At 39.9% G+C, this 72089-nt stretch overlaps 2 protein-coding genes across 2 annotated transcripts in view; one reads left to right on the plus strand and one right to left on the minus strand.

Annotated features, from left to right (window-relative positions):
* Positions 1-1163, minus strand: part of LOC139721809 (cilia- and flagella-associated protein 46-like) — a gene marked incomplete at its 3' end in the record, with an annotated part of 18108 nt that extends 16945 nt beyond the window's left edge. Inside the window, exon 1 of the mRNA XM_071633133.1 lies at positions 937-1163. Within this exon, the coding sequence (XP_071489234.1) occupies positions 937-1163 (227 nt within the window). The remainder of the gene's footprint in view (positions 1-936) is intronic.
* A 6163-nt stretch (positions 1164-7326) lies between these two features.
* Positions 7327-49247, plus strand: LOC139721853 (uncharacterized). The gene is made up of 4 exons (XM_071633172.1): positions 7327-7498; positions 21148-21573; positions 33174-33917; positions 48761-49247. Exons 1-4 carry the CDS (start codon positions 7327-7329, stop codon positions 49072-49074), a joined length of 1656 nt encoding a protein of 551 aa, XP_071489273.1. The 3' UTR covers positions 49075-49247.
* Positions 49248-72089: the final 22842 nt, after the last annotated feature.

Consider the following 72089-nt stretch of genomic DNA (forward strand, 5'->3'; position numbering starts at 1 on the left):
TCATCATCATCACCATCATCATCATCATCATCATCATCATCATCATCATCATGTCTTGTCTACCAAAGGTAACTTGTTTGCAGTGTACCAAGAAAACTTGGTGTTACCACTAACCTCAGCATCCCCTTGTACCCATTTCTGCATCTGGGGCCAACGAACAGGATGGTAAATAATTATAATACTTATATACTTGTATTACATTGTCCAAGAACGCTCGAACGTTGCACAATTCAAACTTACTACCTCATATTTGAAAACGAAGAGACTTATCCTCTCAGGTAAGATGTTCTCACTCTTCCCTTACCCCGGCTTCTGTAGATGCGATGAGATGCTTTGAAATATATATATCAAATTAATGAATCATTGGTTAATTTGATATATTGCGAGATATATCAAATTAATGAATCATGTCACGAAATAAAACGCAACCTTGCAAATATTCTTGTTAGATTCTTACGTGATTTGTCACCTCTCCGGATATGGAACATATTTCATTTGTAATGATATTGCCAATGATATTGGGAATTACTATCCGTCAATCATGTTAATTATTGTCAAGTAGGCCAATAACTCTGTGTATATGTGTAGGACAGGTCGAATAATAAACTTTCGACACGTTATACGCTGTTGATCTGTAATCTATTTATACCACGCTCCGTATCTACGAGTAGGATTGTGTTGTGCGCGTGTGTGCAGTGTGTGTGAGCGCGCACCTGCTTGCGTGTATGTGTGTAAGTGCGTGTGCCTTGCGTATGTGTGTTTACGTGCCAGTATACAAGCCTCATCCATTTTCCCCTTCCCCAAAAATATTCCAAGCCGGTGTATCTGTACTGACCTTTCCATAACCCATCGCGAGCGGGGCGGAAGATGATGAAATCCTGTCAGATTGTCACCCGCCTGTCTGCGTAAGAAGTCATCGTCGTACATTTCTCCCACGTGGGTGATCTGGCAAACGCATCCCCCGTTCCCCTCTCCGCAGGTGGAGGAATGATGCCGGGGGTAGCAACGGGTGTCATCCTAGCAACTTCAAGATGCGGCGTTGACGCAGCGCAAGGAGATGATGGGATTTCTCGTGACCGCACTTTTATATTTTCCAGAGCCGGGCAGTGCGTTCGCGCTCCTTGTTTACTGATACTTCTCTTCTGTTGCTGCTTTGTCGCCATCGTTGTTGTTGCTCCTGTTTTTAGTTTACCTGATGGTGAGGAAGCTCCGATCAATTTAGAATAAGCATGCGATGTCGTCGTTATTTGCAAATCAAATCAATGTCCTTGGTATTTCGCGACGTGCTTCTCCCCGCGTGCCAGACGCTCAAGTAGATTTTCCTTTGTTAAGTCATCTCCCGTCGCTGTTCTTATCCGTAACTCCAAATTATCGAACATGGGAATAGCACGTTGCCCCACATACCAGATACCGAGGGTGACAAAAGAGATTCGTAAGCATACAGGTAAAAAGACTGACAGATTGACCGACAAAAATTGAAGAGTTTGTTTGCAAAAACCGATAAGTCCATATTTGCCAAATGGAGATATTTGCGATTAAAGGTCAAGAAAAATAAAGAGAATGATAAGAAAATTTTTGCTTCTTTTGACCATAACTTCAAAAATATACCTTTATAATTATGTAGTGACCAATATATCATTTAAAAGGTATTATTTTGTACTTTATGACAGACACCGTACTTCAAAATCTTCAAAAATGGACTTATCGGTTTTTGCAAACAAACTCTTCAATTCCTCTAGGTTAACAAAATTGTAATAAGACGTATCAACAGATTCTGGGAAGGGTAGTTCCCCCCCCCCCCTCCACCTCTCCACTTTCTCTCCCCCTCTCCTCTCTCCGTCTATCTCTCTCTCTCCTCCCTCTCTCTCCTTTCTCCCTCTTTATGGCGTCTTATTTGATCAACACACACACACACACACACACACACACGCACACATACACACGCACACACACACACACACATACAGCATACACGCATACGATGTGTTTGTGTGTGCGTATGTATAATGCGAACATAAAGCATCATCCTTGAAATTTTAATGTGATTTTAAGTGCGTGTCAGTTCATACTTAACAAGGGCAATTTATACCCACACCAAACGAGCATTACATACATAAAGTACGTCCCTTGGTCATAAAGCCTGCATTATATCCAGAGCAAAGGCGCGTGTGAGTTTGTCTGTGTGTGCATGGGTACGGTAGTAAGTGTGTGTGATGAAATGATGGGTTGTGGTAGGACCACTAATCAAATATAAACGGTTTTAAAATGTCTCGAAACCAATCGCAAGTTGTTATTTCTTCTCAGTTTGAAAACAAATCTTGAATTAACCCTCTCCTCTGATTACTGAACTGGTTGATTACTCCTACTGGTAAAGAAGATACGTCTACATCTTGTAATGCCGTATGCCAGGCAGAAAGTTATACCATATTGATCTTCATGAACCCCCCCCCCCACCCCCAGGAAAAAAAGAAATAAAACACCACAGAGCGTGGACTAACACTCGCCGAGAGTCTTACAGCTCCCGCAATGTAATTTACATCACATGCAAAGAAGAGATATTAATGCTCGATAAATCTGCTTAACAATGATAGGAAGTGATTATGAAAAGGATAATGATGATGATAGTAACGATGATGATACAAAGAAAAATTAACACACCATGACAATGACAGCATATGTCTTTCGTCACCATCACAAAGTTTGCATCGCTTTCTCATAATATGTAGAGTATTCGTACATATATTCTGCTTTTTGACTTGCACTTTAAAATTGTTTAACAATATGAATTGACAAATGTATATATTTGGTATCATGTATTACTTTTTTTATGGAAATAGAGTACATGTGAATTGAATTGAATTGAATAAATTGAATTGAATTGAATGGTGATAAAGATTATGTAATAATATAATTACCTTTTTAACACCGTCGTCTATATCAACAACTCATTGAATAGCATAAATGTAACAAGAAAAGGAAGAAAACTAAGAGAATAATTGGCCGCCACAGATGACGGTCATAATAAAGAGGAGTAACAATAACACTAAAAGTAAACGGTGACATTGAAAATACCTGAAAGTTTTACGTTATTCATTCCATGCATATGTATTATGTTCCTTCAGTATAAAAAAATAAAAAAAAAATGTTACAAGCCGTAATGTCTAGAGGCCGTTGTCCAAGTCAAGCGATTTGCTTATCGATAACAGTCTCCTCCACCTGTATATTTACTGCCATGAAATATATGTACGTATTTATTTACATAATTATGTATTTGTAATGATTACTCTTGTTTATAATTATTTTCAGGTCCTATGAATATTTTTTATTTTGTCATACTGATTTTTTTCTGGGTTGAATATTCAAGTGGAGAAATAAAACTTACTGAAACTGGAAACTGAAACTGAAAAAGCATAGTGATAATGTCGGGGTATTATGATTTATAATGATTTAACGACAATGATATTAACTATTACTGATAAGTTAGCACTAGCCTCATCCTCTTCACAGTATGATTAGTGGCTAATAATAATTGATGACAGGGATTACAAGAAGGATGGTAATTATGACAATAATAACGATGATGATGGTAACGATAATAATGTATGCCAATAATGATAATGATAATGATAATGACAACAATAACAACAACGACAACAACAACAACAATAATAATGATAATAATAATACGAAGAAAATATCTGTCGTCATGACAGTGGCATGTATCATGATCAATAATATACTTTAACGGATATTAATTAGGATGACAGATATCAATAGAAATACTACGAGATAAAATGAATGTATTTATATCGTACCACCAAAATACGCCTTACATCTTTAGAGATCCACACTGCATCATCGCATTGTTAATGTTACTAGAAAGAACATCCAAGATTGGTTTGTTCAGAGGGCGACTCTTCCATTAGCATAAATGTCATCACCATCTCAAAACTGAATCCTTACTAAAATCGTCACTTTCACTGTGCCCTTTACCACGTACATCACTTCTGGAACCATCATCAGTTGCAACGTAATCGCTTTCATGCAAGCACGATCATAATCATCATCACCAAAACCACCACTACTACCACCACCACCACCATCATCATCATCATCATCATCACCCTCATCGTCATTATCACCGTTCTCCATTAGTAACCCATTGCAGTCCACAAATGCCCTCATGTCATCGTTGACGCGATTCTCATCAACATCACTATTGTCTATGTGATCATTATTTCGTTGAACGACATGAACCTCAGAACAGGAAGGAATTAGGGAAGGCGAGAGAGGGCGCAACAGAAGAAGGTCATGACAAAAAGGTATAGTAACTATAATAGTGATAACGCTGATGATGATAGGATAACCATTATTGATAGGGTACAGTAGCATCATCCTCTTCATAATATTGTCAGCAGTGTCGTCACTGATGATTTTTATCGTCGTCATCGTTATCATTATAAATATTATCTTTGTCATTTTTGCAATGTTTTTGTTATTATCATAACTTTTATCAACATAAATTCTCATCAATATCTATGTAATAATGATGATGATAATAATAATGATAATAATAATACTTATTATTATCATCATAATTATCAATACTACCACAACTAAAATAGCCATCATCACAGAAATATAAGAAGTTAAAGTCACAGAACCATTCCTATTGTCTTCATTGCCATAAGAAGAGTATTAACAACAACAATAGTAGTAATGAAGTATAACAATGATATCAAATACCAATCAAATCAGATCAAACCACAAATAAATATAAACAATGACATCATTTTGAGTTTTCCCCACTCAAATGGTGTGAATGAAACCCCCCCTCTCTTACCACGCCAAGTAGCAAGCGATTTACTTCTTTTAAAGAACAATTTTGTACAGTTTAAAAGTTTATAAGATCAAGTGAAAGTAATAACGAGAGACGCCCATATACGGCTGCTTAATATGTGTTCATTGTCTGTTGTCCTTTGTAGCAGGTGCAACTTTGAAGAGAGGAAATGACGGCAAATTAGACCAAGGAGAGGTGAGAAATCGACATAACCTATGCGTCAGTAGATGCAGAATTAGAATAATTGTATTCGTTCATAATTATTTAACATTTACGAACTGCAGAGGAAGAGAAAGAGAGAGCGACAGAGAGAGGAATATTCATATACATATGTGTATGTATATATAATAAATCATATATAATACATACCATATATTATATATACAACTTGACATAAGATTATTACATGTATAACAGATATACTATATATGTTATATATAATATATATTATATCATATAATATTATTCCATATTATTCTTTATATATATATATGATATCTATCTATCTATTATATATATAAAAAATATATACATAAAGAAAGAGATGTTTATATTGTGTCATCATCGATTATATCACATATTGACAAATTCAAATAAAGATGAATTCCGAGTCTCTTACAGAAAAAAGAGAATGGGCGATTTAGGCCCACAGGTTTAGAATATATTAGGGTGTGTGTGTGTGTGTGTGTGTGTGTGTGTGTGTGTATGTGTGTGTGTGCGTGTGTTTGTGTGTGTTTAAGGTAATACCAAATACAGTATATTGTCATAGTATATCCACAAAACAATGACCATCACTATCAATATATCAAGAAAAATAAACAGTCGATGATTTATGATAATGATTATGTTTAGGCGTAGTATGAGGTAAGAATTATCAAGAAGAACAAACATCTTGTCATTTCTGAGTGCTTTTAAGTTTCCCTTTAAGCACGGTGAGCATTGTAATACTCAAGTGTATCATAATCATTCTATTGTGTTACTATATCATTATTTCATCATGTTATGTTTAACCGTACATTGTATCCAAAATGCCATGAAACTCATAATTCTCTAAATTATGTTAGATCATTTTGTATCAAATATTATATATACATATATATTTCAATAATGTATACATACAAATACCAAGACCAACCATGTTGAACAAAAATTCAATATACACAAAACATGTGTGTGTGTGTGTGTGTGTGTGTGTGTGTGTGTGTATCGTGGAATCGAATTATATTATTCTTAAAGTGATAGACGATGACAACTACGGCTCTCGTTGAACTGTGCGATTATTGGAGAGGCAATGATAGGTGATTAACTCTACAACTTGAAAGATAACATGCAAACTACTTCAAAGATCTTTATTGAAATGAAAACGGGTTGAGAGAAGAGAATGAGAAGGCCCTGAAAAGGACAAACAGAAATATACAGATAACCACCGAGCTGCTTTACAGGCGCCATCAAGCAAGAAGCGAAGCAGAGATTGCAAGCGCGCTTGACACTGAAGAGTGGCGAAACCAGTGGTTACAAACGCCACGGGAAGTGGACACCAGTAGAAGGCCACTCCTCCCGAGAACGCCAACCATCCGCCAATTAAAAACCAACAAAGCCTCATGCATATGCATGAGGCGGGGAGTTTCGCCAATAGAAACGCATCGTTAACTTTCCTCCTGCCACAAAATGTGCACTCAACGTGCGTGTCAATGGTGGCATGCAAAGTCACTACCAAAGACGCTCGGCTTCGGGGAGGAAAAAAAAAACAGACAAGAAAAAGAAGGGGAAAAAAAGCGGCGTGCGCCCCGATTGTAGCGTGCTACGAATCCTCGAAGCCGCAGAGATACATGGAACGGATCCGTGCATGGACACCTGTACTAGAGGGGATTACAATAGACGCACTCTGCCAGCGAATCGGGGCACAAAGCAACGCTCTTCTCGTACGGACATCCATAAAAATAAAACTTTACGCCTGGCCCCCCGCTTAAAGCCCCCACCTCCTTTTCTCTTATGGACGCTGTACTCTTTTTTTTTATTCATTATCCCTGTCGATGTTAAGAGATCAGCTAGAATCAAATTGACGTATGAGAATCGCCACCGCTGCCAGACTGTGCTAGCAGTATACATACCGTTTGCTTTGATAAGGGGCTAATCACTTTGGATGTGATTAAAACGCTGCTTACTCCAAGCTTGGGAATCAGTCCCAAAGTTGAGGTCCAGCGAGAAGGTCATTGGCTCGCAAAAATTCTCTTCACTCTTACATCTTGATTCTTGTTTGCTTGTTGCAGAGTGTTGTCCTCGTAACTTTTTCTGACACGGACTAACCACATTAGCGCTCTGAATTATGCTCTTTTTCGCCGATGTTCCCCTGCTGATATAGCTTCCCACGCTCATTATTGGATTTTTCTTGTATTTATGAGACATCGGATCCGTCCGGCGATTGAATTATAATCTGCGGCCACTTGGCATCGTGACGGGAGAGGCGGTGAAAATCGGTTACCATCATGCCACGCTCCTTCTTGAAAACGGTCAAAACGGCGACGAAAAAGGCGCAGCGGTACGCCCCGTCGCCGACGGACGACCACGAGGAGACCTCCCCGGAGTCCCCCGGTCTAGCTCTCGCAGCCGAGCCGCGGATGGGGAGCGCGTTCACGCCAGTTACGCCGAAGAAGAAAGGTGAGGAGTTTTTGTTCATCCTTTCTTTGTTACATTATATTATAATCTATATACCTTTTCTCGTGTCACGAGTTAATATATAAGTGCAAACTTATGACAGAAAAAAAACATACTTACTTGTGAAGTATATAACACTCTCAATTTTGGAAAGCACAACCCAGTTTACTCTGTAACTCCAACTTTTATTCTGATATTCTTATTTGATTTCCTACCAATTTGTCATCTTTTGGCAATGTTCAGATCATTGTATTCAAGTATATATATACATATATATATATATATATATATATATATGAATACATGTAAAACGGTATATACCTTGGTAAAGTTTATAAGAGCACTTAAAGTTTAGAGAACATTTTCTAAAGCTTACCTCTCATCAGACACCTATAAGGACGAAATGAATTACCTCACCTTGCCTTATTTTAAATCAAAGTCAACGAACAACTTTAAGAAACCATGGAACATGAAGAAACTAACTCTTTATTATACAGGTATTAAACTTTTCTCAGTTAGTACCTTTTTGACATCCATCACACAAATTCGATAATCGTTACATCTATCACAAAGCTTTGTTTCTATTTTGTGTCATATCCATTCGTGTTCTTTCTACCATTATTTTTTTTTCATTTGAATACCAAAGTATTGATCAAGTAGTATGACATTGTTTGCGAAACATGTCAGGATTTAGAGTTCGCTACATAATTCAGATGAATTTAGTTTTAATTTCAAGGCCGAGTGTAACTAATTTAATCGAGTTCTCCTTATACTTGAATATACTTCGCATTTCGAATGTTAGGCTATTACGGATGAAGTTATGATTTAGGAGCAATTCACATTTATTTAACAACAGTAATATTACTGTTTTTGTAACGCAAGAATGTAACATGTTTTGAACTTATATTATGTTTGTAAGACTCGATGGATTCCGATCAAAGCCACAAGTTCGTACGCATCCCCCTTACTCTCTCTCTCTCTATATATATATAATGTATATATATATATGTATATATATATATATATATACATATATATATATATATATATATGTATATATATATATATATATATATATGTATATATATATATATATATATATGTATATATATATATATATATATATATATATGTATCGGACACGCTCGTTCCCAAAGGAAAAAAAAAAAGAAACAGACATACGACATACGCTGCATGAATTGTTCTGGTGGCGGTTGAATTGTGAAATAAAAATTAATGTGATTGAATTTTGGTTTGCGAAAAAGTTAATTGAGTTGACATAAGTGATCAATGATTGAGATGTAATATGTATAAGTCGCGTTTTTTTTTTTCAACATGTGTGATTACTTCACGGATTTCAGTATGCATATTTTAGATGTAATTTCCTGATTCCACCCGTGATCTCCGGATGGGTTTTTTTTTAATTGTAATTGAGGGGAAATTCTGTCCGAAATCATTACAATCACGCTTGGCAAAATGCGGTTTTACGCACTGAGATAGAACAGGGTGAAGAGGAGAGGAGGGGAAAAAGGCGTCTGTGACAGCGGAGCGCGAGCCACCAGCCGGCATTACAATCCATCGCTCCCCTGACTTCCCGCAGGCACACGACACTCGAACCCGGCGAGAGACCCGCGCCACGCTGATGTGGTCGCATGCTCCCTCCGACCCGCTTGGATTGTAATAAATAAAATGGGTGTCATAATCATTCCGTCCATCCACTATCTGGTATAGAATATGCTGAACTCTCGCGATGGAATCTGCTCCCTTCACAATGCTAACAAGCCAGAAATAAATGATGTCTTGCGGGTCTACTTCCAAGAGTCGCCGATTCAAGTTAGTACGCTTCGCTGATTTTGCTGGTAGCGCGAACTGGGCTGTCAGTACCGCGCTATACATGCGAAGCTACACTACTTAGGTTACAGAGATATGCGGACGTAAGACTTCTCTCTTTTTTTTTTCTTACTGTCCAGACGTGATTACGAGCTCGACAATGATCGTGACTTTTGTCGATGAAAAAGGCGCAATTCCCTTCCTGCTGAGGTCAATTTAATTGCGGTTTTCTCCTTGGTCCTCGAGTTGGTTCTTGAGTGAAGCGTTAATTGTTTCATTTTCTTGAGTTAATTTGCCGACAACCTCTAAAGAATGGCAATGGTATAACACATCATAATTTGGACAATGGAGAAGAAGGGAACGTTCAACCATCGTCTCTCTTTTAACGTCTGCTTTCTCTTTTCTTCACATGTCGATTGCTTATGATTTTTGGTTTTTTTAAGTAAAAGGAAAATACAAATACATATATATATATATATATATATATATATATATATATATATATATTTAATAGAGAGAGGAAGATGATAGAGTAATAAAAAGAGAAAGGGGAAGGGGTAAGAGGGAAAGAGAGAGAGAAAAAGAGAAAGGGAGGGGGATGAGTCCCAGACGCACACATGCGCAAACTGTCAAGTGGAGCGTTTTGGGTTTAATTTGCTTTTAATTGTAGCGCGGCGGTCAAGTCGCGAGTGAGTGAGCGCACCCTCGTAGCGCCACGCCGCCGCACGTGTAATGTATACGGACCCAAGCGTGTATGCAGTTTGATGAGCTAACACAATACATTTCTCGTCGCTCGTCATAACGCAGAACGTGATTTAGGGAGAAAAAAGAGAGAAGAAAAAGACAGTGTTTTTTAGATAACATGCATCGAAGCAAACACGTCGGAAATATATTTTTTTCCTTGTTTGCTTGTTTGTTATTGTTGAAACAGTGATTTTACTTTTTTGGTCGTTGTTGGATGAGGAAGGCTTGATTTCTCTTGTTGCTATTGTTGTTTGCACTTTTTAAGATATAAACCATAGTAAACGTCATTTCGTATGGGAACATACCCCCCCCCCCCCCCCCGCATACGCACATCGTGGACATTTATTTTCTATTGTTTCGCAAAATGATTGGAACCGATTTTGAAATAGTACCACAATACATTGACGTTTACGGATAGATGGCTACGTCTTTTTTTCTTTCCGTCTCTCCCTCTCACAAAAAAGCCCATGTTACCACACTCCCCCTCTCTCTTCCTCTATCTCTATCTCGTCAATAGTCAAAATTAATTCCCATAAACATCTGCTTGTGAGCGTTTCACTTGCAAAATTACGCACAAAGAGAAATCTCTCTGATAATTTACTGACAACTTCGCAGGATGTGAGGATTTGAGGGACCACGGAGAACGTGTATTCACTGCAGCGAGTCAGTAGCTACATGCGTGAGACACTTTGTGCGATAATCATACAAGCATTTTGATTTGATGATCAAACCAAGAGATAACATTCTGGTCAAAACCTTTTATTGATAAAATGACAATTTCCTATGAATCCTCGACACGGAAAACAGACTGATAATGCAACAAAACTACGCATATTCGTGTAAACGTCCTCTTTAAATCACCATTGTCAATTTCAAGACATTATAGTGTCATTGTGTAAAACTGAAACACTGTTTACTGGAAATCTTTTAATATTTCCAGTGGGAACAGCATGACGTTGGTAGATTTTGTGCACTGAATATCAGGCCTACATTTAGTTACTGTGGTTATGAATACAATATGCATTGTGTCCTTAGATTGATACACTGATGTTTAGTTTTTTAGTTTGATGTTCAATTTCTCATTTCTAACGTAAACCATGATTCTTTTCCACATATTTTTTATTTTGCATTTGTATGTGTCCGTTTGTATGTTATAACAATTGATATAATATTTTGCCCAAGCTTCATAATTAACTGTCCAATGGATATCAAATCATTGCAGCCGCCAGATTTGTTGCCACAACATGATAAACCATTTTGTTATACATTTCATATATATATATATATATATATATATATATATATCATATATATACATATATATATATATATTATATATATATTATATATACATTATATATACACATATATATATATATATACATTATATATGTACTATATATTCTATATATATATAAATATATATTATATTATATGTATATATATATGTTATCATATAATATATATTAGTCAGCAGTGTCCAATTACAACTGTCCTAAATACTCAGAAGAACAAGAAGTCAAAGCAGAACAATGTAAAGTTGACTTTATCATTTTGGGATGATTCGCATTTTTTTTTTTCACGGAGAAACACTCGACAAGATGAAGACTCATTCCGAAGTGGTCTTTCCTTGAGAATAGACACGTCATTATAACGAAGATACTATTACTTAACACTTAAAAGCGCACCTATGCTTACAATATGAACAAATTGACAGTGTTCTGAGATGGCCCTTGTACGATAAGTGTCTGTGAACGACAGTGCAGTGACGTGCTGTGTGTATAATGTCACCAGCTGTCTTGGTGATTGGCACCGTGTAATAGCTGGTCTCTGTGCGCAGGAAACGCGTGTACGCCAAGGGACAAAGTGTGCCCTGAACACTTCTACACGTGATTTACACTTAGAGCATTAACGTGTGTGCACAAGCTAATCATACCGTAATGATGACGGCGGGCTCTTAAGAATCGACAAGGTGTTTAAAGTGCAGGAAACCGACAACATTCCGTAACTTAACCTTTTCTGTGTTTTGAGTGCCGATTGGCGTAGAATATTCCATAGCATTCTGCACACTGTCCAAAGTCCCTGGCACAAGAAGGGTTAATTTTGTGCTGAGGCACGTTACTCATGGCTTGTGCTGTGCAAAGCACCCCCTCCCCCAAGCCCAATACACGCGCACATAACAAGCATACCGGCATTCATACATAGAAACATACCATACAGTTGTAAGCTGTATACCTATGTAAGTATACTAATTGTTATGCCAATCGTGCTAATACATGAATGCATTAAATCTAAGACGGATTTTGTCTTCATGTGAGATGGTCCCCTGATGTACAAGAAAAGATTACATTGTTAAAAGATCATTGAATAAAGGTCAAGTTTCTTTTTAAATGACAAAATGAGTAATTAAATATGATTTTAGAATTTGCCCTGACAAGCATTCCTCTTTTAATCTTATAACAAAGATCGTGATTTAAGCTCACATCAAACTTGATTACTATATAACAAAGAGATAAGAAAAAGACGGTTAGAGACTGAGGGGCAGTTACAACCAAGAGGGCGTTTTCGGAGATAGGACTGACCAAGGAGGTGGGAGAGGGGGAGAGAGTTCTTGAAACATACATACGGAATGACATACATACATACATACATACATACATACATACATAAAACCACATAATTGTGTATACACATACATACTTAAATGTTCATATTATCCATTCATCCATACCTACCATTCATACATAACACAAACATGTATGTATGTGTGTATGTATGTATGTAATGTATTAGAACACACTCTGTAGGCAGCTTTAGTACCAAGAACATATCAATGATATTAAATGACAAACATTCCCAGAAACCGCCTTTTATTTTTTTTCCTTCGTGGTTGAAAGTCTGCCAACACAAACCAGGTCAGGTCGTGCTATTTGTTGCTTTACAGTGAGTTGAATGATCTGGGGATTTTTTACAACTCATAATGGGAAAAGTTATTCTTTTTTTATCGATTTCTATCTGACGCCACGCTCTAATAACCTTGAAGAAAATAAATGCTAAAAGTGATCACAAACTCGTCAACCACACAAATCTAACTGCTACCAAGAAGAGTAACATTATCAATTAGAACAAGGTGGACATCATACATCATCGTGGTCACTTCACAACACCGGACATCCCAAGATTGTGTGGGAAACATAATGTTGCTGGTAACTTACAGACACGTGATCTACGATGGCGGTCTCTGCTTTCTAAGCCATTACCCAGTTCCCCCCCCCCCCCCCCCCCCAACGTAATGGCTATCAATACTATTCATTATCATCACTAATTGTTATCAATATCAATAACAATAATAATTATTGTTATTATTCGAGTTTTTTTCGTCCCATATAACTTTCTTCTTCGACTTGCAGATTCTTGTAACCTAATACATGCACAGTGGACAATTGATTTTCAGAACACAATGCTAATGGTTTCCAAAAGCTTCTTATCATTAGCATCATTATTTGGTGACTATCGCAACCAGTGGGCAGCGAATGTTTGTGCAGGCTCCCTAAAAATCACGATAACTGTGCGTTTTACGATTCCACCAAAGCTGTACAAATTCGAAACTAACCGTATAAGAAGGTAGACCCAGGAAAGGGGGAAATCCCACATTATTTCTCCACAAGAACCAGACATTTGGGGAAGTCGTCATCTCAGAGCCTCAACGCTTGAAGTAAATGAAACAAATGTTGTAAAAACGACTCAAAAAGTCCCTGTAAACCGACCGCTAATATACAGATGAGGAATAAAAGAAGGAAAAGATAAATCGTATTGTTCGATGCATGTACCGTGTAGCAGTTCGCTCAGCACCGCAATACACGGTGTTAGTGGCGCCCGTTACTGCTTGTCTTGTTTCCAGACTGCTCAAGCTGATTATCGGCCTTCATAAACCCTTCAAAACATTGTAGCTTCAAATTTCTAAATAAAAAAAGCAAAGATTTCACATTATGGCATGCGGCAAAATGCAACAACGGCCGCTGTGCATCATACTTTGGCTATGAGCTTGTATTGATTGTGATATCCACGGTGTATGTTGAATTGGGTCTGCAGATTAAGACTAATGTGACATCCATCTTCGAGAGTTATCTAAACCGTTCGCGTGTAGGTCGTGTGTGCTTACACATGATGGCCAATCAAATGCTTCTATTTGCTAATCTCGGCAGAGTTGCATTTGCACAGCCATACTAAGCCTTGTCTTTCTTCCTTTGCAAGATTTTTTTTTCTCTCTCTCTCTTTCTCTTTTCGTCGTTCTTTCGACGACACACCTTATCTCGAATTGATAGCTTGATATGTGTGCATAACAGGCAGGTGTTCCCTCAACTCAAATTCCAACCCGCCATAACCAATATCGCACGAGGGGGAAAAACAATGCTATTGATACGCGGCAAAGAGCTTGGTTGGTGTTTGATACACGCGAGAGATATCGCACGTCGCCCCCCCCCCCCCCCCCCCCCCCTCCTCCCTCCCTTAGTTTAGCCAGCCCGGTCCTGTGATGGGTGGATCTGCATGGCGGGCGTACGTGCTGGGCATTCAATCGCACGCCAAAATGTGTCCACACATCGACAGCGGGTACACATATATCTATTGATTCATGCAAATGATTCCAAATCGGTGCCGTTAACTTTGATTTCTCAACTGGTTTTGTTGACAAAGGGTACGGTCTAGGGGCCGATCTCTGTGGGTTTTGTGAACAACAGGTGATAACCCTGGTTTCTTTCCCCCTCGTTTGTGCAGCTATGACTTCGACGCGATAATGTTTCGACGAGTCCACCCTTACACATCCTCGTTGATAAATTTTGATTTATGAGCTGAGTCAATAACAAAAGAGTCCAAAGCGTCTCAAGATTATAAGAAGACTCGTGCTGCTCATTTCAGAGCTCGTTTATTTGTTCAATTTACGGCAGAACAAAACGAAAAAAAGACACATGCATTCGGCCCTTCTAACAATTAATAATAATGACACATCTCATTGTGATGGGTGCGTGTATACACGAGTGCAGGTGACGATAGGGCGGAGATTCTGGCGCAGATTAGCGAGTTAGTGCAGGCGGTGTCAGAGAGGCCGAGTTTGCTCAGTGTCCCGGTGCGTGCGTGCTTTTTTACTTGGGTCAATCTTTCGAAAATTAAATGAACTATTTTGCTCAAAGCACCTACGAAACACTAATAACGTGACATTGCGATCGAGGCTACACAGTCCAACCCCTCTCATCCTGTTTCATTATGGGCCCATATCTTTCATGTTGCTTATTTCTGTCTTTAAATCTCCACATTTGCACCCTCATTCACCCCCTCGATTCAATTCTGTCCATTTTTCTTGTTTTAGTGCTTCGCGAAGAGCTAATAATCTGATCTGCTTCTTCGATTTCAATTTCGAACTCTCAATTTCCTTCCATAACTGATAATATCTGTGGCTTAGGCAAGTCAGAATGTGTAAGGTTCAGATTTCCCTGTGATATTTCTGTGTTTAATCATTTATTTTACACAGTACATGGCTGAAGATTGAATGTATCTGATTCAGTGCGCTTGTCTATTGAAAGCTTCGTCACCCCCGCATCTTTTCCGTTGTGTCCCTATTCCATCACATTTTAATGCGCACGTGAAGTACATTGTACCAGGGAGGCACTGATTGTACACTGCGCAGTTTTTCCCTGCACATATTACACGGTACTTCATGTACTTCGATCGTATTATTATGATATATCACAATACAGCAGTGATTTTGGCTGCTTTGTTTGCTTGTTCCAGCCAGGAAGGTGTTTAAACCTTCAGTCTGCAGAAATATAAAACGGGGCGTACCTATTATCTATCAAACTTTGCTACCCCACCAATCCCCCCCCCCCCTCTCCTCCGCCAAATTCATTCCAGGTCAAAGAATGTATACATGGATAACTTCGAACCCTGTCTGTATTAATAGTCATTCAGAAATGCATTTTTTTCCTCGAGTCGTGAATGAAAGGAACAGTCACATCAGCATAGTTTTGAATTGTGATTCCCTAATTTCATGTCTGCAGCAGCTTTCAAAACGGGCACGCGTGCTTGAGGTCTGACAACAAAATATGAATGGCGGGAAATACAGCTATTGACAAAGCCTCGTATCGCATGCCTATAGTCTGGGGAGGTCGGCGTGTGCCGCCTCCAACAATCACATCCACTGATCCCGCCCCCCCCCCCTCTCTCTCTCTCTCTCTCGCCCCGTCTTTCTTTATCTATACGAAGGTACACTGTAGTTCATAATGTGTTGGATTGCCATCTTCTGGTATTTAGGTGCGTGGATAAAATTTTCACTTTCTTCTTTACTCTTACCACATACATTCCCAATACATACACTTATAATGTATATCATAATTTACGTGTTCAGTTTGTCTCCATTGTGTATTCGATAAAATGCTAAAATGCTAATGTAATATGGCCTTCCTATTACACGAGTGATGGTGTGAGCAGGTTGGTTACGTACCTTTGTCGGGGGGGGGGGGGGCTGAAAGAAAAAACAAATTTTAGAGAACATTTCCGCATCTCAGTGCCTTAAAAATCCTCTACAAATCAGTCGCAGGAAAGGGAAACTATACGAGAAGAGATTTTAAACACGCAACATTGTGTAGAAAAAGAAATGCTGTACTTGTAGCAAGATAGAACGCAACAGGGAATCGGTGGGTGCAGACTTCAGTATACACGTAGAGAACGTCGCGGAAAAAAGAAAAGGATGCCGTCAACATGACTGTGTATTGTAACAGACGATGCAGCATACGATGCTATACAGACGGATAATTTGTTCGCTGATTTTGTCAGCGTTTCCAATCCGATTAGTTGTATACTATCGTCGTTTACGAGAGGTAAAACTTAAATCGCGGAGTACTTTACTGAATGTGTGGTAAAGGAAACCACATCATCCGGAAGAAAAGATGAATAGAAAATGGTCGAATGAAAGTTAAAAGACCCGGGAATTAAGATGCCATAGCGATGAAAACAGAAGATAAATTTGTCTCGAGCCAGGTAAATATTGTCGTTTCCTTGTTTACTGACCTCTAAAGAGGTAGAGGTATTTTTTTACGGGTTGGTTAACCAGAAAGAGAATGACAAGATCAGTTTACTGTTGTCAAGTCAAATCTCATCTCAGCTGACTCCGAGACAAACACATGACTTTTGCATTGTACAGATGCCCATCTCGGAAAAAACAAACAGTACAAACAACTTCTTCGAGGTGTCGAAAATGTGTGGAGATCTTGCCTAAACAAAACAGATATAATGTCACAAAGTATAGACATCATTAAAACAAAATACCAACCGAATCTTTATTGGTGGAATCAGTAGAGGTGTTCAGTTTGAAACAAAAAGAAAGAGAGAGAGAGAGAAGGAATAGAAAGATAAAGGGAGACGAATTCTCGATTAGGTTGGTGGCATGTATGCGACGTGCGATAGAGGGCGGTTTTTTTTCTTCTCTCCTTTCAACGTGCAAGTTCATCGCGTCCGCAGAGCCATAAATATCGAGTGCGTGTGCGAGTCATTATACTTAGCGTTGTTTGCTATGATATCAAAGGCCGTGACATGATACATGGCCCGCGGTAAACACACGCGACCTGATGAGACGATGCGATTCGCCAAGTGGCGTCGTCCACGACAGTCACGAGTTCTGATGGCGGTGGGTCGGGTGGACGTGGGGTTCAAGGGGCAGATAGAATAAGGGAGGAGGCGCTTATAGACGCAGAAGGTCCTAACTACATTCATGCGGCTTTAAGAGACTACAAAAGGCGACAAAGGCAAAGTGGCACGCGCGAGTATAAACTGGGACATCTCAAGTTTTCGCTCGCGTACTGCGATATCATCTTGTGTTAATGCGAGAGCAAAGTCTAATAATTATTTGGTTGCTTTCTGCATGCGATTATTCTTGTAGCAGTGCCGAGGCAATTGCATCATACTTTTGTTTTGTTTTGTTTTTCACGTAGTAACATATCTTGATGAGAACATGAATCACGACCGTAAACCTGGTCGCGTTCACAGTCGACGTGGCTACATACATAATGCGAAACTAACTCAAACGCAAGGAATGAAGCAGGTAATGTGGTATTCAAGGAAGGGCACGGAGCTAAAACTTTGCCGATCACATCTTTGAGATATACGAGCTAATTGAAATCTAATCACAAGAACAATATTTCTTCGACACCGCCAAGTTCCCGCCAACATTCTCACCCTACTCACCCCCCCCCCCTCCTCCTCCTCCTAAGTGGCAACAAACTCCTCCTTGATTCATACCGAGCCCTCGACTGCATCCGCCCCGCCGAGAATTCTCCCACGCATGACCGGGGAGCGGGTCCGGGGCACAAGCCCGTTGCAATCTGCTAGGAGTGGTTAACGCAATCAGCCCTCTAATACCGGATGACAGTATTTGGACCCAACATCCATCAAATCGGGTATTAATTATTCCCGCCTCTTCCTCCCATCTCCCCCGTCTTTACCGCAATGTGAGCGCGCCATGTGATTTGTTTGACTCCGAGTCCATCCGAGTGTGTTATTCAGGAGCCTTTTCCCTCCTGAATCTACTCAACCCCCTCCACCTTTCTTTCTTCTCCTCTCTTCCTTGCTTTCAGATTCGAATTTTCCACCTGCCAGAGGGTGAAAAATCACCCCCTTCAAATAAATGATCTCACTGTCATGTTTTCTAAACCCCTTGCTCCGTGTTTGATCAAGATGCGTGCGGGGAGTGGTAAAAAGCAGCGGGCTCGCGCCTCGTTAAATCGAGCAGGCTATACGCCTTGATTTTCTGCGAGATTCCCTCGGACGAATAGCAGACTGTGGCGGGCTAATTTCACGGTTAACGTAACGGTTGAGACCAAAGCTATTTGTGTGACAAAATGACGCAAAGAGACCGTTGAGGAGTCAGTAAACTCTGCACTGGTAAAGAGTCTGATAAATGGATGAAGTTGTAGACCAAAAGATAGTACTAGATTTTTCTCTGTGATGGTTTGATAGACAAAATAAACTATAAGTTCCGAACAGTTGCGTAGAAACGTTGCTGCATCAAAATAAATCATACGTGTATCCCACCTTTCCGAATTCCCTGCGGAACAATCTCTCCCCGTATTGTTTTATTCTGTTTTGTGTTTGTAATATTTTCAATGTCCTGCCCATTCCTGTTACCGTCTTCAATGTACATTGTGATGAATCCATACAACTTGGATGAGCTGCCCCTCCCCCTCTCTCCTTCTCTTTCACACACAAACATACACACACACCCACACACATCCACACACACACACACACACTCAAACACATCCACATCTTCACTGCTAAACCAGACTTGGCTAAATGTGTCACAAGATGCCAATTTCTTTCATCTTCTCATCCTGTACTCGCCACCCCTCCCCCTCCTCCACCCCACCCCCTTTCATCACAAAGTTAACTTTTCGCAAAAGTTAGCCACGCAAAATCAACACTGAAAAGTGGAGTCTTTTCTACTCCACAAAGGCGAAAGAAACGTGCATACCTATAAAGAGTTGTTCTTTCTTTTTGTTCTTGTTGTTTTTCTCTCTTCTTTGCGAGCACGCCGAATGGTGGTTTAGGAAAGACGTATCACCGCTGAGCCACAAACTGCTCTATTGCCCTCTAGTAATTCTCGCCCCACAATTTATGTCGCACGGCCGGGGGTGAAATTGTAAATGACCTCATTATCTTGGCGATCCATTCTTATCTGTTCATATTATGATGGAATATCGCCATTAAGGGGTTTTGATCTAGATTAATTAGTTTAATCAATAATCTAAATTCTCCAGCGCACCGCGCTGATCACTCGTCCAGTCCCACACGTGTCAAAATAACGTTGGCTGTCCTTTTATACGTTGGCTCGCTCTCCCCCGAAGCATACAAGAATACTTGCATGTAACGTTTGGAAAGGCAGGCGTATTCTGACGGGGATTTGAGATTGAAAATCTTCCTCAAATGCTCAATCATTTCCCAAACACTTGAGACCACTTGAACGGATTCCAGATCTGGGACATGATTTCCCACCAATGCAAAGGAATTCTGAGAAATAAAGGAATGAGAATTTATATGCACCGGTACTGGCCGGAAGAAATGAATTCATAATCGGCCACACTTGTCAATCTCGCGACTACTGTAAATGCGCAACGTATACAAAAGCATACAGAAAAGAAAACAAAGCACAATAGCAAATAAGGGAAAATACACACACACACACACACACACACACACACACACAAACACACACACACACACACAAACACACACACACACACAAACACACACACACACACAAACACACACACACACACACAAACACACACACACACAGTGGAAACCACGGACGAAAAGTTCAATTTCTTTTGCCGTCAAATTTCTGTTGCCGATAAGTGAACCAATCTAAACTAGGAAGCTAATTCCGGTGAAACTTTCAGAGTTTGTTGGGTGTCCCCCCCCCCCACAATAAGCAGCACTTATGGACATTTTTCTACCGACTAAGAAATCAAATCAATTTGGCCGTCACAACTCGGATTAATGTCAGTGGATGCATAATCAAGGAGGTACTAGCCCAGTACCTCCTTGGCATAATGATCTGGCTTCTCTTTTGTGCAATGATGACATTCTTATCCATATTTACGTAACTGCCGTCCTTGAGTTTTATTTTGATTTTTTTTTAAAACACATTAATGCCTCTTTCGATGTGTTGTGATCAACATGAATGTTGAAGTTATAAACAAGATTACAGATTAGCTGACAAAGAAGTTGGTCAAACTCAACATATACCCTTCAAATAACAGATATTCAAGATCCCAAAGAAAACAAGTGAATGAATAGACTCTGTAAATATACACAGGAGGAAGAGCATGCAAACAAGTTTGCCACTTTCTACTTCTTTATTTAGATTATAGCCACTGTCACTTGCAAGTCCATCAGTAAGATGTACTTCGTAAGTTTAAAAAATGTGAGATGTGCAATACGAATCACCTAACACCGTGGTCACTCCTGATCGCTTACAGCTAGACGATATTTTTAAACCTGTGATTTTATCATTATTATTTTTGCAGATGCTCTTGACTTGAGGCCGACGAGCGAAACCGAGATCGCCCATTGTCGTTATCTGATCGGACTGCCACGTCCTTTCCCGATCACCGACTCGTCCATGGCCGCCGTGCCGACCAAGCAGCACAGCCCGACGCTGAGCATCGAGCAACGGCTGGCCGATCTCACTCATCCAATCAAACGCCCCTCCGGCCTGCCCGTGGCGGCCACCACGGCTGGCAGTCCCTTGCCCGGACGTCCGGCGTCGGCGGACGTCCCGATCTCGTCCATGCCGCTCACACTGACCGTCCCGAAGGTCCACGCTCACGGCAGTCCACGACTACGTCCCGAAATCGCACCTTTCCCCGTGACCGATGTCGGCGCGACTCGTCACGGTTACCGGTTCCAGGGCGAGATATCAAGCTACGACATACCCTCACCTCCCTCGAACGGTAAGAACGGAGTAATCGTCACAGTTTGTCTAGAGGTCCCAAAAACATGATTTCGATACAAATTTACTTAATGATGATCCTTGGACGGACTGACAGCAGACTTTAATACTTGCTCTGTCTTCTGTGTCATGAAATATGACGTCATCTTTTCAGTACTTATATGCAACTGTTTGTGTGCATATTCTTTTTTTTTTAACCATAACTATCATATTCACTGGAAGAGAGTTGTATATTATGTTTTTTGACCAGTGATTTTCTTTACCAGCTGTTCACATCTCCTCCCTCTCCCCCTCTCTCTGTGGGTGTTTTAGTTTGTTTTTTTTTTCATTAAAGTCAGATTTCTCTGTCTGTTGACAAGTGCAGTGCGGATACATGTCAATTTTCCTTTTCACCCTCACCCTGTTTACTTTTTGTAAATGACTTTCGAGACATTATATTTTAGCAGCACAATAGAATCAGACTAACGTCATTACAACTAAATTCTCCCGGGTCTGATCCCGCGATGGGGGCTGATTATTCCCCCCTCTTGTCAATCATCAATATTATATTAGACGCATTAGGGAGAGAAAGGGGAAGGGGAGATATCTGCTGCAGTGAGCATGCGCCTTACGCAACTGTGACGTCATTTCCAGGTCAAGAGAAGGGGAAAAAGTGCAGGAGGCAATCCAGAACATAGGATAAACAAAACATGTACACAGCAAAAGATGGGGTCACTTTGGGGTTATTTCATAGGAACGTAATGAGTTTGTTCAAAATGAATTTAATGTGATGACAGCTACGATGATAAGGGTGTATAGTACGTCCTTAAGAAATTATAATCTAAGAAATTTGGGATGAGCAGAGGTGGGGCGATATGGCTGTGTGATATTCAACATTTTGTGGAAAATGAATTGAAATCTTGAGGCACTGGAACGAGTTTTCGGCACAAAAGCAGAATGCACAACAAAGCACACCTTTCATATCATCCATTCATATTCAAAGCTAATCAATTAAATGCTTGAAATACAATCAAATGTATAGGCCTGGCAGTGAAATATCGCTTATTTTGGCACATAAACTAACAGATAATTATCAACAGCAGGATACAGCATTATTAAGTCTATATCCGCTATGCGTCACCGGTAATTGTTTCCAACCTAAATACAATGGAAACATGCCCCTCCGACTTCCCTACCCACTCCCTACTTACCCCCATTTTCACCACCTCCTAGCCATTTCTCTCCCCTTTTCCCTCCTCAACCTCTTATCATAAACAGTTACATCCATACACTACACATAGACAATCACGCATTCTTCACGGCGCGCGTTTCACGCGTCGGTTCAAGCATCCAACCTCCTCCCGCATAACCGGATGGGACGTTTGTCACAGCACAACGATTACCAAAGCGAGGCAGCGAAAGAGACTTTTCTTGATTTGCAAGCCCGCGATGGTCACCCATTCCGCCAGGGCTTGGGTGCCTGCAGTATTGTGGTGGGGACGCGGGTGAGCGATGACATGTTGATATTCAAGAACAACATCGGATGAATTATCATTCATTCATTCATCCACTCTACGTCATTACCACACAGATTAGGTTTTTGTTGAAGTGAGTATTATCTGTGGTTGCTGCTACAAGGGCAAAGGGGAAACAGAGATGAAGGGGGAAAATGCAAAGGAAAAGGAAGATTTTCATCCTCGGGTGTCAATGTTGTTTAGTTCAAATCGACTATAATCGTGAGGTGACTCGTGTAATACTATAGTCTTATCGTCAATCTGTTTTCTTTTTCATGACTTCGTCAGTAGTAGGGTCCTATTGAAATCGGTTTTTGACGACAATGTCCCTCCATGATAAATATATCATGTATAAAACAAATAATGAACATAATTTACCTTTTCTTCACCTTTTCCAGATTAAATTTCACTGTTCTTACTTCACAATAGAATTTGTTTCTGATCGTGTGTTAGCTTGGAAGCTATATACAATTCCGCATCACTTGTCGTTGGTACACAAGCGGCGATATTTCTTCTTCATCGTGCCAGCATTTGAAGCCCGTGTAAGAATGCATGCACTCTCCCGCGCCTCTAGCTGTATGGCTGTTGTTGTTAATTAGACACTTAAGGTGATGTAGAAGTTATCTACCGTAAGCTTTTGACAAAAGAGCAATGTGATAATGGATTTTGTCTGACAGGTATTAGACCATGTTATTGTGATTTAGCAGTGATCTTCCTCTCGATGCCTTACTTAACACTCTCTCTGAAGCATGACTTGAAAAGTACGATCCTTTCACATCTTATGACGTAGCGAGATACCAGTGTAAATTCCAAGGTTAATGTTCCAACGCAGCAGTGACGATCGGAGGGACCGAGATTGTGATCGATACGTGGTCCTTTAAATGAAAGTGTTGCCTACCATTCTCGGTGGGGAGAAGGAAGACAATGGGGGGAAAGACGGGGGCAAAAACAAAAACAAAATCAAAAACATCGTGAACCGGCCACCGCGCAATTACCTTGACAGCCCGGCCGTTCCGGCCCGCTGCTCGCGCATGGTGTGGCGGGGTCCTAGATTGACTTATCCCCACTACCTGTCAAAGAATATCTTTCTCCTTTTTTTCCCCACCCTCTCTCATCTCCCTTTTCTCTCTTTTTCTCTCTCACCCTACATTCCTACCTCTCCCTCCATCTCTTCATCTCTCTCATTCACACATACACACACAATATCACAGTATATATATATCTCCCCTTTCTCTCCACTCTCCCTATCTCTCACTATCTCTCCTCATTTCACCAACTTTCCATGTCATCTCTCCAACTCCACCATTCTAAATTCGCTTGCTTTTATTTTTCAAGCGAATAATTATGTTCTTATTTCTGATCGTGGCGCCTCGTCGACTTGTGTGAGATGTTGCACTCCCTCCTCCCTATCTTTTTTCCCTTTTCTGTACCCTATCATATCAGAATCACACACACACACACACACACACACACAGCACAAACATATATGTATATATGTTCAAACACACACACACACACACTCACATACATATATATATATATATATTTACTTATATGAATGTATAATCATACATATACAATGTGTATGCTATCCAATGAGATTAGATGAGATCATGAGCGTCTTGCGTCCTTCTTCTTCTCAGTCGGTTGGCAAAAGTTGATGTTCCTCTGTAGACTCCTCGTGGCGCCTACTCAAGTCTGTCTGACAGCAGCTGTCCGCCGTTCGTTTTCTGTTTCGTCTCTTAATAATTCTCCTTCTCTCCCATGCACTTCATTTTCAAGTTGTAGCAGCTTTCATTTTCCCTTCCATATTTCAGTCTTTCTCAAATTTCCCACATCCTGACATTCAGTCGCCACACCTATCAGAAGTTATCACAATTCGTTGTTTTTTTCGAAATCTCTGGACGCCATGCAGGGGATATATCTCCATCTGAGTGCTTGAGAACGTTATTCCTTATTATTCCTAACAATTATGCCCTTCTAGCTCTTAGAAGGCTCAAGTATGAATCTTTCCATTCATTGTACATTATATTTCTTTATGTCACTTGTTTGTTTCTCTCTCTCCTTATAGGTCTGATTATATAACTTTCTCTCTTTCTATCATATACTTTCCATTCTGTTTATTTATTATATTTGTTTCTTGCCCATCAATCTCTCTTTATTGTTTACCTCTCTGCCTTTCTCTTTTTCTATCTCTCGCTATGTTTCTATGTTTTTGTCTGTCTATACTATCTTTATTGCACCCTCCTCTCTCTCTGTCTCCCTCTATTTTCCCTCTATCTCTCTATTTTGCTCTCTTCCTATCTCTATTTTCTTCAGCCCACCGTCTCTTTCTCTCCCTCGCTATCTCACTCTCTCTCTCTCTCTCCGGTGTGAGAGATCAATGAGACATGATATTAATTGATTCGTTAGTTCGGGTCTTCATCTTCCTGATTTCCATCTCCCCACGGCCCGTGTACAATCTCGAGATGCAGGGAGCGGGAAACGCATCTATTATTCATGAGTGTGTGATATATATCACTGCAGACATTTTCTCCTCTCTCCTTAGCGATATATTCTCCCTCGACAAGGGCACAGAAAGAGGGGGAGAAAATGAGGGAGGGAAAGGGGTGAAGGGAGGGGGGCTATACTCTCAAGGAAACTATACAAGAAGGGGAAACAATAGAGAAATAACGGAATCATTTCGTTGAAAGCGATTCTTTAAATGTTAGACTTCAGCAATCATCATCCATTCCCCCTTGTTATTGTCTTTAGATGGCTATGATATTAAATAGTGCCACTCAGAACAACGTGCCCAGAGTCTTTTTCGCACTGCTTGGAGTTTGGGCGATTGGAAGACGCGGTAGCAACGACTGCGACAGACGGCTGTAGTCAGGCACGCATTAATATTAATCGCAAACACTCTGCTATTTCTTCATTTCGATCATGCCCCATGATTCATATTCGCTGCCCCTCGGCAATTTTATAAAACAGAGAAAGTTACATCCTAATTAAGTGAATCAGTGTATAAATTGCAAGCGCGCGCTCGGGGAATTTTCGGCAATCACCGTGGCGGATCGTTGGCATTCGGGACACGTCGTACGTACGAGAAGATGAAGGTGTAATGCAATCACTCTCATAAATCCAAGCCCCTGCGAGGGGGTACGGCTTACTATTCGACAGTCACATGTTTACCATAGCAGTGTGTTTCAGTCTTGTACATGCACTCAAAAAAAGGACAAATACGTTGTCTAGCAGGGGAGCTCTCTAGACCATGTTAATTATGCACCCCGTAATTAGGGCTTATTTATTTCTTGTAATTAAATTGTATCGCTGTAAGGACAAGACTATTAATGGTAATAATGCATCGAGTTTTAATAGATAGTGAATAAAAAAAAACGCATCGTAAAAAAAGTGAACGTGTACAGACATACCATGCAAAATATAATTCTATCCCTGATGAAGTCTATTCCAATAACATAAATTTTTAAGCGCGCTGCGAAATTGCAGTGATGATTGTGATATGCAACAAAGTTACGAGTACTATTTTTCTTGCTGTGCACCTAACCCGCACAGACGACAATACAGCACAAGGTAAAGGCCAAGCTGCCTCTCTACTCAAATCGGCATTAACTCTCTGTGTGTCACGTTCATTTCCTATCCATTGGTTTGTGTGTAAAATGTGCAATTTTCAGTCATTGGTACATGAGGGGTTAAGATAACCACCCGTGATAATGCGTCGTCGACCTTTCAACCTCTAGCCGCTCTACGCAGTAAATGGAGGTTTAATCTTATAGCCACAGATGTTGAATAGAACAATGTAGAAAGCGCATCTTCTTGTCTTTAACACGCAACAGCTACATTTGACGATTACATTAACTGATCGGCTCCCTATGGTGATGATTTCGTAGCCCATCGGGTGGCTTGGAATCTTCATATCTACACGTGGGGAAGCGTGCACGCGCGTGTGCTCTGCATGCCTGTGCAGTTTTACAATGAATGCGGTATACCTTCAGACGGTAGATAATGCCTGCAAAACACGCAAACGTACATACACACAAACATCATTCACACAGACAATAAACCAGACGCACGAATGGCGTACTTTATTCTTTCACCTTTATGTTTTAAGTTTGCCGTAAAGTTTGTGATGAAGCTTAAACTTAAGAGATACGTGACATTGCTATGCATTGAAAATAAGCCCTTCATATTTTATACACACATACACACAAGCAGACACAAAGAGTTCAGTAGGAACTTTAATACACCACTAACACTAGGAGTTCACCCGCATTGCACTCGTATACGAAAGTGGAAATGAAACTAGGACAAGCAAAGAAATATAGTGGAATGATAGAATCTTAGTTGGGCGGGAGATTGGAGCTATCAGAACCAAAGTGCCCCCAACAGTTGTATAATTCATGGCAAAAACAAGATTTATAGGCTCGTAAAAGCACGCAGAATTCGCCGAAACCCCCTCAAAATCATACCCCGCGATTACGGCCGAGCCAATCTGGTCTACCCGTGTCACGTTCCCGCCTCCAATCATGGCGTTGTCCCTCCGTTCCTCATCATTTATACATCCCACTCTGAAATAAGAGAGAGAGAGAGAGAGAGGGTTAAAAAGAGAAGGAGATAGAGAAACGCAGAGTGGAGAAATCAGACAGCCATCTCCCGTCTTTTATAATATATGTGTCATTTTTTTTTTTTTGGCATTCTCTTTTCCCTGGATTTACTGACTAACAGAATAAAATAGACATTTTCCAAAGAAAGCAAGAAAACAAAAACGACCTCACCGACTGGCAATAGAACGGAATTCGTTTTGCAACTGACGAATCCACCTATGATACGCGTATACGCATGCACTATTGTAGAAGCTTGAGTACAATATGGCGACACTGATAGTGTCTTAACACAGTTTTCCTGCATGCGTGTAGCGGTTCCGAATAAACGCTGAGATTGCATGGCGACGTTCCACTATCGTAATGCTTATCAAAATGAAAGAGTTTAAGAATAAAATCGCATTTAAGAAAAAAAGCCGACCAAAAATGATGAACTATCACAGCGTTGCCTCCGAAGCTGCAGTTTACAATAGGATGCACACTAATCAATGCTAATAGATTGTGTGCTTTAAAGGTCGTATATCCCTTTTGCAAAAGTCGCAAAAAAACTTGCATAGTTGGAGAATAGTGTCTCCCAACATCATCTATGGAATCTTACGGTAATACACGTCAGAGTTGTTGTTGTTTTTTTAATAAGGAGATGAAAAACAAACGCCATGTAACTCGAGAATACACTCCCTTTTCGTATCGAGAAGAACAGTTGTATTTTTTTTTCGGTCTCCGAATAAACTCGCTGGAAATCTATAATGCTGTCTCCCCCTCCTTCATAAAGACGTTTCCAGTTTAGTCATTATGAGGAAAGGTCCGAATAACCTACATGAATATACAACATGCCAGCTTATGAAATAAATCTAATGTTAGAGTTGCAAAGGGGACACGTGAACTGTAAGTTTTTCAATAGTTTAAGAACTCTTTCCACATCACCAAAGCAGACAAGCAAATGCCGCAGACAACCAAGTTATTCCGCGGGGTCGGAATCGGTCACCGTCGAAAGTTGAAAAAAAAAAAAAAGAAATGGCAATCGTATTCCGACTCGTCGGGCCTTTAATGTTGACTGTCACCTCGATGCAAGTAATAATTGTACACACGTCTCCATCAGGGGCTATTGTGCGACTAATGCTGCCATGATTCAACTCGACCCCCAAACAAAGCGTCGGAGGCCGCAAGACTGTATAAAAGACAACACACATCACTGCATGGAAGAACGAGGGAAGCACAATCTTGCTTAAATCGCGGTCAGTCATCATCATCATCATCCATTTCAATGACACGGCATTTTTGGAGGACTTTCCTATTCCCACTGACTGCGGATGCGACTCAAAACGACTTTAGAATATTTTATAGACATCACTTCAAAAGTTAAATGAAAACAACCGATATTCACCGCTTCACAATCACAACCTCATATTCAATTGTTTGCAAAATACGCTGGATTAAAAGAAAGCGAGACACAGATTCATTAACTAAAAGCAACTGAAGAACAAAAATATCACCTAGGTTACTACTTTCATGTTTATTGCTTGGTAGATCTTGTTAGTTACACGTGATAATACCCAACAGTCACATACATAGCAAGAATGTGATCGCGGGCGTGTTTTTCATACATTTTCGGGCTACGTTTGCATTCCTCGCCTTTGTGTGGTAAAGTGAAATGTTATATTCCATTGTGATTGAACAGGTGACGGCAATTTGTCGTATCATTTTTTTTCCCCGCCAGCACAAGAGGTTACAATGTTTGCAGCAATCAGTGCCCGATTGTGGCAAATATTGAAGCTGCAAATCGAGAGCAAAGCACGATTTTACACCAAGTTAAATGCCGGGAAAAATTGATTTTCCAGCGGAATGTATTTAAGCGCTCCTCGATCTCAACTACCCTCCAACCAGCCCCCTCCACCCCCCCCCCCCCCATCCCTTCTCTTTGTTTCTGTCCTTTTCCCCCCATCTGACATTTATTGGTACACCGATTCATTTGTCGACTAAAGAGCTGGGTAAATATAGACATTATAATCCCTGCCAATGTAACTAAAAACCAATCTGTATGAGAAAAGCTACAGGTGCACGATTTTTCGTTCTCTCTCCACCTATCTATCTATCTTTCTTTCTCTCTCCGTTCTGTTTACAGATTTAGCGAAAAACAGAGAGACCGGGGAGAAAGATTTGTTTTATTAAGAGGAAAAATATGGAAAAGCTGCTGAAGTACGTCTATCTGAGAGCTTATCTTCACCATCCGAGTGTATCGCAATGCCAGCCGCGTGCCGCGGGTTAATAATTCGCCAATCTCGACGATGGCAAGTCGCGATCAGCGTCTGATTTCAAAAAGCAATAACCTTTATTTCCTCTTCTTGTCTTTGTCGGAAGGGAGATCCTGACAAAAGGTATAGACAGCGCTGAAACAAAGCTTCCCTCGTGGTACGGAATAAGTGGCCAAAACTGTGCATCAAACGCTGAGATTAGCACATTGATTATGTCTAGGATGCAACACTATAACTGTTACAAATTCCAGCTCACGACTTGCCATTTACCATGATTACGTATCATTCGTTGTCCGAAGTTGCATGTCACTCATACATAATTATTATCAGCACTTGCTCGCCTGCAATATCCATGCGCGAGTGGACATGCGAACATGTGTATATGCGCTGGTCTGTAACATCATAAAAACATGAAAACCTTCAAAACGTTCAGATGGCCTGATAATGGCTGAAGCATCGGTAAACACACACAGTGTACATCACACAGAGGCATATCTTAAGGTGTAAATGTTGATACGATTCTTCAATGGCGCCAGCACGTCCAGCGGAAGATATTTGCCGCCATTTTTTTTTTCATGTAAGCCTACTTTGGAAAACGTGTATTCCGCCAAAGTGCACCCTTATTCTTTTGTTTGATTAGAACAACGTGAATTTGTCTTCGAGGAAACACTTTGTGTGGTTGACAAATAAACCAGATATTCTGTGGTGATTTTGTATAAAATGCAGTTTAATGTAACTATACACACGATCCCGAACATGGAAGATTGTCTTAAAGTGACTGGGATATCATGTATGTTATAGTAGTAGCCATTTTGCCGCGAATTTTCATGCACTTGTGTTGTCAGCGTGAATGCTCTCATGAGAAACAAAAAGGTAAATCCAAACATGGTATCACTGCCTTCTTACTCATAAAATAAATCCTTCCATCCTTTCCTTTGCTTGGCTCATCTTTGCTCATGTGTGAACGCTTTGCTTTGTAAGAGCACTATAGAAGTACAGAGCCATATCAGTCCCATAGCTTTGTGATCTTCCGTGAGTAAACGTATGTTAGTTAATGAGCCTCGCGTGCAAGAAAACAATATGATGCCATGCATAGGCATATCATGTGCGGTTCTAACATTTTATCACTACTTGTACTTCGGGGCATTAACTCCCGTTCTCTGTCAAATAGTGAGTACATATTGGTAAATGTCTCCCCAACAAACGTTTATTACATCCTGTCTTTTAGAGACAATTGCATTTGGTAAAGGACCTCGAAAAAATCGATCAGAAGTCTTTGTCTTTTACTTCGCAGTCTTTGACCTACCTCCCTGCATTGACATAGAACATCAATGAACACCTCCGCAAGTCTGGCCTACAGTTAGTTTATGAACGAAGATAGGCCCCACACTGTCATATCCGTGTAGGGTCTTAAAAAACGTACCTACTCTATGGTCTTTGACATAAGGTGTGGTGATTCCTATCAACTTTGCTTGGTCTAATTCACTATTCAGTGAATTTTGGATATTTTCATGTTCATAGATGCAGATCTAAGCTTAATCGATATCTATGGATATGTTTTAATATTAGACAGCAAACAGACCCTTGTAGGCCCTACCTTACAATGTTTGTTTGAGCTTCTTCTTAAAAGAGTGCGCAATGTTAAAACAAAGAAGAAAATAATCTCGCTCCTCGTTACCACGATCACCTGAGAAGGTCTATTCATCATTGTGCATCACATCATTATTCCGTAATCTTAGCTCTCTGTAAGTTTATAGATACAAAATATTACGCATTCATAATGATAGAAAAATAAATATTGTAGTCTTAGAGAACATCCGTCACGCTTAAATCCAATGTTAAATCTCTGCGTGTCACATTAAAAATCTTGTCCGTAAGTGTGCAAAATTTGTGTATACACGTATTTGGATCATTCGCACAGAAATGGTTAAACAACATCAGAGCTTGGTGCATGTCAGAGTTGCTCCCTGTAAATAGGGGATAAAAAGAAATGATTTGACTTTATTTTCAAGTAAATAGAAAAATGAAATGACAAGTTTAACATTAAACAATATCTATACACACCGGGTTGTCTCCCACCCAACCGTCTCTCTCTCTCTCCCTCTCTCTCTCTCTCTCTCTCTCTCTCATCAGTGTTACAGTTTGGGCGTTTCCCTACATATCTTTTTTTTTTTCATGACTACAGGTCACTGGCGCATATGGTAAAAATAATTATTCGCTGCAATTTTCCGCTAGATGTAACTCGAAAACATTTTTTTATCTCTGTCTAAATCATCTTAATATTCTCTCCCTCTCCCTCATTCTCTCTTCCCCTGTGTTTATTTCCCTTTAATCTAAGTTACAACCCTTCCAAGCACCGTAAGAGGTTGCAACAAAGTCATCTTTTTCTCTTTATATAAAAATTCTTAACATTACTGAACGATGAACAGACGAACATTCAATGTAAGATATGAAAACGAACTTAAGTAATCAGATCTGCGAGTAAAGCTCAGCACAGCTTTGCAGTCCGCATATTAACAGGCTATTAGTTTCGTTAAGCCGATTACATCCTTCGGTTACAATCGAAATTTTCCGTTAAGTTTTCTTTTATTATTTCACCGACTATCTCTAGGGATCGGATAATAACCATTTTTGCTTTACAATTCAGTGGTAGAGAAAATGTGAAGAAAAATCAAATATGACGTTGCTGCATCACTTGTAAATTTCTTCAGCATCATTACCATCATCATTAGAATTAAACAGAGAAAGGGGCGAAGAGCCGAAAACATTCAACTTCATAATGACCGTGTTTGCCACGATCGTGTCAACAACCTTGCATGTATCAAAGTACCGTGATGAATTTAAGTTGAAACTATTGAAGTTTCACAACTATGAATCTTAGTGAAATACAACATTATCACGTAGGGGTTTTTCTGTCAATATTGTCTTGTGTATGTTTAATCAAGATAATGCCAGGTAATAGTTAAACGTTATTCTTGTAATCTGTGTAATTCATACAAATTACAGCACTGATTTTAGCAACTGATTTTAGCAGTATTTGATAGCCTGTGACATTATATCCCTGAAATAGAACTTACCTAACACCAGTTTCCATGGTTACGGGGATTTCGACCAAAAATGTTATATGGATTTGCAATCCATAGATTAGTAATGCACGTATCTGTGCTTCAACTCTTTTATATCTGACCTCCCATTTCAGTATAAACGTTATTCACTTAATTCTTTTTGCTCAATTTTTTATCTTTTTCATTCTAGGTCTCTTGAACCGCGAAATGACGGAATTACTGAAGGATGGTCGCCTGAGTTACACCGACGTCTACCGAGCTCGGTTCGCCCAGCTTGAGAAGGACATGGTGGCCCTCGCCCCCGAGGACCTCCGGTGGTACAACGCCAAGGTTGGGCTCGCCATCCCGAACTTTGCTCCTTTCCGCTCGCCCTATTCGCTCATGCACGAAAAGGCGATAGCGAGAAGCAAGCTCCGCGATCACCGCCTCCACCACGGCAGCGCCGGCGCCGGGACAGGCGTCGGCGTCGGAGGCAGCGGAGGCATTCCGCTTTCACCGACGGGAGTCCGCATGCCCGATCGCCTGCAGCGATTCTCGCCGGAAGTCGACGAAGTGAGCGACGCAAAGCTGCTCGATTCGCCGCCGAATCACCAGCCGCACGGCACCTATAACTGCCTCGACTGCGGCAAGGTGTTCAGCACGCCGCACGGTCTCGAGGTCCATGTCAGGCGATCGCACAGCGGCAAGCGTCCCTTCGCCTGCGATATCTGCCACAAGACGTTCGGCCACGCCGTCAGCCTCAGTCAACATCGAGCCGTGCACTCGCAAGAGAGGTCGTTCGAGTGCAAACAGTGTGGGAAGACCTTCAAGCGGTCATCCACGTTGTCGACACACATGCTGATCCACTCGGACACGAGACCGTACCCGTGCCAGTACTGCGGCAAACGATTCCACCAGAAGTCGGACATGAAGAAGCACACATACATACACACAGGTAAGGAGAATGGAATGGATAAAACATCAATGAATGAATGAAAGAATGAATGAATGAATGAATGAATGAATGTAATAACGGACGGATGGCGATGGATGGATGAATCAATAGCTGCAAAATCTGTTTTCCATTTGTCAATTTGAACTTTCCACATTGTCTAAAATTGCAATTACCCTTGCTAGTCCACGCTCTGTAATGATACTGTCATACTTAAGTCGTAGTCGTAGCAAAACTGTGCGCCCTTATTCCTGGTGGTGATGTATATTACGATGGATTACAGTATGGACATTAATCCTTAAACTTAATCAGTAACATCTTGGACATCAGTCGTAGCTTATTACAATGTTTTCATTCACCATGTTCATAACACAATTGTCAGATTCGCAGAGACGTTGACTCAAATAGTGTGAAGCGATAAACACAATCGCACCGACTTGTTTACGCGCACTTGGAACCGTCTCATAAGTAATGGCCTTGTGAGATATATGCATGTAGGTTTATGATACGACGTGGCGTTTTCAGGAAGCCTTTTGAAAATCCTGTCAAAATACGGCATGTGTTTCAGTTTTCAACGCTACCGACAGTGTTATGAAAATGCGGGGGAAATGGGGCATAAGTCATCACTAACATCAGATTGGCAATAATGTGAGAGAAGTGAAAAATGAAATGGTGAGAGACAACTTCTGTTGTCCTACTGGATTCTATACCACATGTTGAGAGGGAAAGAAAAAGCGTCGTCGCCAAAACAATTTCTTGGGGCTTATTTCGACGAGCTTTTTATCCCGCGCCAGGCAATGACTGCGCTAAATCTGTTTCGATCGCTAAAAATCAATCTTTCATGAAGCAAACACAATTTATAACCCGGTAGTCTGATCGATCGTGGCTTCAAAACGTTATCGATCGATTCAAGAGGTCATAAAAGTTAAGAAAAAATAAGAGGGGGGAAAAAGGAGCTAAGCAGATTTGTAAATAAGCGAAATCTTAATCTGTTACTTGGACCGCGAGTAGAAAAAAAAATCTCCTTGTTGACAAGAGAGTTGTATCGATTCCTTCTGCGATTTCACCAAACGGAGATCGATAAATTCCTTGGCGCCAAAAAAGGTGATAAACTTTCCCTCACCCCGGCGCTATCTTTCTGTTTTCGTCCCCCTTAGCTGTTTTCGGCGTACACATGATTTCATTTTCTCATTTCCAACATTTACATTATTGTATGGCCTATATCTGTTCTTCTTTTTTTCTCAGTCTCAAAGCAGTTTGTCGGGCGTCAGTTAAGCATTTGCATCTAAACCTTTAAGATTATCATTATGCAACTCGCAACAGCAACCTTCAACACAACAACTTCCTTAATTTCTCCTCCCGTTTTGTTTGTTTGTTTGTTTGTTTTCATTTTTCAGTAAAGCTAGAATTGCGTACAAAGTCTTTTTGTACAACGTTCATTCCGGCGCTCGGCAACACTCTGACCTCACATCATATTTGTCTGCTTTCGTAATCGTGAACTAAACAAGTTTTGCACGATATCGATCTGTCAGGCTGTTTTCTTTCTCACGTGGAAAGAAACTTGTACGGAGAAGGGAAAAGAAATGCTAGTTTCTGTTTCATGTCCGTGTGTGTATATAAGTCTGTATGTGTGCGTGTTTCTTTGCGTGTTTGGAGTATATGCTGTGCAGTTCTCTCTCATCAATGCAAACCCTCTAAAATCCTTTTTCCGATATTATAAATCTCTCGTCTTCACAATGGTTCTTTTTGTCTCGGATCGATGTAAGCCCCTCGCCTCTCTCTAAACCCCTTTCACTCAGTACTACTTGTGGCGTAACAGGCCGATCAGTGAATACGGTTTATCGCAGCCAAATCTCATAGTAACTGTCAGAAATCGATCAGGCTTTCCCCTATTGACAGTAAAAGGGAGAAAAGAAAAAAATGCAGCTTTTCGCAGGTCCCTCAATTTCAATACACTGTCAGTCACCTGTGGGGGGCGCAGCGGCAAAACTCCCTATTAAAACAATCTTAAAAGAGCTTACGAATTATTGATCGTATGTTATTGTCGCAATTCGTCGCACCCCTTTCTGCAGATCCCTGCCTTTGCTGATGTGAGAAAGTGTAAGAATGATAATCCAACAAAACATTAACCTCTAACCTTTTGTCCCCCCCCCCCCCCCCCGTCCTTCTTGGATGGGTCGGTAAAAGGGTAAATCTTATAGTAATCAGGGATGAGACGTGGGTAACGTGCAGCCGGTTCAAAACACGACAGATGCGTTATTCCCAGATTACAAAGGAACTTGTTGTCCCAACTTTAGACTTCAGACCTCATAACACGGGTCTAATCAGTACTTTGTCACTCTGGCCGTGCTGGTGCATTTGATCGGATTTTGTAGTCCGATTTAAGGATAATGACTACAACTTAGGAGATTGCAATAATCGCACCAGCAAAGCCGAAAGCATAAAAGAGGAGGAAAGGTTTTCTCTACCCGAGCTTTCAGAAGACTTAAAGTTAAAAACGTTGCGAAAATGCAGGCATAGAAATGTGTGGATCACTCAGATTAAACCTCTAGAAAGCTTCCACATAAAGTACAGAGATCCGTTTCCCCTTTTTGAAAAATGGTGGCGGCAAAACATCAAGAGAGCTCTGTAATTGAAAGTGAGAAATGATCATGGAAAAACCAGAGTAACTCAAGCTCCGTGTGTTGACGAACATGCCCAATGTCGCTTGGTCATTGTGGAGTTTACCCGCCAAAGAATTCTGACGTCCTCTATAACTACAAAACATTAGTTGTTGTATTTTTATTGCTAGTAATTCAGATTGTCATCCTTTAAATCAAATACAAATAGAGCCTGCACAGCATAAGTGTAATAGCCATTTGGGTTTACTTTTCTTTTTTTTATTTTTTCTCAACAAAGAAAGAGAATAACATAGACATTAAAGCAGTGCAAGCCATAGTTTAACAACTGTTGAAGCTGAGGAAAAACAAAAAAGAGTACGTATTGCGTGAATACATTATTGAGATGACAATATTGTGTCACCATATCATGAACACTGTGTGCTATTAGAGGCATGCGTCAAATTGCGTCTGAAAATAGTTTAGGTAAGCATTCAAACGCACAAACTTAAACAAACTGAAATCATCAGGTCAGAAGATGACAGAACATTTTAAGTCTTTTTTTTTATCTTTGTTGCCTTTTTACAGTTTGAGTTTTCTAGGAACATCTGTCATAGTGCACTTACATGGCTAAAGACAATGTGTACCCTCCGACAAAACCACGAGCAAACTGGCCATGTTATAGGAATTCAGCTTATCCATGTAAGCAACGGCATGGTCAGAGCGTGCGATCGCTGTACATGAAAACTCTGTCACCCTCAATCTTGAAATAGGATCATACCAGTAAAATTTACCAAATCACTTTTTTTGAGAGCCACCAAATCGTGATGGAAAAGAAAAAAGAACGTGGCAAGGTACCTTCAAGGAAATATTTTCAAGCCTGTGTGATAAAAGAGGGGGTAGGTGAAGAAAAAGGAAAAGAAAAAGGGCGCGCAATAAAATGTCGAAAATTATCTTGGCAGACGACCGAGGCCATACAGATCTTCGCGTGACTGGAAAGACAATCATATCAACAGTTATGTACTAGAAATAATGTATCTTTCTGCTGCTTAGCGATCTTCACCCATTCATTTACATCTGGCCTCCCTCCACTTTCGAAGCTAAGTGCTCAGCACACAATATCACGTAAGCGAATAAGGCAGGAAACAAAATCAAGCAGGCTGTCTTTGCGATTTTTTTTTACAACATCGAGTAACCCCCACCCCGTACAAAACACACACTTTCAACGTGATAGAATAAAAACAACTGCGACAAGCACAAGCATTTGTAGAACGTATGAAAGAGCCAATCGAGCCAGAATCTGGCGTGTCTTGGAAGATGACAATCCTTACGTCTCCTGAGAGATGTAAATACCCCGGTTACAAATCAGATTAGCGTATTATGATTGCGCGCGCTATTATTTTGAAAGAAAAGGGTAAACTTGTACGGGGAGAGTTCCAGAGCCCGAAATGGCTGCTGCTATTCAACCGTCAACCCCACCTTTTTTTCGCAGAACCATTGCAGCAGCGTTAGCTAGAATGGTGCGGATACATTTTTCTTCTTCTGATTCACCTTCTAAAGGCTAGTCTTCGGCGATTGCTAGCGTTATCCTTCCGTCTAACTCGGCCTTCCGTTTGGTTTGGCGCTCAAAGAACGATGACATTGTCCGTCTCAAAGATTACATAGCACAGGGATGCGCGCTGAATAAGCTCCAAATCATTAAAGCTCTCCAACCCCGTGTTTTTTTTTTTCTGCTGTTGTTGTTCAGAATTTCGTCTCACAGAAAAGTGCTTTCAATAAAATGATAACGTTTCGCAAATCCCTTAAGAGGATTGACGTTTGGGGATGAAATTACGCTGAAATGAATTTGAGCAAGGGTTACGTCCAAACTGTCAAAAGAGCAGAGAATTCTTCATCGAAATTTGAACATGTTTTCTAAATGATGTGATAACATACAAACACGGCTGAGAAGTGTGCACTTAAATTTCTGGTCTAAAAACATCTATTACATGCGATGCCCAACCAATCTGTTGAAAAGTGCATCCCTTCTGAAATGACTGATACCGGTTTACCGCTTAGGTATTTCGGCTGATTTGCTTTTCGAAAGTATGATTTATTAGAATTCCTCCATCGACTCTGCTCAGTCGCTAACCCGACATCATAATTATGTGAATCTGAATAAATTAAACTATACTGCATGAATACGTAACGAATCTTCCGCACGCTTTTCTCCGAACGAGCGAGTTCATAGACCGAAAAGAAGAAAAAAAATAAAAAATAAAAAGATTACAATTGTCCGGACAAAACAAGCTATTATGCGAGTAATCAGAATTTATGAATAAATGATTGTGAGCTGTAGGATGAGTAGGGCACAGGACAATTAGAGTATTGTCGCTTGGAAAGCTATACGCGAAGATGCGGACAACCCTGCTTCAACCAATATTGTAAATTGATTTCATTGTTCGGCCAAATATTGTTAAGCGTAAGTGTTGGGATAGTGGCGTGCGCATAAACTCGCGCGAGTCACCAGATAACAATATTGTTCAAAATGCAAGCAATTCACCACATTTCATAATTGTGAAGTCAATTCGTCGCCGAATTGGATTTTCCCCTCTTCTTCTCCTCAGAAAATGACAAACCTGGTGTAATATCTTATTGTAATTTATCACCAAGTCCCATTTGTATACCGGAGTAGCATTAATTTGATTTACAACTGGCATAGAATGAATGAAAAAAAAAATGCAGGGCAGGATTTTGATGATGATGAAAGTATATGTAACTATCCAAAAATCAATATCCTTGTTCAGATCCTATTGGATGACCAATCACATTGAGATTTGGTCAATAACAATCCCTTTCCCATCCCTGCCGTGTGAAACTGTCAATAACACGCTTGCGCTTGCATTGTCAGAATGTCATGTCAGAAAAAAAGGAAAATGTGACACAAACAAAAAACGAAACGAAACGACGCAAACAAAACGAAACATCGATGATGGATGGATTGCTGCGAATGAAACGGTGTTTTGATCGAGACTGTCACGTGACGTGCAATCAACTCGTGAATAATACATCCTCTTTCAACCAATCAATAAAAAGATGCCGCGGGCATCGAATGTGGTCAATAGGTGTGGCATCTACTTCATAATCATAATGTGTGGTTTGAGCCTGTCTAATTCAATACAAAAGACATGAGAACAGAAGATGCCAGAAATATAAAAGCGACAATCAGATAACTATTTAGGATAGGTGTGCGCGTAGTGTGACGGGGTGGGGGAGGAAAATAACACTCTTACGTAAGCTTCTAAATCATTGCAGCGCTGGAGGTTTTGTTTGTGCGCGTTCGTGCATGTATGCGATAGTATAATGGGGTTTGATTACTTGCGTGTGCGTTTGTTTGTTGTTTTGTATGTCAACCGAGGACTCGCAGAAAGAAAACATCACGGCATACATTAACATTCAACCACTGATAGCAGGATGACTTCTGTACCCATGGTAAAGAAACCAGATTTGTTGTAGCATGTTACGACAAAACTTTCTCGCTGTCTTTATTTTGAATCTGAGACGCGTGCGCGAGTATCGCTCATCTGTAGGTTTGGTGGCAAATCTTGGAATAAACATGGTAAATACACTAGATTTTGGAAACACGGACATGACGCACGAGTTTTCTGCTTTATTATTAATTATGAGAAATGGCTAATTTCTGCAGACGCACTCATCAGCAAAGGATAACGGTGACTATTCTCATTGACACTCGCGGCGCTGGCTATAGACTGTGATGGTATAGCGTTGTTGACGTGACATAACAAGAGATGAAGGTTGCCAAGTTACGGCTGAATGTTTGCATGTAGTGATCATCACCAATGATATGGATAAATCAATGACAAATCTTAAGTTACGAAGGACAGCGAAATGGTGTGCATTCTGTTTTTCTTATTTCTCTTCTATTGCGTCTGTACACAATGACATTGTTTTCAGTATGCAATCTTTTATAATGTTGTCAAATTACATAAGGCAAGACTTCCGCCATTTTGTCTCCAGAATTTGACCTTTTCGATGACATAGTACTTGTAAGTGCATAGACACAGTACTCTGTCATTCAGTGTGTGAATGCCGTGATAGGGTCGTAAAATATATGTGGAGTGCTTAAATCAATAAGCGAACAGTGAATTGCTTTACCCAGCATAAATCGAAGCCGTACCAGTATATTTCTATTGTTCTCAGTCACACGTCGTCTGGTGTTCTTCTCTTTCTTCGTTTTTTTCTCTCAGCGAAATATGTCACCACAAAATTATATTACGCACAATAAGCCCTAGTACCACTTGAGCAGCGCCACGACCCAACAAATTGTTCACAGAGTGAATGTTTTAGAAAACAAGATTTGTGCTCAGAGCAATTTAGAGATTGTTAACGCGCCGCGCGCGAAAGTTTTCTCCATCAATTTCCAGTGCATGATTACGCACGAGCGCTAGTTTCAGGCACGAACTGCCTATCGCGCGCCGAGCATGGGGTTCCGTTCGCTGGAAAACAAAGCGGGCACCCAACAATTGCGTACATGTCCCGCAACACTCGTCTGGAATTAACGCCCAAGATGTTGTAAGCTTGGATTGCACTCAAGAAAATAATCAATGTTAGCTTTTGGAGGAAAGTGATTATCTCGTCGCGTTGGAGCTGTAAATGACATGACTTTTGTGCCAGGCACGCTGGGTGATGAAAGGAATGCAATAAAGTGGAAAGCTGTCTCAAATCGAACACATGGAGGTGTTTTATTCCGGCGTCTCTCTTTTATTATTTATTTTTTCTTCTTCATAGCCAAACTCCCATGATTTCATGACATGTGCATTGATACAACCAGCGAGAGATTTTTAACTCGCCAAAGATTTGCTCAGAAGAAGTACGCGTGCTTTTCTTATCTCGGCAGAGGGTTACCCATATTATGCTGAGGTCTCTCCCGTAAAGATTTAAAGACTAAAATAGATATTGTTTTTTTTTTTAATCAGACAACGTGAGAAAGGCTCCAAGAAGCCAACCTGACAGAATACAGCACAGACGGGAATAAATACTAAGCTCTTCCTGTCGACAGTTAACAAGAAAACGCCCCCTTTGTCGTATTAATGATAGTATGTGAAATGTATCTCTTGAATTGAAATCAAAGTCTTTACTTCTAACTGTCTACAACTGGATCCTTTGCTATATGATATATACGGGGGGGGGGGGGGGAGCCACTCACCGACAAAAAAAACACCAACTTTTTAGGGCGACACTAGCCAATCAACGGCCATTTTCTTCCGGCAAATAATGCAACTGTGCCCCTATCCCTTGTTCAATCTCTGCAGTCAAATGCATTTATTCTCATACAATACATTGTTTTGTTCATCTCACCGCAAGAAGCAAATCAGATCTCGCATTTCAGTCAGTGTTTCAAACTGAAACAGAATCGCTAAACTCTATGACATAACACTGTGCTATTGAAGGAGCTTAGTATCTTTATATGAACGCTGTGGGATATACTCTATCTCACTCTGATAGGTGGCCGGATAGAATAGATTTCAGTGGTTGCGTCAGAGTCGGTGGAAGACGAAATCTGTGGGTTCGTCTTCGGACAAAGAAGGTGATTTAAGAGGAACTATTAGGCGATTTCCTAAAAGAGATGTCTCTTTTTATTTCCCACAAATAGAAACCAATGACTCAGGGAAAGGAATCTTGTACGGGTAAAAGTAAACAACCGATGCTTTCAAAATACACACAAGGAAGAATAGGAGAGAGAGCTTATGGTTAGATACCGCTGCTTCCGGAAAGATGAATTTTCTTAAAGTGAATTAAATTCAGATCGTGTGATTTGAAATTTACACCAGGCCTATATGTATCGGAATAGGTTTTAGAATAATGTTATGAAATATAGGCATGTACACAAGGACCTACATAATCATTATATTAAATGACTCATGAAACATTGTTATAAAATTATGTGCATTTATGGCAGTGGAATGATCATTGCTTTCTGAATTGGAATATGCAATAATGATGAAATGGAGATATGAATGACAATTTACGACAATCAATGGTAAATTTGATGTCATAGGAAAACAAAGAGAAAGTTAAGGAAGAGATTGCGAAACGCGTGTCTGCTGAACTTCGTGAAAGCGCAAGGGTCTCGCATCTCAAATATCAAGAAAAATGATGAAAAAATGAGATCGAGGGTTGCTTTGATTCTTCTGTGTACTATAAAACCTAAGTATGGGTGGGAAAAGTATTTCCACTCCCCACACATCACGGCCGTAGGGTGAACGACACCCCAACTCCATTAGCCGATGTCACGTCGTGTACAGGGGGAGAGAATTGTTTGGATATTTTATGACTATTTGAAAGAATAATTATCCCGGCCAGATGTGGCTCCCTCCCCTTGTCGCATCAAGCACTCTGTCGATCTGATGACATCAAACTAGATAGGAAAGAGCCAAACTACTAAAACGCAATACAAGCGAAAAGATTGAATAGATTTCTCTTCTTTAAACAGGAGCAAATCGTTATCTGTGTAAGGGTAATGTCCTGGGTGTGTGAGAATCTCTTGAACTCTCCTGTAATAAGAAGAGCCATCTCAAAATGACACTAGCAATACACGTTTTGAAACAAGTTGCCGATGGTAATCACGGAGTTAATGTACTGAAGCAGACCACGATTTCTCTTTGTTTGTGCCTTTAATATGGAAACGCTGATTATGACGTCATATCGGGAATATCGGGTTGATCGCCTGTCACTGGTGACCTGTCGTCTGCCAAAGTAATCGTATAGACGTGGAGGTAATGGCCGAGCTCAAGTGGCTCATCCAAATAAATTGGGGGCGATCTTCATGGTCCATCGATGTCTTGTCAGTATAGGAGGACACTGCCCATGCAGGGTGGACTTTAAGCGCGAAAATGAAGATCTTACAAGAGGCGACTTTCTATGAAGTGTGTGATAGGTAAACGCAATGGGCTTTGGCACTCTCGGGTGAGAAATTGGACTTGTCGAGACTCACAGAAAAAAAAAGAGATACTTGGTAATCATGGTCTTGATGGTGTGGGGATGAGGATTTCTGGCAAGGAAGGCTTGTCGTTACGGATTATTTGTGAAGAAACAGGTCAAAGCTGGTGAATCTCACAGTTTTTCACCCAGGCCCATTCCCGCGCTTAAGTGGGTCGCAGGCGATACATGACCGTTTGCAATCAGGCGAACACGCAACAACGCTGTTAGATGGTTGGTGTCATCAAAGGGGGTATGATGGTGTGAAAAGATCCCCGCACATACACAAAATATGAATTTAGAAGAAAAAAAAGAGAGAAAGAAGATTAAGAAGAAGAAGAAGGAAAGGCGAAGAAGGTAGCAATGACAGTGATAGTGAAGAAGGTCCGAAAGCGAGGTCAAGTGTGCGTAACAAGAGTTGTTGACTTGTCCTCGCACCCAGCTCCCCCCCCCCCCCCCTCATCTCCGCGAAACGATTATGGATTTCGTCACTTATCGTAGTGAGAAAGCAAATATGAGGTTTCATGTACTTTGGCGCGGAGGAGGCGATCAGACCGAATACAGTAGTGAGAGTAGCCAGTGCTGGAGTGTACCGCCGGCTGTGTGTATCTTGGGAGAGCGGGGAGAGGCAGTGTCGGGGGGCAATCTTAGAAACGATTTGGAGGTGATTAGTTGGTGCAAAGAGGGATGAGAGAGGGGGATACCAGCCCATGTTGACAGGATGATGCGCCTTGTAGCTTGATGGACCCGACTCCTTCCTCGGTTTCGCAGAGAGGTGTGGGTGGTTGTAATAGCATTATTAACTTTGACATTCAGAATTCGGCAAAATGGCACAGGGTGTGAGGCTTTCAAAGGATGAGATCGGTGGGTGTGTAATTGAGATGGGTTTCAGAAAGATCATGGTCGCTCTACATTTGGTACAGACAAACAAACTAGGCCTACACAACTATTTTTTTACATCCATCAGGGAATTCTGCGCTGGACAATGATTCAGCGTCATAAAATCGCTCATTATCGTTAGTGATTGTTAATCACGAAAATCGCGATTTATACCAAGCGCGCATATTTTGCGGCATATTTGCTTCCCTCTATCGTTGAGTTTAAAATTGTGCGCCAAGTTTGCAGCCCAAAGCATTCCGTCACGCAATACGAGACGCACGCCGAGTGTTCCCTCGCAACTTCAATAACAGGACTGGTATTCATTACACGCCACTCTTCACAAACACAAGGGTTCTCCACTATAGACAGCTACTTCATACACTCGCCAAGTGGTACTTGGTAAGATAACACACCCTCGTTCCTTTAGTTCTCACTGCAGAAATTCACAGGTATTATTATTACCATATCTGGTGCAACAGTTCAAAATAAACACAAAACAATAAATACACGAAATATTCACGATGTTTATACTGTGTCCTATATAATATATTGATTTCTTTCTTCTTCTTTTTTTTTTGGGGGGGGGGCAGCTGATGCTATTTTTGACTACCTGTGGCGTCTATGGCAAACTATTCCAAAAAATTCGCATTTCTTTTTCTGGCTTCATATATATCAGCAAGCAGACAACTTAAAGCACAGAACAGATCACAACAATAATCAAATAGGAAAATCAGAACAAGAAAAAACAATGCATCTCTGATTGGCTCACTGCCGGAATACAAAGAAATTGTGGATGTATTATATAGCCCCGTTTCCTTGATGGAAATCCAGCGGTATAATACTACCACCTACCCCCGCCGACACAGCCCAGCAGCAATTGCGGTTGACGCAGGAGTCTCGTCTCATATTATCCTGGTGGGTGATGGTTCTTTAACCCTTTGCTTGCCACATTATTATTACCTGCCCATATTCTAGTAGGGGTGTGTGTGAGATTTGTCCATCCTGGACTGAATGGCAAAGAAAGGGTTTAATGCTGGAGGATGAATGTAATGTAGGGCAAGCTTGAAACGCAGGTGAAGGAAGTAGCGGGTTTCTTCTGGATTAAAGGTGCTAACTGCAGCATAGTTTCCCCCAAGCATATGCTTTAATTTCGGAAGGGAATTGGAACAGAGATTCCCGATGATCCCCCTCCCCTCCACACAGAATGGCTTGAGATATGGTAAGAGATATTATTTGAAAACAATCCGAGTTTCACGTTCACCACAATCACAATTAGCTTCTACCAGCACTGATCTTCCCATGTGGGCAGGAACTTGCAGAAATGACGTCACGCATCGATCAAGATGAATCTCTGAACGAAAACAACCATACTAATAATGAACAATAAAGACACCCTTTAAAGTTATTCATACACATTTGATTATTGACTATGACCACAATCATATAAAAAAAAAATGAGATAGGATCCACTTCGAATGTTCCAGAACAAGACATCCCGGCTTTAAGGGCGATATTTCTGTTTGCGCTAGTCATTAGACCCTCATCTTTCTCGATTTTGTCTTTTTCCTTTTCTCGTCGCTCGAAATTCGACTCGACCTATCCGCCCGTCTATGCCCCGGCCTCGCGATTCCAAGACACCCAGCCTAACAACCTCCCGCGACCCCAGCCCCACCTCTTTTCGAATGGTATTAAGAAAATAAATAACGACCTATATTCGTACGTCCGAGTTCCGCTCCCCTACATTTTTGCTCTTCCTGAAATCTGATAGGCGAATAAATACTTTCCAATCAGAGCACATTTTGAGGTACATTCAAGCCATCAATCATTTTTAGTATTGCTGCCACCTTCCGATTCACGGAGACTGCGCGGTAAACCAACCCCTTCCACGTTCGCTGCCATTTTTACTGTTGGTTCATAATGTTATTACTTCTGTTGGTATTAATCTGTGTTTGTAAGTTGGGCTGTTTTTATTTTGGTTCGTATAGTATACGCAGTAATGTATTCAGCTTGAAGGAATGATCTTCAGTAGATAGCGGTATTCAAAGTCCATGGAAGCAGGTACGACACAAAGATCAGAAATATGCAAGATATCCTGCCTGTTTGAGTTTATACGGCGCCACTATAATCCCTTTTCACATTCATCATCTATAGTATAATTTCATGTGATTTCTAATTTTGTCGTTCCCCTAAAAGAAAACAAAACAAAAACACATTCAAAAATGGTCTCTACGCACAGAATGAGTAGATAGCAATATACAAAGCCAATAGAAAGAAGACATCAAAATCATGTGAGTCAGTGTGGTTAGAGAAGAAGAACGCCAACATAATAAGTATATGATGGTCAAATTGAAATACACTGACCGGCCAAGCATAGCTGAGAGGGTCTGCGGCCGAATCTGCGAGGATCATTTCTGCTTACCGGTGGCCCTCCGCATATCTATCGGGAAGAAATACGACACAGCGACTTGGACACGAGACCGCAGCTTTCTCCACCCTGAGAATATTAATTGGTGATTAAAATTTAACGCGATTTCTGCCCGACAACTGCCTCTTGCGAGCAATCGGCGAATCGGTTTTAAAAAAAAAAGAGTAAAAAGGAAGGAAAGGAATTAGAAGGGGAAGAAGGGAAAGAGAGGGAAAAGGAAATAGCAGGAATCCGACTTAAGTAGTGTCTTTAGAGCCTCTGGAGACCGAGCGTGGTAAAATGATTATAGCGAAGGGCCTCCGCTTTATGTGTGTGTGATTCGCCGAGGAATGATACAGCAGTAATGAACGCAGCTTTATTACTGCGGACTGCATTACAGCAAGAGTGTCACCCAAGCTATGAGTGGAAATGCTTGTATGCTTCTTTTCCTTGACCTTAAATAGTGAAGTTTAGTAAATTTCGAGGACACTGCTGGCAAATGTATATGAAAACATGATGATGATTCAGATTGTGATTCAAATTCTGAGCTGATATTGATGATTTTTTCTGGATTTGATGTGGTCACTAAAAGATGGTGATTTCTATAATCCCTCTTCCTTCCCTCTCTATCTCTTCCTATAACTTTCCCACTCTCTCTCTATCTGTCTTTCTGTAATCCCTGTGGTCCGAGATTCATTGCGGCGTGCGATCACCCGCTCGATTATGGCATCGAGTTGAGCTCGGCGCCCCATCATGGAGCTGTCGACCGGGCAACGATGACTTAATCCGCCACCACGAGCCGGCCGCGATTTCACGCCCCGTGCCCAGTCGTGCATAGCCGGGCGTCAGCCGTGTCAATACACCCCCATAATACAACACACAGTGCTTCCTCTTTTTCGTCCTCCTCATCGTCACGACAAATCCCAAACCAAGCCGACGCAATTTTCGTTTTCGACCCCTGCTTGTCATCAAACCGACACACACACACACACTCACACACACACGAAGAAACTCGACTATAATGCACCCGAATTGTATGTACACACAAAGGGGTGCCCCCTTCCTTCTCTCCCCCCCCCCCCCCCTCCCAATCGCAATCAAGCAAAACACTTACTTGCGCATCATTTTAACACCAGTCGGCGCTGGTCGGGGAATGAACGGTTCGCTGTACTTTAAAGAAGACGGGTGTAAGTTTGTGGAACACTTATTTCGCGCGAGTGAGACGGAATTTTATGAATTTTTGAATAGCGAGCGCGCGTCGACGAAAGCGCACTCACGTGCGGCGAATGGACAATGATTGGGCTAGGGTAATTTGCGCGCTCCCGCGAGAGCGATAAAATATGATGTCTTCATCCCAAAGATGGCGGGAAAAAGGGACGTGGACTTTATTTTGCTGCTGTCTGTCTCCCGTTTAAAATTCTGACTATTGAATCTGCGTGTTAGAGCGAACAAGAGATCCGAGAATCTTGATTGCACGGTGGAAAGATTTGTCCTTAAGTGCTTTGTATTTCCAGCCGCAGGGTTGTTTTACAGCCAGAAGCGAACAGATTGCGAGCATTTTAATGATACCTCGTTTAAAGAGAAATGCGTGTATGACCTTAAAGAAAAAAGAAAGAAATAGACATCGCATCATTGAGATGATTTCATTACGGAAATCGTCGTAACAGGTCATGCCAGCTGTAGCGTGAAATAGGCATTCTCATTTCAATTTTTCGCGAACGCGTCACAACAAACACTTCTTCCCCTCCCCTCATAGACACACATGCACTCACAAATATTATGATACCATCTTATGTGGATAATGGCAAATGATGTTTTCAAAAGATTATCTAGGCCATAACATCTTAAAAGAAATAGCAATATGCACTTTGATGTAAGCTATATGACTTGTCTTCCGTACAAGAGCTCTTTTGTTTGATTTTCATGACCCTTTACACCCAATCTTTATACATCTCGTTTCTTCTTGTTTTTTCTTTCCCTTTCTACAGGCGAAAAGCCGCACAAGTGTCTGGTGTGTGGAAAGGCCTTCAGTCAGTCTTCTAACCTGATCACGCACAGTCGCAAGCACACGGGCTACAAACCCTTCGGCTGTAAGATATGTGGGCGGGCCTTCCAGCGGAAAGTCGACCTGCGACGGCACTTCGAGACGCAGCATCCCGAACACGAAAAGATGCTCAACGTACACTCACCATTGAGCCCCCGCCGGGCCAACCCGCAGACTATGGCCACGACGCCCATCGCCGTCCCCCCGCACCACGGCACGTCACCGATACACGCGGGTTTACCCATGATGGCTATTTGAAAAGTGGGACAACAGCGAGTAACTCTTTCATATCTTGAGAGGCTGGGGGAATCTAACGCCACTTTACATTGCTCAATCTGTCTGATTGAGTAGATGTTAACCTCCTAGCGGCAGGCATGCGGTAGACGATGATACTTGTCGCCTGGCAACGGGTCAGATGCCATGATGTCCAAAGACGGTGCAGGGCGACGACTAACGCGCTATGTTCACATCTTCATCGGATCGGACTCGGATCGGACTCGGATCGGACTCGGGGGCCGCCTGTGCATTGCGACGGTTGAAATCCGATCGCAGTCGCGTCGTCACTCTCAACGGCCAACGCAGTCGCTTTGCTCAGCAAGGCTTAATGAACTCAACCACGTCTTCTTCTTTTTTCTGCCGACATCATCGCTTACGACGGGACTTGTTCGATGTCATCGTCATGGTGGTGAAAACCGGCAGCACACAAAATGAAGCAGATAATCATGGAGTGTGTTTTGACACCGTGACACGTACATACAACAGACAGTGAAGCTCTTAGGCGCCAAAAAGAAATCATAAATACAAGCTTCATATCAAAGCATGACTATAAAGCACACATTATATTTTCCCTCTCTCTCTGTCTCTTTATCTATCGCTGTCTTGCGATGTCACAGAAAGCGCGAGAGCCTAGCTTTGTAATAATCTTTGATTTGTGCCCTCCCGAATCGTTCTATAGTCTACAATCCATCCGTAAAAAAGGTTATATTCCTGAATTATTCATAATCTGCTCGACGAAAGTAATCATGTAATGATGTTGTTATAAAATGGTTAGGTAGTAACGAACCATAGTATAGTTGTAATGGCAACTTACGACTCAGTCTGAATTAAATAATGCTTGATGATTTGTTCAGCGGTGTGCTGCATAAATCATTGTTTCACCACCCCCCCCCCCCCCCGAATCGCATGCAGGATTTTCACCGTCGAGTAATCGCCCCGAGTTACACATAATAATACCTTCAAAAACGAGGTTACGAAACGAAAATTGATTTACGTACAAGAAACTTCACTTTGCTTGAAATATCTGTTTTGTGCAATATTTCCTTTCGAAATTGCTTTACCTTTCCTTGTGCTAAATGTGTTTGTACAGACACATGTTCTTCCTTTTTTCTGCATATTCAAAACTTTTCATAATATGACCACGTGACTTCTGTAATTCAATTGTTTTAATGGCGCCGTTTTCTATATAATTTTGCTGGTGGCACATTTAACTAATCGCACTTTCATTTGTATCGCAATAACGCTGATTGAATTTACTGTACATCTGTATACGTCAATCTCATTTAGCGTGCTACTGGCCGATTGAGTGCAACTGATTTTTTTTTCTTTTTAAAATCTGAAGTTTATCTGTGGCTGAGGAATGGACAAATAGTTATTCCTCTGCCTGTGAACAATTTTGAATGAGGCGCAAAGAAAAATGTTCCAAGGATTGCGTGACAGTCAATGCGAATTGGCGACAGGTTTTATTCTATATTGTTTTTCCTTTAACAATACACTGTAATACTTAAATTGATTGTATGCAGCTAATGTATAGTCCACATAGTTGTGTTCTTTTATTTTTTAATTTTGCTTTCTAATTATCACTTTAATCCGACCTGCTGTGTAAATTGTGTTCATTAATCATTTTCTGTTTTACATTCATAATTATTTTGATATAATTCAATTCTTCATTGAAAGTATACGACAAGTGAGACATTTCCAGGCGACACGATCGCGAATGCAATCAAGTGGCATTGATCTTTAAAAGTGGCTAAGCAGGCCTATCTTGAAAGAAGCTCACACACACACTTTGGCAAATGTTTTGACTTGTCGTCCCCAACAAGAAATTATGACATAACCTAAAAACATCTATTTCAATATTCATCAATTCCACAGTTAACATGCATGGTTAAACTACGTGCAATCCCTCATCGGGGACAACAAATGACCTCGCTGTCCGTATATCCGATTAGTACATGCAATAATTGTGCAATACTGCATACACCTATACTTTGTCACTACACTATATCAACACTTAATACATTCCAGTGCGTCGTGTAATATACTTGAATATTTCCGGGCCGAATGGCAGGACAGAATTCTCTCATTTCCTACCTCATTCCGTGCGGCGTTACCCTGAGAATATGGCATATCCATTCTCACAAAGCTATGAAAGAGAAGCAAAATACATTAACGAACAAAGAATCAAATTTATCTGTGCTATTACACTCTAAAAAGAATGAAATGGTATAAATCAGCATTTTAAATTTCACTGCTCAAAACTTTTTTTTTTTATAAATGGTAAATTCAACACTCAAAATGTTGGATTTACCATTTCTGAAATAGTAATTCAACATTTTGCTCGTTAGATTCAACATTTTGAATGTTGAATACAAAATGTAACTAAAAAGTTGGTGGAGTAACTACATTCATAATGTTGATTTACCATTTCATTTTAAGAGTATTCCTTTCACATTCCAACTTGAATCATTTCCCATTAAAAAAAAAAAGTCTGGAGGGGTATACACGTAAGTATATATCACCAAGCGCAAACACTATTATGATAAGCCATCAGGGTACAAAAAAACAAAAACAAAAATAAAAGCAAAAACAAGAAAGTGAGTATACGCCGCCCACAGCGATTCCAAGCACTATTTATTCACTTCCGGTGTTTTCTGGTGTAGGAAATGTACAATATTTTTAAGTTTGCCGAATTTCTCACCCTGACATCTGGTCGCTTGAATAACATTGTGTGTTCGAATTGATTGTAGAGTTTGGAGCAAACAAACATGGATTTTGAATCTGACTCCTTGGACAATGTGTGTACATATTGTTTGATATTGTATCTTATTTGCTTGCAGAGAACAGATGTGTGATTATAATAAACAGACGAAAAAAATGACTACATTAGATTCCCTTGCTTTGTTTCTTTCATGACGGTTAGACGATGAATAATAAATGGTATGTCATTAAAGTGTAAACACTGCATGTTCTTCGCGATGTTTTGAACTGAGAGTGAAATGCAGTTGGTTGCGCGATTGATGTTAATTCTGCCGATAATTATATAAATAGTTCATGATCTTGCTTGCACTCTACTAAATTATAATACACGAAAATGCAAAATTAGCCCAAATAAAGATTCACGAAGGCCGAAGAATGAGGTGAAATAGAATTGCGAGAGGGCGAATTATACGCTCTGGAGTGTATATTGGCTAGAATAGTGCATAAAAGTACATGTGTTACTTGTTATGATACATAAAGCGTATTATGGTTTGTCTGGGATGGGGGGATTCCTCATGTTAAGATTAAAAAAAAGGACAGTTTGCTATCGTGAACAACGTGTATAATCTATAAATCAACGAATATCACATGTAATGGTACACCTGTATATAATAGTTATATACATAATAATAATAATAATAATAATAATAATAATAATAATAATAATAATAATAATAATAATATATATATATATATATGTATATATATACATATATATATATATATATATATATATATATATATATATATATATATATATATATATATATATATGTGTGTGTGTGTGTGTGTGTGTGTGTGTGTGCAACGCAATGCTGCCGGCTTAAGAAATAATAATGTACTGTTCATTCGTGACAATGCATAATTTATCATGACGTCAACAACATGTCGAGCATGTATAGCAAATATGCATACAGTCACTGTGTGTCTAGGTTACTGCACGGAATGTTGCGTGTCTCATTGGGGGAAAGACGACTGAATAGGAATACTGGAGTATATAAGTTGCTTCTGCAACGAAAAGTAAATAAATCATATCAGAAAAAATAACACGGCAGTATGGAACACCAACATCGGAAATTTAGGAGAACTGAATATGCACATACTCAACAGTTTTCATCCAGTTAAGCACAGACACACACACACACACACACATACACATACACACACACACACACATACACACAAAATAAAAAACATACACACGCACAATCGCGGAAGTCCTGGCGCACACACGATCTCACGCGTGTAAACACATTTATGTCATTCATTATCATCAACGCAGTCGTAGATGCGCCTTTCAATGTGGACTATCCTCGTGTGCATTTGGCCTCAATGTACGAACAAGCTACAACAAGAAAGGCTAATTTCTGAACGAATAGCATTTGCATCTATTCGTCTTCCACCTACATATTTAACTTTTCAAGTATACTCAGAGAGGGAATTATGCAAGTTCTCTAAAACATTCAAATCGCTTTAGTTGAGTTAACGCGTTGGTGTCGAAATAAGTACTGAAGACTTGCACAAACACTTAAAAAAAAATGAAATGTGAAATCAACGTTTTAAATGTTGTCACTCCTCCAACCTTTTTGTTAATGCTAGATTTATTAAATCATTATGATAAGATATTTAACGTATTATTTCTGAAATGGTAATTCAACATTTTGAGTGTAAAATCTAACATTTAATAAAATGCTGGAGGAATACTATGTTGATTTACCATTTCATTTTTTGAGAGTGAAGGACCATTTACATATATTCAGGCTCTACATGTAAACCATGTGTGTGTGTGTGTGTGGGCTCGTTTGTGTGTGCGTGTGTGTGTATGTGTGGGTGGGTTTGTGTGTATATATAACGCATACTTCTTCTCACGTTATGCTTCTAGTATATTACACTAGATCACTATCACACTAGATCAGTAACTCACGATCCCAATCTCAAGTAGGCGTATAAGGTTATGATGAGTGGGGAGCAAGTTTAACCCGTAGACTTTGTACATGACTAACCAGGTTCTCCCATAGAGGCGATGTCTCATTACGGATTATACCAAGTAGGTGTGAGAGGAAGAGAAGAAACCATAACTTTTCTTTTGTATACCTATTCTCCCTGCTGCGAAAAAGTGATGCTCTCTATCGCTGGCATGAATAAATTGCTTTGACCCAAAGTATAGGCCTGCTTCGAGTTAAGTGTGCGTTATTTCCAAATTACAACAAACCTAGGGATCAGCAGTTCATTAACTTGATTGTCCCTTTCAGTATTGTCGACAGCAATAAGTCAGTGTGCCAAAGACTGGAAGCGCGAAGAAAATCGGTTTTAAAAATACTTTTTTAGCTGTAAATGCTAGTATCACCCACTGGCCAATTACGACATCATAGGCAGTTTTAACATTCAAGTGCTAAACCCGGGGAGCACAATTACGCATAAAAAGTGCACAATAATATATTCAAATGTAATATTTACCCTTTTCGAAGTCCTGTGGCATTGATAAGATGGAGATTTGAAGACAAATTTAAGGATTTTTTCCTACAATTATAATCACCAAGTTCGAACAGGATTGCAGCATTTTCTGTCAGGCAATGGCTATTTCTTTTTTCTCTTTTTTTCCCGCCATCTCCAAATTCCATGGAAGAGCGGCTAGCAGCATGGAGCATCAAATCCAGTAAATTGTTGAGCATTAAGTTTTCACAAAGTGCGAAGAGATTCCATCCTATCTGTAACACCTCTCTGTTTATATAACATCTCCCCAATCCGCGATCATCCCGTGCGTAAAAATTAATGAGTTAGATCACGCAATACATACCGTATGTCCCCCCAAAAATTACAACGGTACCCTCCGCAACGATAACCTTAAAAATAAGGAATCAATCCAAACACAATTTCAGGGTATGAAACTATATTCCATTGCCCACATCTTACAGAAAACCCCATTCAATTTACTTCAGTGGTCAAAGAGAAATGAGGAATTTTGTAGGGCATGTCAGGAATCTCATCCCTCCTAGTCGTGTCTATTGTGTTCACACATTAATATGCAGTTCCAAGAGCATCCAAGTGCTATACTTGAAAGAATCAGACTCACGACATGATTTACAACAATCCACATCTCTCTGTGACCGCTTAACCAAATTGAATGGGGTTTTCTGCAAAATAGAGCTAAGATGTTATATTTTAAGACCATAAGGTAGAATTTCGATGGTTTAATCACATTTGGTGTTATCAATGCAAAAATCCGATTGTAAATTTTTGGGGGACATACTGTAAATGACAATGTACAAGCACAGCGAAAATATTAACCTTTGTATCTCTGCGGAGGCAGATTGAAGAAAGGCCGTATCCTTAGAGGTTCTTTTCCTTACATCTTCTTCATTTTAGCATTTTATCGTCAGCAAAAACAAAGATAAAGATAAAACACACACACACAAAACAAAAGCAATATGATATAAGATAAGAAATAAGTGAATTAACAAGACTGGGGGAAGTAATCAATTTCATCAAGAGAAAAGGCAAAAGTGGTGGGTGACCGGTAAACTTACCTTTTGATATAAATACAAACAAAATATCTCGCAAAAGAAAAACAAGAACAACAAGAAACCATCAAACCGTTAATTTCTATAAGAGGTCCCTTGTAAGTTTTAATCCTCTTTTTTCTTTTTATTTAGCATGCTTGGCTTGAGACACTTCCAAGTGTGTCTTCTGCTTTGCTTCATCTTAAAAAAGACCAAGATCCTTGGAGAGGCGAGGAGGGAAAATTGCTTGTTTAAATGTTATGAAATATAGATGGGAAGCTAGCGGCAGAGTCCCTTCTTCCACGATGCTACAAACAGCCATCACCTTTACCGTCTTTACCGTCTGGCTTGTTTCATTTTCATTTGTTTTCATTTTTATGACGCGGATTATTTTACTCCTCCGCTCACGAAATCACTCCTTATATTTACCATTTAGCCGCAGAATTGTTCTCAAAACCGCCATAAAAACAAACCCAATATCAGTGTTTTCTCCCATAAAAGGTTCTGCAAGCACTCCCGCTTCTGTAGCAGTCAAAATATTGATGTAATAGCGGCAATTAAAGCCCTTTACGACTCCTTCATAATTGAAAGGCGACCATTATCAGATTTTATTGAGACGGGAAGGAAGCCACGACAAGAATCCTGCCGAGAAGTTTTCTATTATGGCACATTTTGGCTCCTTCTCGTCTTCCTTATGAGCGAGGGGGAGAGACTTTCTTGGGATTGGAAGCACAAGATTGAGATGAGAAGATTATGCAAATGCGGCCCAGTAGTAATTACAGACTTCTCTCCGCGTTTTGAGTCAAAATCGATGAATCTTGAGTGTGGGAAGAGTCCCCGCGGATTCCCGGGGCTGATAATCTTGTTCCCTTGCTACTTCCAGTTTCGAGTGCATTATTGTGTGCCTTGTCCAAGACTGAATGTTCTTTCGCACAGATAGCATATATTATTATTGGGACATATTTTGAGCAAACATTGAACCTATATCCAGCACAATCAACATTTCACACAACAGAGCCTAAAACTGCAACAAGGTATTACAACATATCGACTGATCACAAGCTTCAGAAACTAAGAAAGTTAGATCTTGATGTGAAGGACTAAATCTTGTTTAACGTTTTAGTTTATTGTTCTTAAACATTTTGTCATAAAGGAATGTATAATTACTCAATACATTGAACTCGAATTCAGTGGATGCCAGAATTGTAATGTTGGGAATGATCATACAAAATTTATTATGATTATCGTATGAAAAATTGTATATTACAATCTAATCTAAGAACATGTGCAGGAAAAAATGCAAAGTTTGAGTTGAAATTTACTTTGATTCATACGAACCATTGGCCATGTGCATGAATATTTTATAAAAACACCTAAAAATTTACCTAAGTTGTCAATCCCCTGTGTCCTCTTCCATATGTTTGCATGAAATTTCTAGTGCAGGGTGGCATTCTTGGCTGGCCAATGTGGTACAAGCACTGTGTAAGCAACTGTTAAAAACAATATTTAAGCAGGAGGAACATTCTATTAAGATTACATACATCATTGCTATAATACTCCAACTCGCATGTCAAAGACACTGAGCCTATTTGGTCAGTCTTTCAATTTCTTGCAGGAACATGTGAATGATTATTATGGCTTATGTTAACACCTGTTCAATTTCAGCTGAAACTGCCTCTCAGTTTGGCATGCAATGTTGTCAAATTTTCAACAGGTTTTTGAGACAACTTCCACTCATGTTACAACAAAAAAATGCCTTAAAGGCATAATTTACCATTTGCAGATGAAACAAAAACCCAGCATTAGTGCTTCAAAATAGTTCTAAAATGTGAGTTAGGGATAGAAACAACCAATGTAAAAATTTGAACGAGCATTATCAACGTTAAGTATTGTTGAATATACAAAATGGAACAATACTTATAATGAATATGTTTCTAGACTAAATCATCTACAATTACAGTTTAATGAGAAAGATAGTGATATCTCCTTATATTTTAGGCTTTATTGCAAAAAGTTTATATGGTAGGATGTTTTGTGATACAACTGACCTACACATATGTATCAAAAGTGATATCTTGAAAATTTTCTAAATCACTGCTCCCAAAGGTAAACAAGACCTTTAATTCCTATGTATGTTCATGAATTATGGCAAAAAAAAAACAAAAACACACACAATGTGACGCATAGAAAAAATAGAGAGACAGATTCTTTGAAGCTTACGTCCCATGCCTCTTGTGAGAAAAGGCCGCTAAATCTGTGCTACATCGACAACAACAATGACCTTCTTGCACAAAACTGATGAAGAATCAAAATTCATGCAAGAAATCTCTTGACATGCCTTTAATCCTTTCTGTGCCAAAGTGTCAAATGTGCAAAAATGTCACACACATACATATGGACAGGATATTCATGTATAGCATGCAGAGGGTTAAGATGGCATGAACATTTCTGCAGCTCATTTACATCATAATATCTGAATTGCTAATTCACTCAGACCTGAGCACAGTTACTTAAATACATGTATTAGAATTCAATTTCTGATAGGGCCCCAGTCACATACATATAAACATGGATCCTCAAGGATCTACACGATGATCCGGGAAGTTCCGGGATAGTTTCGATTTCGATGGAGTGTCGACAAGCATTGATATGACTGTACACACTGTATCAACACGGCAGCTACACAGCAGCCACATGGACCATCCCGGATTGCTCTGCCAACATGGCAGTCTCCGGATGACAAAGTATATTTTTGACCATCAAAAGATGCCGTGTTGGCATCCCGGATGTCCAAGGATGCCCAAGGCATCAACACGGATCTCTCTCCGGATCACCCCGGATCAGATCCAGGGTGATCCAGCATGTCTATGTGACTGGGACTTTAAAGCAGTCAGTTCAAGCTTCAATACACCAGTTTGTAATTAGCTCATGTGCATATTATTGGGAAAATGACCTTTCTGGTTTTTTTCTCAGTTTGCAAGGCACTTCACACATCAAAGCGATATAATGCATAACCTTGACTGACTAACAATTTATGGAATTCGTGTTCAAACAAAGAATGAACCTGCGTAGACCAGCTGACTACAATGGCCCGTCAATTTACACTTGGGAAAGCATCGATTTCATTGTTTTGTAGTGAATGCATTAACAACCAGTTTTTCTACTTATATTGCCGAATCCTAGGCTTTAGTGAACACTCTGTCGCTGTCAGGTGGATGTGCTGGCAAGCACCATTTACATTTTTAAAGGATTACATCATGAATAATCATTACCTCACAGATGTTTATTTCAGGGAGTTTAAAAACCAACATGCTTGTTAACACAAATGAGCTTTTTCTGCTCATGCACAAAGTAGAACAACGTAGTGGCTCATCACACAAAGTTTCGCATGGCTAAAGGAAATACAGCCAACTCTGCCTGAAGCTGAATTTGTGTAAGTCGCACATTTCAGCCTTTAGTCCCCATAGATTTTCAGAGCAAGGTATGTAATAAGCCTGTGTCCCTTATGCCATGTCAGTTGACCATTAAAGGAAATAAACATTCTTCCCCAGTCCCTACAGACTGGACGTATAAATAGCTGACTGTGGATAGCATCAAGTTGGCAGTCAGTAGCAAAATGTTTATGTTTATAAAGCACCTTCTGATGCAGTAAAAAAAGAGTTGGTGTTGCGGTTCTTAGCAGTTGTCTTTCCCCACAGTCCTTGCTTGTGTCTTACTAAATCATGATGTAATCATGCGTGCAGCATGTTCCATATTCATATTCTGAAGCTGTTCCTTTGTAAAGGCCTTGTGTCTTTTCTTTTCCGTTCTTTTTGTTACAAAATGTTCCTTGTCTTTTTAAGTATAGCAGCCACAAAGACATCATACATAATGTGCATTTGTTGCTTTCCTTGCGTCTCCTGCAGGCCCGGTTTGGCATTAATTTAGCCTCTTGACAGTATCAGATGTTCATGCTCATTCACATCAAGGTGCTCACCAGATCATGTAGGAAAAGAAAACCCGCAGTTTCAATGCTGACCAATGCAGATGCATACTGCAGTGGTTTGGCAAGCTACTACATTGTATTTGCCTGCATCATTATTAAGCATAACCAATGTAACAGGATTGAATTCATATTAATACAATAAGAACCAGTGCAGAAGATCTACTGCTAACTGACGATGGCAACGAAACACTGGCACAGAATATTCCTTGTATGTAGTATGATGACTTTTTAAAGTATTTGCCATAAACATGAAACCAGCATTGGCAAGTAAAATGGAAATAAAACCATACTTTTACCGTACGATTACATGAGAAATTTACATTTGTTTAATAGTTACATCAACATTGTCTCAACATTCAGATAAAGGAGCTCATCGATCAGTGGGAGAACACGTGGTCAAATTTACCTAAAATTTGACAAGACAATTGAACAAAAAGACAACTTATCATTCTAGGACGCCTCAGGAACAAAGGTAATGGATGAATGGTAAGTTGTAGTCTCTTCTTCAGACTGACCATTATTTGTCATTTTCATGAATTTCATCATACACCCTTGCCTCAGCTTATATTTTCACTTTTCTAGCATAATGACAGATGACTTATCTTTTTCAGAAAGCAGATGGAATAATATTACCCTTAACCCGTTGAAGACTACTCCTGAGTTTACTTGGGCAGTTGTCTATATGAAATGTATGTTATGGCAAAACCAGCTACTCCTCAATGGGTTAACATTTATCATTTCAGTAACAATTCAAAGCAATGTGTATTTTTCATTAAAATATGATTCTGAGGAAGTTTCTTTTTATGTTTTCTTTACATTGTTGCATTGCTGTGAATTGCTGTAGTTTTCATATTCAATGATGGCCCATGGATTTAGCAAAATCAAACCTTATTTTCAAGGACTGTCCCCTTTTTTCCCAAAACTCCATTAATGTGTACATCAAATATTTCTGCATTGACTAAATTCACATGTTTATTTGAGGTAAATTCCCCTCCAATCATTTTCTCTGAATTTTGGTACTATGTAAACCTGATATGTGCTACTCACATGGGTACAAAAAATACCAGATTAAGACACACTTAAAAAATGATACAACAATGTGAACCTGTTAAGAACAAGTCTCGAGTATACCGGTACTCGGGCAGGTGTCTATGGGAAATGCGTGTTATAGCAAAACCAGCCCATCCGCACTGGGTTAACAGAGCAGAATAATCATAGAATTAACTACTGTAAATGCGGAAATTTTGCATTACATTAATTTTTGCATATTTCATGTTACTTTTGGCCAGAGCGAATTCTACGACTAGATATCTCACCAATTTTATCTGCACAGCTTGAGTGGATTGACAACTGCACAGTGCCAATTCAAGAACCCATGAGTATGGTTTTGAGCTGCTCAGCACAACAACAACAAAAATAATAATAATAATTGCCCAAAAATATTGACGTTTTAACGAAATACAATATTCAACATGAAAATGTTAAGATGCAACGTCTGCAGCTGACGGACCGTCCACTGGCCCCTGTCTGAGCTCCTTGACGATGACCTCGATGATACCGACGTCGAGGTCCATTTGCTTGAACATCGAGGTAAGGAATGACTTGCTGCTCTGTGACTGCAACGCCTCCATAATGGCCGCCTCTTTCACAGCTACACTGTATGCACAAAGGAGAGGATGAGAAGGACAAGCAATCACAATATAGCAGATTTGACAAGCCTAAGCATCAGTTGGTAATAATGACATCATCAGTAATCGCAATATCGATAGTCGTGATGAAATATTTAATAAGATAACAATAACTACTACTTCTACTACCGCTACTGCTAATACTAATACTGCTACCAACAATTCAAATTGCATTTCCAATATCATTAAAATTCTCTCATGTACCATAACCACAAACAATATCAATGCAACATAAAATATATGAACAATTTGAAAAAGCATTAACAATGGTATTGAAGCAACAAAAACAATGAAAACAAGAAAAAACATAATAATGAAAATAATAACAGTGTTAACATTTTGACCTGTTGTTAAATTTGTGAATGGCACCGGACTCGCGAAATTTGCAAAAATAAAAACCTCGCGAAATATATGGCATATACAGTACTGGCAAACATTTATCCAGAGTCTGTTTATATCTGTTACACGAAGTTACTACACATTTACTTCATCTTACAGCTAAACTACTGATTTGTTTCTGCTGTTGGCAAATGGCAGAAATCATATTACACACCAGCCACAGTGACATTTGATGAATTTAAAAAAAGAAAGAAAAGATGTACAATGTATACATAGCTGCCAACATATCTGTATACAATTTACACATTTTTATGAAAATAACTAATCGTGGCTTGTTTTGTATAGAAGCACACGGTACATTGATAATGCATAGGGTTTTACAAGGCCCATACAATAGTCATATGCTAATTACAAAATAAAACTTTTATTAACAGTTGGCAGCTATGCATATATGTGAATAACATTCTGTCCTGAACAGAATCATGCAATATTAACATCAGTCTGGTTCGAAGATTAGAGCATGAAAGATGTCAAGGGCAAGGTCGAACACACTCCTACTGACTATCAGACCATCATGCTCGTTGGGGGGAGGGGGGGGGGGGCAGATAGTAGACAAAAGAATACTTGGACAATAAGAAGAAAACTCATAACAAAGATGGTATTAATCATGTCTCCAGACATACATTGTACGCAATGGGAAAATGCATTGAAGAATACTCGCACAAAGAGAAAGGACCCGGGGAAAATTCTCCAGGGCACGTTCAGATTGTCGTGGAGAATCAAAACTGAACATCCTTGGAGGGGTCTTAAACACAGGGAGTGAGACTATGGAGCAAATATTCCCAAGAAAAGACGTCGAGATGCTTGACACTTCAAATCTCCAGATACATTGTCAGGTTTATGTACAAGTGTAGAGTAAATCCTGGGCACAACCCTTAACCCGTTGAGGATGAGTCCCGAGTATACTCTGGCAAGCGTCTATGGGAAATGCGTGTTGTAGCAATATCAAACCGTCCTCAACGGGTTAATGTCCCTGTGCCACGATCGTGGAAAGGGGAGTGAAGGGGATTGTTGGAGGGGAGGGTACGAGAGGAGATTGTATGCGTCTCCCATCCTGCTGCCATGGCAACGCATCACTTTGCCTCAATGGGAGGATGGGATGGGAGTCACCTTCACATTCATGCACAATTTCACAAAGAAAGCGACTGCTGCATGGACTAGGAATTCCATGAATGAAGTGCTTTGCATACTCTACACGATTAAAAGCAAAAGAAAAGTCATCTGATGTTGACTTATCAACTACTGCAGAGCTCAGTTTTTCCTCACAAATACATAAAAAAACCCTCATGAAATGGCATTAGTGTTTTGGTCATGTTTGGACACAAACTGTTTTGTAAGAGACATTGTGAAAAAGTATATATGGCAAAATAATTTTTAATGATGAGAATATGAATACTGTTCATTATACATCATTCTTAATTCTTAATTCTTTATAGAGTAATGCACAATTCACCCACAATTCCTGAAAATTGGTTAGAATAATTATTTTTGCAAATAAGTTGGTTCTGTATTGCATTCATTTTATCTTTCTTCTAATTGAGTTCATTTTGGAAATTTTTAGAAAATGTTATAGTACACATTGCACGATACACATTTTACACATAAGTCCACGAATTGAAATCTAAAGATGATTTCAACTGTGTGAATCTCATAGACATACTTTTTCATGCCATATTTTGATCTACAGGATGATGTTACTTCCTCTATACAAACCAAACAATACAGCATCAAGGCTTTATATTTACAGTTAGGCTAGAAATCAGAAAGAGAGTTTTTTTTATTAAAAAACTGAACACAAAACAAGAGATATTTTTCAACAAGACAGGCAAGGCAATATGACTTGATGAACTGTCTTCTCCGACTCATTTTGTTCCATATCATTGATTGCGTTTCAAATGTTTTGTTATATTTTGTTATGATTTTATTCTTTATCTGATACGTGTTTGTTTGTTGTTTGCCATTTTCTTCTCTGTTGTCATGTTTGAACATGCATATCTATCTTTGAATTTTTTGAAGTGCCATGAGCATTGAAAGGTGGATCTGTGTGCTATACAAGTAGCCACTAATATTATCATTATCATTATTTACATCTATGGATTTTGCAAATTGTAAATCAACAAGATCCAATATGGTATCCCTACAAAAAAAATAGTCCAGTTTCCTGGTGGTCACATCAGTAGGTTTGGGCACAACCAGTCTTTAGCAAGCTTTGATGAAGCTGCTGATTATTTGATGATCCACACGCATGTCCAAAATGTATGGGAATCTGAAAAATCTACACCATCCTAATCAGACACATCCTGGACAATTTCTCCTTCGCATATCGACTGCATCCACACCGTATGCAGGATTTAAGAAGGATTTGAGACAAAAACTGAATAGACAATTAAATCTTCTCTTGCTGCACCTTGGATGTGAAAAGCATGGACATCCACACATAAAATATATACAGCCAAGTTAATGACATGCATAGTCATAACATCAACATACAGTTCAGGGACCATTTTTAAAAAAGCGGACGCGGTGGGACTGATGTGATTGTTCTGCCATGAATTCAGCGCAAGATTGAGCCCAAATGGGCTGGATACGGTAGACAGTGTGTGAGTGTGTGTGATATGCACATGGAGGGGGTGGGGAAGGGGGTGGGGGGAGGGGCAGAGATGTGTTCAGACCGCTGCCCTGATGAGAAATTCTACCGCTATTTATCCTCTCCTCATGACTGCATCATGGCGTTGCTCACGGAGGCGGAACGGCGGAGGAGCGAGAAGAGACGGAGAGGGAGCGTGAGAGGATGAAGCGAGAGAGAGAGGAAAGTGAGCGGAGGCGGGAGACGGGGTGGCCGATCGGTGGTAGCGCCACTGTCGCTGCGACCGTCGAGGGAGCCCCGCGTTTTGATTTGCAATCCTGGTTTCCCCCTTCGGTCCCACGGGCCGGCTTGTCAGATTGAGTGCTCCGGCCGACTTGAGAATGGTTGATACGCCTTACTTGTGTCAATCTCACCCACGGGACCACCGACTGAGACTTCTTGTTCACACTGCATAAAGAAGATGACCGTTTCTCTGGTTTTCGCTCCTGGCTCATTTTCTGACAGACCGTTACCGCATCCCATGCCTGAAATATTTCCTCTGCTACAAAAGAATATTCACATATTACAGCCGTCTATCCAAAACAAGAGATCCTACATAATTGCTAGTTTCAACACTGAAGCTATTTTCAAATGATTACAGATATGCTCATCATAAGATGAATTCATATTCATTTGGTAATAGTGTATACTTGATAGCTAACAAATATGAATCACCAAGCCTCGTAAATATTTTGATTACAATAAGATATTGATATTGATTATGCTGCTATGAATATCAATATTTGTCAGTTATGTCAAGAAAAGTACAGAGCAAAGAACAAAAATGCAATGAAACCATACCCTATATAAGAAACAAAACTTGCACAAGAAAGTTAAATAAACTTTGACTTTAAAGCTAAAAATCAGCCCACAACCCTTGTTATGATGGGATACAGTTGGTGGGGTGCTACTCAAACCAGTGGAAATTCATTTGAGTGGAAATTAAAATCCTTTGCATTAATTATGGCATACGCAAATTGCGACAAGAGCAACCCGTATTAGAGTAGCCCCTCTATCCACGGACATCAATATCTCGTCTAGGCTCCTTAGGGAAGGGGTTATTTGTTGTTTGGAATGAGCCAAGATGAGAGAAATGGTACCTGCTTTACCCCTCCCCAACTGGGTTATACCGGTATAGTCCCCCTAGGATGGCAATGGTGTGAACACCCTGCAGTTGTTAAGGGGAAAGAGAAGTTCGCCATTTCCCACTGCACACACCCCGTGACAGATACCTGTCTCCCTGGCTATTAGAACTTGTGACGCTTCACAGCATTTCACTGCACGCTCTGTTGCCTTGGATATTGTTGCCGGGTGTGGCTCAGTGAAGTAGCCCGGGCACAGTGGCTGCACGATTCAATCCAAATAGCATCATCCCCTACCAACACCAGCCTCCCCTCATCCTTTCACCAACAACCCCCCCCCCCCCATACCATCTCCATCTCCCCCGTCGGCACGGCAACCCCTCCTCCTCTTCCTCCACACAGTCCCCCGGACGCATCGCAAATCACAGAATTATTTGCCCTTCGCGAGTCGTTTCCCCGGCCTCGTCGGTTCTACCCAGTGGCTGTGACGGTGTTTGTTATTAGAAAATCACCCTGTCAATCTGTCTGCAATTACAGAAATTAGCTTACCCCAATTCCCTCCCGAGGGAGCCAACCGTTGCCAGTTGTCAACTGTGTTCATAATGAAGTCTCTCTGATTCCCTGTTATCTTCCTTCTTCCCGTCTTTTGACTTGATGCGCAGAGTTGGAGATCGGGCAGGTTTTTGACTTTGGATAAATTGCTTTTCATCCAGTGGAAGATGGGGGGGGGGGGGGGGAGGGGAAGAGAGATTTGATGCAGGCTGAGGATTTGTATTCTCTGCATGATTTCATGGACTAGATACATGATATGTGCAGAATGCAGGAACAGGTATACTACAATGTCAACAGAGGATGAGCATAGAGATAGTTAAGGATGATTGGAAGAAGGAGGAGGGAGAGAGGAGAGAGATATATAGATGTGGAGAAAGAGAAGAAGACAAACAAATTAAGAGGGGAAGACATAATATATGCAGATGTTGAGAGATGGAGGGAGATATATATATATAAATGTGAAATGAGAGACAAATAGAAAGTCTGACGGACAGAGAGAGAGAGAGAGAGAGAGAGAGATGAGGATAGAGAGGGATGGAGAGACATATAGATGTAGAAAGGTAGTGACAAAAAGACATAGAGAGAGAGAGAGAGATTGAGAGGGGAAAGAGAGAGAGAGAAGGAGAGATATATGGATGTAGAAATGGAAGAGAGAGGGAGAGATGGAGAAGGAGATAGATAATAATTAAAGAGATGGAGAGACAGAAAGACAGACAGACAGAGAAGGAGAGAGAGGGGGAGAGCTAGACAGGAAGATAGTAAGAAAAAGAGAGGGAGATATACATATATATTATATATATATATATATATATATATATATATATATATATACAGAAAGCTGTGCATAATGCCTATGCATATTAGTGTAATTTGGACAAGAGAAAGAGATTTTTAAAAAAGAGAGAAGGAAGAGGAAGAGAGATATGTATTTGTTTCCATACAGACTTTTCATGTTCATCCAACCAATGAATATCTGCTGTATAAAGTATCAGCCTGTTCAGATTGTGTTGCATTTGAAGACTTAATACCTCTCTCTGCCCTAAACTAGCAAAACAGAGAAACACTTAATAGAGATATACTCCTACAGTATGTGCTTGAATATTAGAAGAAAATGATACATTCCTTCTGTAGAATTCTAGCATCCATCGCACTCAGGTAAAAAATAATCATATGACTAAATGCATATAAACATCTCTATTGGCACTAAAGATGCATTGGACAAAAGGACAATGCTTATAATGACAACACAGTGTAATTTCCTAGTAATTTTCTAAATACACTACAGAATAATCTGCCCTGACTACCAGTATTATACGGTGTTATGTCAGCACACCATAAGTGCACCATCTTTAATTCCTAGTAAACACTCTGTGAAAGCTGTACTGGGTACTGTGAAAAGGGACAACACTCCTATAGATAAGGTGCAACCATGTGGCCTGCCTACATAGTTCCTCGCTTGGAATATGACAGTGACATCGCGTCAGCTTGGACTTGAACCTATAAAATCTCAACTGATGGAGCAAGGTACTTTACAACAAGACCACAGCACCAAAGAAATATATGTGACAAAAGGCAGAAACATGGAAACCTTTTTTACCTGACATTTGATGGGATTTCCTTTGAGTGGATAAAACACAGCATATATTATGAGACAACAATGTACATCGTTAATACTAGCTGAGGGGCAGAAAGGCATGAAACTCCAACAGCTCTTTCTGTTTGGCATTAAAGCCCTTGTGGTATTCCACTCCAATGATATACACTTCTTCAGTTTATTACATCATACTCTGTCATCATCTTCTGTGTTGTCAAGAGCGATGATGGTGTTGTTATCAAAGCTCCACAGTGTAAAAACACAAAATGCACAGTCTGATTTAAATTTTCAACAGTCACTGTATAAGCTCTGGTGTAAAGTGTTAACACTGAAGGTGTTGTCATACGGTGAGTCTGGTGTACACATAGAATTAGGTGGTTCAATAATCCCAGCACCCCTAAGGTACAAGGCAGCAGCCATCACACATCATCCTACCCACCCTTTACTAAGACATCACACTTTTTACCACATTCTCTCCATATTTGGCACAATTGCATAATTAACCTAGCACAAATTATCATCTTGTACATTAAAACTCATGAAGATTGAAAGCAATTTTGAAATTTCTCTTTACCTATTTCAAAAGCTTGCTGAAATATCTTAAAGTCTCAAATGACATAGAACTAACTTAAATAACAAATTAAACACTGCTCAATGATCACAACACAGCCGTTGTGAAATGTTCATCGAATGAGACATAATTTTTTTTTTTAGATACCAATGAATCAAGTTCGGGTCAAAACCCAACAATGTAACTATTACATTTTGATACATGAGCTAGTGATGCATTGCTGAGTTGATCATCAAAATGCAGAAGAAACTGGTGCACATTTATGTTGATATTTCACAAACTTTCATGAACAGAACAGACCACATTTGACTCCACACACGAACATCAGCACTTTTACTGAAGTTAACCATCTGCATTGCAGGTGTTGATTCCATCACATCATTCCATCACTTACAAAAATCAAACTTTCTGGTATCACACGACCTCCAAAGTGAAATTAAACAGGTGGGGAAAAAATTAATTCATGCTCAATATTCCTAGTATTTCAAGTTTATTTCCCCCTCTTCATTATTTTCTGCCAATTTTCATTTACATTGCTCTCCCACTGATAAATTATTCCCTTATTTAGTCATTCATAAGAAGGACATTAAAAAGAAAGAATGCCCAAATTAAACACCAATTTAATCTTGCAGTCAACCAGCAGTAAGTGCGTTTGATGTCAAACATGGCAACCTTTGTCTCTGAACAGCAATTTGATATCATACGGCAATACTGCAGCAGGCATATTTCTGCCACTGATGGGTCTCCCTAGCGATGTAACAGTGCAGGAGCAGGTCTGATTCACTTTGTGACAAATTGGGTGGAAACATCAACGAATGATACACGGCTTGAAACTCTTCCCATCCTCCTTCACAATGCACCACGAACAGCCGTCACCCGAACTTTGCTAAATTGATGAAATGAACCATGAAGCTCCAAAGAACTTTCTTCTAGTTCCTTTGGTGAGGATCTAGAGAATCCATCTTGTCAGTTGCGATCCTCAGGACAGATAAACAATATGATACAGTACCATTGCGTTTGCTTTCGAGTGCTCAAACAATGGCCAAAGCCAGATGAAATCGCATAACATCTAAGTTCCTAATTTCGGTATCTTTCACTTCCCAAGCCTCTATGCTTTCAAATAATTATTTGAATACCATGTTCCACTTTTCTTCTCAAAACCCCCCAACAGAAAATGGAAAAGAGACCAGAAACCACACACAGATATGTTTGAGAAAATAAGCTTTGAGTTAAGATGAACTGACATATATTGGAAATTAGGTATTTAAACACATTCCAATGTTTCAATGCAAAACCCAATAGTAGCATGCTTCATTTAGAACTTTAAACAAGTCTTCAAGTTTCAAAACCTTCTCAAAACATGGAATTCAGGGGATAGTCAAGCTATCAAATTGAGGACTTTTCGAACAAATACCAAATTCCTAATTTTTCGTCAAAATTCAGTTCTCTCACTTTCAAGATGTGGATCTATATTGTGGTAGCAGTGTGACATGTCAAAGACAACCACGCCCCTCCTTAGGTACGTTAATATCCACCACGGGTAACATCCATCTATTCATAAAGTAGTAACTTCATAAACTCATAAACAAACTTTTTAGACAAATACATGTCTTGGAATCAATCAAAGAAGATTCCTAATTGAAAATCAAGTGCATGATGTATGTTGTGCATCAACAAATGTTTACTCTGGTTAGAAAATATTGTATGAGATCAAGAATCATAGGGGGGGGGGGGAGGAGCTAGGGGCACCAAATAAGGGCCTTTGAAAACAGGCAATCCTTATGCACAGGTATTGAGAAGTTTATTTGAGGACAAAAATTGTATGGCCAGTGTGTTCTCAAGACATAAAATAAATTCAAACAAAGGGAAACTGACCAGAAATATGTATGATTCATAAGTAACAAATTGAGCTAAGTGGGTAAAGATAAACACATATATAATGTGTATAGCAGTCTCATCATCAATGTGTATCTATTTTCTTTGGTTTTTTTTTTGTTTTGTTTTTATGTACAAGATTTGTTTTCATTTCTCATATATTCATGTTGTATTTTATCCGCATGTATCTGCAGAAGAACAATCTCTGGACTGAAGCATGTGCTGTGCTTGATAAAGGAATGAAATGAAATGAAATGAAATGAAATGAAATGAAATGAAATGAAATGAAATGAAATGAAATGAAATGAAATGAAATGAAATGAAGTGAAGTGAAATGAAATGAAATGAAATGAAATGAAATGAAATGAAATGAAGTGAAATGAAATGAAATGAAATGAAATGAAATGAAATGAAATGAAGTGAAATGAAATGAAATGAAATGATCCCCCCCCAAAAAAAAAAAATAAATTGGTTTCCAACTGATAAGGACACTACACTTCTGTTCTGAGCCTATAATTGAAAAATACAAATTAAAGAATTTCCTTTCTTTGTAATGGTGAAAGACAGTCCTCTGAAAAAATTGAAAGTAAAATAATTCAATAAGAAGAAATGCTTCATGCTAACAATACACAGCAAACAATACAGTGGACTGTAAATATACAAGGAATACAGTACTGCTAAAGAATTTAGCATCAAAATGGGGAATGTATGCATATTATTTAGGTCAGTCCTCCTCTCTAACTCTGACTGAATTTATGATCTTCCTCCGAGAGCCCTCCTTTCTCACTTCCTTGACACTACCGGACTTCAAAAGGAAAATAAAAATTACAGGACACACACATGAAAAAAAAAAAAAGTACCATAGAGGACAAAAGTAACTTGATTTCTTTCTACGCTTCCCAGATCGGGATGCATAATTCAGTGTCGTGTATATTTCATCTGCAGCCCGATTAATTCTTCATAAAGTCTGAATCATTGAGTGTCCGCACCCCCTGCGTTGTTCGGCTCCGAAATCAGAGACGCCAGATTTATGTCACAAATGAGCTCGGAAATGGCTGCATGCCAATCCTGTAGTCCCATAAATACGTAACGATGTAGGGATGTGGGTGGTTATCCACAGGTGAGAGAAGCGGCTGGAAGGTAGACCGGAAGTTTGCAAGGTGCCACCATGCTACTTGCACCTTGATAAAATCACAAACATTCAAGCTCGGGTAACTGCAATATGAGGTTATTTGGCTGAAAAGTAAAGAATATTGAATTTGTATAAAAATCAGTATCTCCTGACCAGAGTACAAAGAGTACTTGTCTCCCAAAATATGAAAGTTTTGGGGGGTTTTGTCCAGAGGTAACATTGCTGTGTACTGTTTCAAAGAGATGTATTGTAGTCAATTGTGATTGATTTCACACAAACTTACCCCGTTGAGGACGATTCCCAAGTATACTCGGCAGGTGTGTACGGGAAATGCTTGTTGTAGCAAAATCAGTTCATCCTCAACGGGTTAATTACAACTGATGTAAAAAACAAACTCATTACTAAAAATGCAGTTTTCTAGTGGCCAACTTTCTTATCAGTTTCACAGTAAACTGCGCTTTGACTAAAGCAGCTGAAGTTGTGCATTATCCAATTAAAGAGAAAAACCTACAAAATTGAAATACAGTAGAACCTGACAAAAAAAAAGAAAAAAAATTGCTCGCTATTAAACTTCACTAGTCTTTCGTAACAGAATGGATCACGTCTTCATTAGTAAGGTGAGTGAAAGAACTTCACACAGTTCGTTTATGCTAAAATCAACTAACGATTGAGAAATTATTTACAGCGTGTCAAAATCATTCACTCGTGCATAAAGCATGCCAAACTTATTCTGGGACAAAGAATAGTGATATGGAAGTTGTAGTTAAGACTGATGGAAGAATATAAATGTAGTGAAAAAAAAAAATGAACAAAGACAGATAACATTTAGGGAGGGTACCTCCTTCGTATGCCTTTTCTCTCAGCCTCTCTCTCCTAGCGCGCCTCAACGCTGAAATTGACACACCCATACTATTTTGAAATCAACGCCGCTGTGAACTCTATAAACACGTGCTCATACATGTTGAAGGCATTTTCATTGCCACAGTAGTGTCTGCTGCTCAAAAAGTTCGTTCGCACAAACATCAAAACACAAACACAAACAGACACATGTACGCATACAGGCACACGTATACACACAGACAAACAAACCACTACCACTATACAACCACCACACATGCAGTTTCCACATATTGTATTATTATACTCCAAACACACACACACACACACACACACACACACACACACACACACACACACACACGTGCATAACTTACCAGTCATACCCATCCCACC

This window comes from Diadema antillarum, unplaced genomic scaffold, assembly GCF_040938485.1.
Source record: "Diadema antillarum isolate AM-2024a unplaced genomic scaffold, OU_Dant_1.0 scf00000151, whole genome shotgun sequence".
Lineage (NCBI taxonomy): Eukaryota > Metazoa > Echinodermata > Echinoidea > Diadematoida > Diadematidae > Diadema > Diadema antillarum.

Excerpts from the sequence above, each read along its gene's own strand:
- LOC139721853 (XM_071633172.1), top strand. The coding sequence starts at position 7,327 with ATGCCACGCTCCTTCTTGAAAACGGTCAAAACGGCGACGAAAAAGGCG. Across the intron at positions 21,574-33,173 it reads ACCCTCACCTCCCTCGAACG|GTCTCTTGAACCGCGAAATG; the intron begins GTAAGAACGGAG and ends TTTTCATTCTAG. Across the intron at positions 33,918-48,760 it reads GCACACATACATACACACAG|GCGAAAAGCCGCACAAGTGT; the intron begins GTAAGGAGAATG and ends CCCTTTCTACAG.